This window comes from Cucurbita maxima, unplaced genomic scaffold (genome assembly GCF_002738345.1).
Source record: "Cucurbita maxima cultivar Rimu unplaced genomic scaffold, Cmax_1.0 Cma_Scf00008, whole genome shotgun sequence".
Lineage (NCBI taxonomy): Eukaryota > Viridiplantae > Streptophyta > Magnoliopsida > Cucurbitales > Cucurbitaceae > Cucurbita > Cucurbita maxima.
This window is the reverse complement of record NW_019272024.1, coordinates 3,929,209-3,983,110: the sequence shown is the minus strand read 5'-3', so window position 1 is coordinate 3,983,110 and position 53,902 is coordinate 3,929,209. Positions and strand designations below refer to the sequence as shown.

At 33.9% G+C, this 53,902-nt stretch overlaps 4 protein-coding genes and 3 pseudogenes across 6 annotated transcripts in view; all 7 read right to left on the bottom strand.

Annotated features, from left to right (window-relative positions):
• Positions 1-478, bottom strand: part of LOC111483014 (AP2-like ethylene-responsive transcription factor AIL6) — a 3,932-nt gene extending 3,454 nt beyond the window's left edge. The window contains exon 1 of the mRNA XM_023129098.1: positions 76-478. Within this exon, the coding sequence (XP_022984866.1) occupies positions 76-223 (148 nt within the window). The 5' untranslated portion in view covers positions 224-478. The remainder of the gene's footprint in view (positions 1-75) is intronic.
• Positions 479-8,400: 7,922 nt separating this feature from the next.
• On the bottom strand, positions 8,401-12,527 carry LOC111483013 (receptor-like cytosolic serine/threonine-protein kinase RBK1). Of its 2 annotated transcripts, XM_023129096.1 has the most exons (9): positions 12,264-12,527; positions 12,000-12,068; positions 11,421-11,888; positions 9,904-10,161; positions 9,539-9,690; positions 9,380-9,459; positions 9,153-9,288; positions 8,919-9,068; positions 8,401-8,838 (listed from the first exon to the last, which is right to left on the bottom strand). In XM_023129096.1, exons 1-9 carry the CDS (start codon positions 12,274-12,276, stop codon positions 8,671-8,673), a joined length of 1,494 nt encoding a protein of 497 aa, XP_022984864.1. In that variant the 5' UTR covers positions 12,277-12,527; the 3' UTR covers positions 8,401-8,670. The 2 variants fall into 2 exon arrangements, with proteins under 2 accessions (XP_022984864.1, XP_022984865.1); XM_023129097.1 differs by lacking the exon at positions 12,000-12,068 and having other exon boundaries at positions 12,264-12,526.
• Positions 12,528-24,973: 12,446 nt separating this feature from the next.
• LOC111483342 lies at positions 24,974-27,342 on the bottom strand (annotated as a pseudogene).
• A 1,968-nt stretch (positions 27,343-29,310) lies between these two features.
• LOC111483147 lies at positions 29,311-31,706 on the bottom strand (annotated as a pseudogene).
• Positions 31,707-33,674: 1,968 nt separating this feature from the next.
• On the bottom strand, positions 33,675-36,075 carry LOC111483148 (annotated as a pseudogene).
• A 2,381-nt stretch (positions 36,076-38,456) lies between these two features.
• LOC111483112 (probable 1-deoxy-D-xylulose-5-phosphate synthase 2, chloroplastic) lies at positions 38,457-43,770 on the bottom strand. Its single transcript, XM_023129252.1, has 10 exons — positions 43,662-43,770; positions 41,983-42,115; positions 41,747-41,908; positions 41,402-41,566; positions 40,890-41,312; positions 39,933-40,206; positions 39,536-39,843; positions 39,175-39,456; positions 38,820-39,107; positions 38,457-38,749 (listed from the first exon to the last, which is right to left on the bottom strand). Exons 2-10 carry the CDS (start codon positions 42,070-42,072, stop codon positions 38,576-38,578), a joined length of 2,166 nt encoding a protein of 721 aa, XP_022985020.1. The 5' UTR covers positions 42,073-42,115; positions 43,662-43,770; the 3' UTR covers positions 38,457-38,575.
• A 3,646-nt stretch (positions 43,771-47,416) lies between these two features.
• LOC111483136 (probable glycosyltransferase At5g03795) overlaps positions 47,417-53,902 on the bottom strand; it is a 9,274-nt gene continuing 2,788 nt past the window's right edge. For both annotated transcript variants that reach the window (XM_023129277.1, XM_023129278.1), the window contains exons 4-6: positions 52,376-52,608; positions 47,905-48,062; positions 47,417-47,782 (exon numbers count right to left, since the gene is read on the bottom strand). In XM_023129277.1, coding sequence (XP_022985045.1) covers positions 47,681-47,782; positions 47,905-48,062; positions 52,376-52,608 — 493 coding nt within the window. In that variant the 3' untranslated portion in view covers positions 47,417-47,680. The remainder of the gene's footprint in view (positions 47,783-47,904; positions 48,063-52,375; positions 52,609-53,902) is intronic.

Here is a 53,902-nt window from a genome sequence, read left to right as displayed (position 1 = left end):
AAAAAAAAAAAAAAAAAAAAAAAAAAAAAAAAAAAAAAAAAAAAAAAAAAAAAAAAAAAAAAAAAAAAAAAGTACCATTGTTGGAGTAGAAAGTGTCCAAAAGATAGTGCGGAGAGGCAGTGGAGGGTGGCTCATAAGGAAGAAACGGAGAGTCAGTAGAGCGAAGCATTTCAATGGGGGAAAGAGAGAAGGAAAGCCAGTTGGTGGGCGGCGGCGGCGCCATTTTTGTTTGCTAAAAGCTCTGTAAATGGTTGTTGTGAGGAGCAGAGGAGGAGCAGAGGAGGGGGTTATAAAGCAGAGGAAAAGAAGGGAAGGGTTTAAAATGGGTTAGGAGAGGAAGGGGCGTTACTGAAATAGAAAGGATCCCATATCAGGAAGAAGCGAGTACGAGAATCACGAAGCAGGGGAAAGGCAGGGGAGGAAAATGCATGCAGAGAAAAGGAGGAACATTTGGAAGAGATGGAGGAGGAGGTGGAGGGTTATAATGGGAGAGGGAAGCGGTTCGAGTTGGCAGACTGATTAAAATATTTATGGAATTAAATAACTAATGTTAACAACACAGAAGAGTGACTTTTTGCTCTGTGATGAACAAATTTTGTCTGAAGGAAGGTTGCGAAACATCCGGGCTACTGCAAAAAAATGTAGGAGAAAATTTAAATTTTTTTAAAAAATTCAATGATAAAATGATTTTTACTCGAAATTTATTAAAATATTAGACAAAATTTAGGATCCGGCGTAGTACGGAGGTGACATAAAATTAAAATTCGACGGTAAATAATATTCGAAAAATTTATCTAGGTTAAACTTCAAAAGAATCAACCCGAGTTCTCGTGTAATTATAAGAAATGTATTTTAGTTTTATTTATAATATATTTTTTTCATATTGCTATTAAAATTATTTTTTAATTACGAACCGAGTTGGATTGGATTAAGTTGTTGAAATTGAGTTGAGTTTAAAAAATGTCTCAATCCAACTAATTCAACTTGACCCGACCGACAACCACCTTAAACACGGCTAATAGTCTTGATATACTTATAAAAGGTAATAGGTAATAACGGTAACTTTAGAAATAAAAAAAAAGACAAATTTTAGAGTTTTTTTTTTTTTTTTTTTTGTAATTTAGCTTTTTTGGGTTAGGCGAACTCATTTTGTCGTTTTCTTCTTTTTTATTTATTTTTAAATTAAATTATGAGTTTAAGGTTGACGAGAGCATACGATCGATTGACGTTTATCGATTTTGACTTCATTGGTATAAATGAAATTAATGAATTTATTTTTGGTAAGTTTGTTTTTAAACTATAGTTTTATATATTTGGATCATCGTTGTTGCTGCTACTACGTTAAAAATAATAAATATTTTATTTAATGAATTTTATTTACATTATTGCCAAATTGTTTATATTTATTTTGTAAAAAATTTTAAAATAAGTTTGTTAATTCAACATGATAAATACAAAAAAATACAAATTCAAATTATTATTAAATAAAAAAACAGTTTTCAGAAAATAAAGACCCGAAATTAAGGAATAAACTGAAATAATTTTGAAAAGTAAAAAAATAGTGAGATATTTTCCTTTTTTGGTAGGAGTAAAATTAAATTAAATGAAAGGATATACTTAACTGACCAATGAATTAGAGTGATAATTTCACCCACTTGTCATGCATGCACGTCACCTACTTATGACTTAATTACTTCTCGTGAGCCCGTGTGACTTCTGAGGACCTTTTTTTTTATTTTTTTTTATTTTATTTTTATAAGTAAATAAACCAATAGAAGAATAAGCAAATAAATAAATAAATAAAATAAAAGAGGAATCTGACGTAATAATTAAAAAATATTTGAATTATGTTAAATGGAATTAAATGCACCTAATTATAACAATAAATAAATAATATATTATTAGATTAAAAATTAATCAATAACTAATCAAGTGATTTTCATTAGTTAAAGAAGGATTATTGTTTCTACTCACGACTCATATATAGAGATGTCGGTGTTAGATGAAATTGTCCCACATTGGTTAATTTAGGAAATGATTATAAGTTTATAATCTAAGAATACACTCTCCATTGGTGTGAGGCTTTTTGGGAAATCAAAACCAAAGACATGAGAGCTTATGTTCAAAGTGGACAATATTATACCTTTGGTTTCATATTTATATTTTATTTATTTATTATTTTAAATAATTTTATTTTATTGTACGAAGAAGCTGGTTTGAAAAATCGAATATTAGGAGGCAGATATTGCAGAAACCACAAGCTTTCAATTTAATATTGCATGTGCTCATTAAATATATACATATATATTTTAATTATAATATAAAAAAATAATTCTCACATTTTTCATCCATCAATTTTAACATTTTTTCCACACCTCTTTAATTTCATCCTTAAATTTCTATATATATAATTTATTGGAAATTCTAAAATTTTGATAAAATTATTATTGTTCGATGATGAAAGTCTCACATCGGTTAATTTAGGGAATGATCATAGGTTTATAAGTGAGGAATACTAACTTCATTGGTGTGAGGCCTTTTGGGGAACCCCAAAGCAAATCCATGAGAGCTTACACTCAAAGTGGATAATATCATACCATTGTGGAGAGTCATGTTCGTCTAACATAGTATCAGAGTCATGCCCTAAACTTAGTTGTGCCAATAGATTGGCAAATCCTCGAATGTCGAACAAATGACTCCAAAAAGAAAAAAAGAGTCGAGCCTTCTCGAAGGTACGAAGGTACGAAGGAAATCAAGAATGACTAAGACTCCAAAGGAGTCAAGCCTCGATTAAGGGGAGGCATGCTTTGTTCGAGGGGAGGTGTTGAATGATGAAAGTCCCACATCGGCTAATTTAGGGAATGATCATAGGTTTATAAGTGAGGAATACTAACTCCATTAGTGTGAGACCTTTTGGGGATTGGCTAGTAAAGCTGGAATAATCATGAGTTTATAAGTGAAGAATACTAACTCCATTGGTGTGAGGTCTTTTGGGGATTAGCTAGCAAAGCTGTAGACAATATCATACCATTGTGGAGAGTCGTGTTCGTCTAACAATTATTTTACTTTTGAATTATTAAATTATTACAAAATTTAAACAATAAGAAGGAAATCATGAGTAAATTATAATGAATTTTTAAATAAAAAAAAAAACAAAATCATTATTTCAATGATAATCCGAAGAAAAAAGTTGGAGACCAGAGAGCGAAAAAGACGGAAACACAATGAAAACAACGTTTTCTCCCCCCACCCCCCATTTTATGGCAAGTAATTCGGCACTCCAAAAATTATTCTTATTATTTTTTATATTTATCTATAATAATAATAATAATAATAATAATAATAATAATAATAATAATAAAGTGGCGCTGTTTTAAACGGTGCGTTTTTGTGTTCCACCCTCCACCTCCACTACTCCCCGCAAATCCTCCCCTTTTTAAACCAATATGTACCCCCTTAATTCTTACCCTTTTATATTACATTCTAAATTATCCTATAAACATTCAAATTTTTGTTTCCTTTTATATATATATATATATATATATATATAAATATGTGATCCCGACCCCGACCCCGACCCCGACCCCATTTGATCTTTCTGTGTCATCGAAAGAAAAATTAGTTACTTTTAGTTTGTAGTGTAGGTTATTATTATTATTATTTTTTAATCAATAATCCATTCAGTGATAATTAATTTTAATTTTATTGGTTCGTACTATTCCAAAGTTTAATATTATTATGTGCCCAAATTACGAGTCTAAAGCTTTAATTTTGATGTGGATTTTGTTTTAGATTTTGACAAAAGTTTTTAAAAAATGGTTAATATTTTCTTACATTTTATTATTAAATTGTTAAATTAGTAAAAATAATTTGTATTAAATTTTTTTTATAAAAGTAAAATGTGTTAATGTTGTTTTAATAGATTATTAAAATTATATAATATAGTATAAGAAAATTGATAATGCACATTTTTGGTTTAAAATAAGGGATTTGTTCTGAATTGAACTTCCATTAATAATTAATAATTAAAAAAAGAAAATGATATTTCCCTTAAGCTTGGATTTGGAGTTTAATTATTTGGAGAGAGAAATAGAGACAAAGGTGGGTGGAGCTGTTGGTAAATAGACCTACACAACCCCTTATGTATTATATAATCAATATACTAATGTCATATTCATTTATTGCTTATTTTATCAAATAATACCAAATTCTGTCCCTAAACTTTTTCATCACATCTTTTAAATATTAATTCATATCCACCTTTTCATGTAATGCTCTTTCTAATACCCTTTCTACTTACAAGGTTAGTATCGTCATTTTCTTTCCTCGTCAAAAATCTTGCCCTCTTAACCCTAAATTCATTCATTATTTTTCTTTAATTTCGATCCATTTTTAAATATATGTACCGTACATCAGTTGAAAGGTTTCAAACAGAAAACATCGACGAGAGACCAAAAATTCGATTCCGTTTGTGAGTTGACCTTTTTTTTGTTTGTTCAACTCAACCAACCGAAAATAAGGTTATTAAAAATATTTAAAATATTTAACCGATAGTAGTAATTAATGCAACATGTATTATAAATAAATATGAAAACAACATGAAAAGTCAAGTCAACCCAAAAATAGAGCGTTGAGTTGAGTTGAGTTGGGTTAGGTTGGATTGGATTGTGAACTCAATGTAAGTTGCTTGAGTCACTAATCCAACCAACATGGAATTTCGAGTCAGTGCAAACAAATATTCAATCCAACCCAACTTGTGTGCATGCTTGTGAAGGAGGATAAAATATGATAAAATGACATAATGGTGGTTTATAAGAATAGTCTTTACTCTAAAAAATACTTTAAATGTAACACCGAATAGTGCAAGAACCATTAATCGAACTTAGTTCAACCAACATATATATATATATAAATAAATAAATAAATAAATAAATAAATGAAAAAGATTATAAAATTTTAATTTTATCTTCAATGGTCAATTTTATTTTAATCCTAGAAATGGTTGGAACTTCTCAGTAGTTTTATTTTACTTTTACTGATTTTGATATTTTTTTTACTTTCAAATTTGTTTTAAGGACCTTATTGAAATTTGGTAAAATTTAAAGGTATTTTTAAAACAAAATATTAATAATTTTCAACTGATGCATATTTTTTAGACTTTTACAAAAGTCGAAGGTGAGAGATAATTTTAAGGCTTTTAAATATTAATTTAACCTAAATATTAATCTAAACATAAAATGAATCGAGAATGAAAACGAAGATAAAATAGTATTATATAAACTAACATTAAATTTGGACACATTGAAATATTTAAAATAAAATCTTAGGCGGTTAAGTGTAGCAATTCTGGCAATGGACACAATCAACCCAATCCACACATGACACGTGTAAAGATATGATATAATGTAATTGTAATAGGTGACCAAAATGAACACATACACTTACGCTATCGAGTACCGACACTAAAATTTTCATTTTCATTTTCATTTTAAGTTTACTTAAAATATACTCATACTCAGATCCATACAATAACTTTACAGTCAACATTAGTTTACAATATCTCATATTCACACAAAACAAAAACAGTTATACCCGAGTCCTGCTTTAGTGAAACTCATGAGAAATAAAACTACTCGAGTCATACTTTAATAAACCCACGAGAAACAAAAATACCCGAGTTCAATTCTCGACATGTTTCACCTTTTATCGAACCAATTGGATTCCATTACAAAATTCTAATAAATCCATATGAACAGAGCTTAACCTTAAAGTAAACCTTATCATGCTCAATCATCTTTAGGTGTTAAACGTGGAAAAAAAAAGAAAAAAAAAAAAGAAAAAAAAGAAAAAAAGAAATGATTAATGTCGGCATGAAAGAATCCGAGCTGGTGCATGTGGAAAATAGGTATGAACACGTGGCAAAAGCAGACAAAAGGAATGTGAAAACCCCACTTTGTAAGTAATCTTTTTATACACAACACTCCAATATATTTGCATTAAGATATCATCCCTACACCTTGCCACGTCGCGCACACGTGGCCATCTCTAGATAATCATGAATGTGCTGACGTGTAGGCTCATCTTTATTTACCAAATCATTAGTAGTGTATTTATTATAACATATTATATGCTCAAATTTCATAAATATCATAATAATACAAAGTTATCATATATATATTTAAAATATGTATGTTATTTTTACATTAGGTTAAATTAATAAAAATTACCATTAATTTTTATAATTTTGAGTGAAAATATTTTAAAATATCTCTACAAATTTTTAAATTTTTTCTAAAATTTAAAGATATTATATTCTGATTTGGATTTGACGTGGAATAATATTTTCCACGTCATCCTTCTTATCTGAGGGATTAGGGCAGGGTTAGGGGGTAATTAGGGGCATATGGACGCGTGCTACAGGAACAATAATTAATAATAATAATAATAAATAAAGAACTTTTGACCTTTGACTGAAGGCACGTGCGTTTCACTTTAAAATTTCAAATTTATCTCGAAGGATTCGGTGACGCACGTGCACTTCTTCCCCATTTCATCTGACCACTGACATACACCAGATAATTATTTTTTATTTTTATTTATGACCATATGTGTTAGGAAATATTAAATTATAAAAAAATATTGAGGTCTTAAAATTATAAAAATATCGATAAAAAAAAAATCAATTTGTAATAAAAAAAATTATAAAAGACCAGAAATTGGGCTGAATATGGACCAAGCTATCAAAATTGGGCTTTAAGCCCATATTATCTAGCAGTGGCCCAAAAGATTAGTAAATGGGTTTAATAAAGGGTCAAACCACTATTTTATTATATAAATGGTTAAATATTAAATTAGGAGTGTATTTAAGATAATAACTCAAAATAACCTATTTGAGAGTAATATAATTACTAAAATGAATGTTTTAAGTAATTAAACAATATCTAACCCGGTCATGGCTAAAATGTTGAAAAATGTACTGTAGAGGGATATGACTATTTGTCACTTCTTTTTGCTCGGGTTATATGTTAGCAAAGTCGTTATTGTTGCCTAATCGCTTTTAGCTTATAACATTTTTCTAGAATATTTATTGTAAATGTGATTTGAGGGTCGAGCATACGCCGAATTTATCAGAGCTCACTTGTTCTCTAGATTAGAATGAATGCTACACCATCGCTATCCTGTTGATGTAAGAGTTGTGATTTGGAAACGGCAAGGGATATTAATAGTAGTGTCGTTCTGGGCACGAATCAATTGACCATTGGACCATTTGGGAGCATTGAACCAAGCTTTGCGCCACGTTTTCCAGTCTCCACCTTGTCCATTGCACTCGACCTAGTATTCATATTATTGGATGAAAGTCCAACATCAGTTAATTTAGGGAATGGTCATGAGTTTATAATAAATAAAAAAAATACTATCTATGAGAGGTTTTGGGGAAGCCAAAGCAAAGCCATGTTTTTCCTAATACATTGTTGAGAAAAAATTTTATAATCTCACAAACTCATCATTTTAGTTCATATTTACAAAATTCCGACACAATTTCTATAAACAAATAAAAAACATTTTAGTACCAACTGGGATCTCACAATCCACCTCTTGGCCACAGCATTGCTTGGTGACGGGCTTCTGACACTCTTGTGAGATCCCACGTCCTTAGAGATGGGAGCGAAACATTTCTTATAAAAATGAGGAAGCCTTTCTCTAATAGGCGCGTTTTAAAATTGTGAGACTGACGATGATACGTAACAGGCAAAAGTGGACAATATCTAGTCGTGTGCTTACCTGTGCCTATTCCTAATAGTCATGTTTTAAAATTGTAAGGCTGATGACACATACGTAAAGGACCACTAAAGCGGACAATATCTATTAACGATGAGTTTGAACTATTATAATTATATTGCGTCAAAATAGAGCCAATTAAACTCTATAATGGTAATTGAATTCAAGATTCATTTAATAATTACATGTTTTAACTTTGATTTATTTTAGGTTACATTTGGATGAACGAGTTTTTGAAGTCAACAAATTTAACTTAAAAGAGGTTTGCAATTAGTAGCATTTTTGGTCTTTCTTTATTAATCACTATATCTTCCCTGACATGATCGCGTTACCTACTTATCTCAAAGTAATTCGAAAGATGAAGATTATCTATACCCACTGACCAACACATGTTATTTTAGCATGTTTTATTTCCTTTCACATGCTTCGTACGAAAATTCACAAGAAGTCATCCATATAGAATTGCTCCAACCAAAGACCATTGTAGACGTCATTGTCCTATCTCTAGTATTAGAGTCGTGCACTTATCTTAACTTAGACTCGTCAATAGTATTCGTGGTCGAGAAATGAAGGAGCTTGAGAAAAAAGAAAAGAAAAGGAAACAAAAAAAAGAGTATCACAAGCATATAAAATACAATATACAATTTATGTTTCTCTTATGCCAACGAAAATGCACACACATTTATATATATTGAAGCGGCCCTTCTATCATCTCTATATGCATTTTGACAAAAAAAAAGAAGAGCCCTTAAAGAGGGGCATATAACAGAGCCATAAAAGGGACACCGGCTTGTGTGAACAATAATATCTCAGCCTTTGCCTTTGGACACAATTGCATAGGCATCATTTGATCATCATATATAAATTTCAACACAAACATCAGAGCAGCCTTCACCCCAAAGCGAGCTCCCTGTGACGAGTAAGGTCGCTGAGGTAGGTCGAGTTAATTGTGTAATCTTCGAGGTCGCAGGCTTCCAAAAGGAGCGACCGATCCCCATTCAAGGACTTCTGTTTTAGTTGATCTACTGGTCCATCTTCTCCCTTCAGCAGCTGCACTACCTACATACATTCCCACCACAACACTCCAGTGAGCTATAATGGATAGAGATAAATGGACGTCCATGAGACCCTCATCTTACCCGGTTCATATGTGGACGCAGTGACGACGTATGGTTAATGCACATTGAAGCTGCTAACATCGTTCGTTTCATCTCGGTTTGATCGTAGTCGTCTCCTAGCTTTGGATCTGTTAATTCCTTGAAGCTGCTGCTATCAAGTAATGGTTTTGCCTGCAAAATTTAAACCTTTTCTAAGCAACATATATGTTACAACTGCATGGATAATACTTGAAGCTATGGAGCTACAAATCATACCCAAATCACGAGGCTTTGTCGACTCGAATCAACTGCATGGCGTCCAGTTATGAGCTCAAGCAACAAAACGCCATAAGCAAAAACATCAGTCTTCTCATCCACAATTCCATGCATAAAGTACTCTGGCGCCAAATATCTGTGGCAGTTTAAGAATCTCATAGTTCTTGATATAATTGTTATAAGAATCGAATTGAGTCTAACAGAATCACCGTGTTGTTATAACTCACCCGAATGTTCCCTCGATGGGGAAGACGACATGGTGAGCCCAATTTTCGGGCAGCCACTTTGCTAATCCAAAATCAGAGATCTGCAAAGAAAGAAAAGGAGTTCATTATTATGGAAAAGAATTGCCTGAAACCGATGCTCCAGCTGGATAAACGCGTTACCAGTGGTTCATAGTTTTCGTCGAGCAAAATGTTTGAGGCTTTGATATCTCTGTGAATGATGCGTCTAGGACATTCACGATGCAGATAGTTCAGTCCTTCTGCTACACCAACAGCCACCTTGAATCTTATCTTCCATGGCAGAGATTCCGCACCTGATATTGAAAGCATTACCTTCATCAGCCAAACATGTCCATCTTTTTTTTTCCTTAATAATACATGTTCATTTTACCAATTCAATCCAAGCCATGCTCTTAGTGTTAAAATTGACATTGCTAGAAGAGGCCTAATTTGTTAATTCAAATGAATTCAAACAGTAGAACTCAATTAATGAGATCCAATGCAATACTCGAGGAAAAGTGACGAACCGAAGAGGGACGAGGCAAAGCTGCCATAAGGAACGAATTCAAGGACAAGATAGAGGCCACCATCAATTCCAAACCCGAGCAATCGTGCAGCATTCGGGTGGTTTATATGGGCGATAATTCCAAGTTCTGATAAAAAATCAGCAGTTCTTTCCTCGTTTTCCTTCTCCTTTTTCATGAGTCTCTTAACCGCCACGACTTGGCCATCGATGAAACAACCTTTGTAAACCTCTGCTTGCCCTCCTTTTCCCAGCAAGTTTTCTGAAATAGTTTAAACAAAGCATATAATTAGGAACCATAAAGACAGCCATAACAAATCTCCAGTTTAGTGTGAAAAGTGGTTGGGTTTTAGTTGATTATGAAAGGCTGCTAACTTCTGAGAATTGATATTCAATGAAAAGTCCTTGGACGCCATTGACTTAAAAGCCACATATCATGACAGGCTGCTGACCAAATTTCTACTTGTACCAATCAAAAACACTCTATGAAAACTTACAGATATCCACTTGGGATTTGGAAAGAGACATAAAGGCAAGGAGGCAATAAATAAGGCTGCAAAATCTCATACTGTCAAAATTTTTAATACATTCCAGTATTGGGAACATGTAGATTTGCTTAGAGGTTTGGACAGCCTACTCTGCTTTTGGTCAAAAAGTAGCTTTTTTTTGAAAAGAGAAAAAGGGAGTCTACGGAGGTCATGATCACTCAATCTCTGATATGGGACAGACTTCATGAAGTAGTGAGATTACATATTGGGTCGGAGAAAGAAAACGAAACATACTTTATAAGAGTGCTGAAACCTCCTAGTATACACGTTTTAGAAATCTTGAGGGTAAGCCTGAAAAGGAAAGTCTAAATAAGACAATATCTATTAACGGTAGGTTTGAGTTGTTACAAATGATATCAGAGCTAGATACCGAGTTGTGTGCCCTTGCTAAGCCCCGAACGAGGGGTGGACACTGAGCGGTGTGCCAGCGAGGATGTTGGGCCACAAAGGGGGTGGATTGTGAGATTTCACATCGACTGGAAAGGAGAACGACATCGATTGAGAGAACGAGTGCCAGCGAGGACACCGAGCCCTAAAGGGCGATGAATTGTGAAATCCCACATCGATTAGGGAGGAGAACGAAACATTCTTTATAAGAGTATAGAAACCTCTTTCTAGAGGACATTTTTAAAAACCTTGAAAACCTCGAAGGGGAACTTAAAAGGAAAAACTTGAAGAGAACAAAATTTGCTAGTGGGGTGTGCTTGGGCTGTTATAATGAGTAGCCGGAAGAAAGATAAGGACTCAAGTTTATAGAGCAAGATTGAATTATGAGAGTTGAAAGAGATTTGATTCTCAAACCTTTCGCTCAACTGTAAACGAACAAAATCGATATCAAACGAAGGCTTTGTGTAATAAATTTGTATAGCCACTAAAAGATGTTAGAACTTATGCGTGCATGATTCAATAAGACAAACAATTATAGATCCCAGAATGAAAATTTGGGGTAAAACTAAATTTGGAAGTTTCATACCAGGGCTGAAATTGTTGGTAGCGATGGCGAGCTCGGAGAACCCATAGTTCCTCCATGAAGGTTTGCAAAACGGAATATCATCGCTGGTGATCCCTTCATCGGCGCTTCGAATCCGAGCCAATTTCCTCTTGAAATTCTTCCGCGAAAGCTCGTAGCCCGCAGCCAGTAAAGGAAACGTCGAGAATCTCCAAATCGTTTTTTTCTTTATGGACCCAATCATCGTCTTCCATGGAATTCCACCGATCTCTTGGAGAAGAGCCGCCGGTATTAGCGCTTTCTCCACCGCTGTCGGACTCCCCCCAGCGTCACCGTCGCCACTGCCGCCGCTGCTGCTCTCGCTCTGGTCCGAATCCGTCCCCATAATCGGAATCTCAAACACACCCCTAGGCGAGTTTTCAACGCACGGATATCCCTCCAAGCCCTTAATTTTCATTCCCCCTTCTCCTCCCATTTCTTCCATTTCCTTCCCTAATTTTTCACCAATCCAAACAAATTTTAATCAAACCAATTCAAAATCGAGATTCCACAGATTCAAAACCACTCTTCTAAACAAAACAAACAATCGATAACAGAATTTACCAAGTTCCATTTCCATTTCTATTTCCATTTCCATTTCTAGAAATTTCTCTAGTTGATTTTTAATCTCCACTGCACGAACAAGAACACAAAAATCAAGAAATCACATAGAAATAGAAAACAAACCAGAGATTATAGAAGCAAACAAAAACCACCTCTGTACCGACAACAACCAGAAAACGCCAATGAATAAATGAATCAATCAATTAATAGAACATTGAACAAAAAAAGAAAAAAATAAAGAAAGCAAAGTGAAATTCCATTTACCTGGGACAGTCATGAGTTCGAATTTGGCCAAGAACAATAAGAACAAAGATATCAAAATCCTGAGAGAACTAGAATCCGAAAACAAAAGAAGAGGTGGAGGAACCTCCGTTACATCTGGAGACCAGAAACGGAAGCTCCCTCTGAAACAGAACAAAAATGAACAGAGAGAGAGAGAGAAAGAGGAAGAAGGGGTGGGTATATCTTTAGGAGGTGGTTATTCCTTGAACAGCAGAGGAAGCGAAGAAACCCGTCCTGGAATTGGAATAAATCCACGCCCTCCTCTATTTATACTCTCACACTTCCTCCTCCTTTAACGTGGATTCGATAATTACCCTCCATTATCCCCACATTAATAAACAATTAATTAATTAATTAAAACTTAATTACTCTAAATCCCAATCCAACCCACTTCAATTCATCAGCCCATTAATCATAGTATATACTCTAAAGGAATATTGTTATGTTGCCTCCAACACAGTGCGTTAATTCTCTAAATCTACTGTCTACGGCTATCATTCCTTCTAGAACAACATTCTCTTTCAAACCTCTCGACCAATCGATACGACCTCGGAGGGAAGCTTTTGCTAAAACTCGAGCAATTTCTTGAAAACTTGCTTCCGATATGAAACTTTGAGTATTTAGAGATGCTTTTGTTATTCCCAATAATACGGCTCGGTAACAGATCGCTTCTTCCAAAGCATGCCCTGTTCGTTCAACTAAGTGTATATACTTTTGATGTTATTGACCTGGGTGTTTATGATTCAATAATGGAGTAAGTTTATTTACGATTTTACCCATAAATTTGGTAAGAAGGAACATTCAAAGTATATCTAAGAACACCAAACAAAAAGGGCTATAAAAGATTCCCCCAAACACACACACACACACTATATCTAAAGGATGGAATCTCATATCTAATCTCAGCCGTTCATTTTTTCCTCGTGGATTTTGCCGCAACTGCCGCTCCATCCAGGGCGCCAAACATTTCCAAAAGCCAACCGCCTGTAAATATGTTAGGTTTGCATGGGCAAATTTGGTATTTCGCTTAAAAGGCTTGTTTTCCACGTGGACCATGTATGGATCCCTAGAGTTTCACAGTTTTTTTTTCCGCTTTATTTATTTTAAATATTAAAATTAAACTAAGAATAAAAAGATTAATTAGTAAAATAACTAAAAATAATTCAAATATCACTAATTTTTTAACGGTGAAAAATAATTAACTAAGAAAAAAAAAGTGGTTTTAATTGAATATTTAATCATTACAATGTAATAGTTAATTAATTTTAATTAACTTAGTTCATTATTATTAATAAAAAATTAATTTGACTTAACTAATTATAACTTGAAATTGTGATATATTAACAATCAATAAATTAATAGAAATTAGTCCAAAAAATAAATTTTATTGATATTGCTTAAAACTTTTGGTCAAGGGAATTTAACTTTCCTAATTAATTATTTAATATATTAAAGAAATCACTAATTTTTATTAATTCAATAAAATTTATTTATAAAATAGATGAAAATCAATAATTTTAATTGATATAATTATCCGTTAAGTTTTAAGAATATATTTGAAAAAAAAAAAGTAAAATAGTATTTTTTTTTTCATTTTATAATAAATTAAGAATATATAAATAAAAAAAACAATGTAGTTAGCTAAATCACACCAATATATGAGATTTGGTATTTGAGTTAATTAATAAAATAATAAAATAATAAAATAATAAAATAATAAATTAGTTTGGATTGTGTTTGGTGTGTGGGTTAGTGTTTGGGAAGTGAGTTAGTTAAGCACAAAACGTGGTTAAGTAGGTGAACTAAACCCGTTATAGTGATGATGACTTAATTACCATAACAAAACAATTCACCAACCCACTACACTTACAAAATTACCTTTTTACTTTTTAACTGAATCTCTCTCCTTTTGTTTTTTTTTTTTTTTACCGTTCAATTAACTGAACCAACTTATCCATCCTCTTTTCTTGTCTCTCACTGGTTTTGGTGTGCCATTCTCAAAGTAGGACACCAAAACTTTATGACATATATTATAATATATATATTAGTGATATTTTTTTTTCCCAAAAAATTAATTTTAGCTCCAACTTTATACTATATATCAATTAATAATGCTAGCAATCTTAAGTCGTCGGACGACTTTGACCATCATAGTTTGCTCGGACATGTCTATTGAAAATCAAACCATGTGTCAATTATATCGTGGAGGCATCCCAAACATCCGTCGATATGAGTTCTATCGAAGAATGAACCCTCTCGTGTCCATGCCAAGTCATTTACGGATTCTATATTTGATAGCGTGTGCATATATCAACCTCTGATATATGCGTTAGCGAGGAATATCGGTGCACTTGTGTCGTTCGATATTGTCCTAGAAAAATTCATTTCAAAGGAAGATGCCCAAGTCACTCATCTTGTAACACTCACCCATATTGTGACGTGCGTATGTGCCACAAGGTGGCTTACCTAGGTCATAGGCCATAGGGGTGATGGTGAGGTGTCACCATGTCTCCCCGTATAGTACATTTTCAAGCATATCGGATCTTTCTAGAGTACGCGTGATTTTGGCGAGTGGTCATATGACCCTGCGGAACGTTCATCGAGTGTTTGATTAACACCAAATCTAGCAAATTTTCGTCTTTCATATAGATAGACATGCTAAAATCCATATTGAAACCTCGACTTCTGAGGTTATGGTTTAAGGTTGTACTCCTCTTCGAGCTTGTCTTTGACGTCATTTCGTCATTGTTCTCTCAAACCATACTTATGTCTCATCTTGGCTTTAATACACTCTTCTCAGTGTGTTGGATGATGCACCATTATCTTAGGTCGCATCATCACACTTATTTGTCTCGATCTTCACGTAGTCGAATGAGTTCCACTTGAGAGTTGTCGTCTTGTCTATCCACACGTGAGGATCACAATCTACTATCTTCATAGTATGATTGTGATACTCGACACCATTAGAAAAACCCTTTGTCGACCGTTCTTGCCTATGACGAAAATAGTCATAATTCTCTAGCATTACAACCAACTCTTATTATCCAATTATTTGGAACGATAGCATTTCATATGAACTTAATAACAACATTAAGACTAAGACAAGACTACACATATGAGATAGCTACACATATCCAATTTTGTTTCTTTTATCCTAGAGTCTATCATGTCGGTTATGTAGTCATGAAAAAGTCATACAAACATAAACACGAGCCAACTTTTATGCTACTCAATCTCAATCATTCAAACAATTCCACATCTTGAAATAAATAATCAAGCAATAATTTATCATCGTGAACATTTTTTACATTTTTTTTAATGTTTTATTGGGTTTTTTTTTAACGATTTAAAGAAAATGTTTATGTAGAAAAATCGATATAAATTTTACATAAATTTATTGGTAAATACCTTTGGTATTGTTTTATATATGGTAAGAATGTGCTGCCGGAAAGCAAACAAGAGTTTCTGCTACTAAATATGGGATCGATGTGTGACGACTCAAGTTCATTGCTAGCAGCGATTGTCCTCTTTGGACTTTCTTTTTCGGGTTTCCTCTCAATATTTTTAGAACGCATCTAACAAGGAGAGGTTTCCACATCCTAGTAAAGAATGTTTTGTTCTTCTCTCCAACCGATGTGGAATCTCACAATCTACCCCTCTTTCAGGACTTAGCGTCCTCGTTCCCACTTGTTCCCCTCTCCAATCGATGTGGGATCACAATATACCTCCCTTCGAGGCCCAACGTTCTGGCCGGCACTCGTTTTTCTCTTCAATCGACGTTGGATCTCATAATCCTTCCCCTTTTAGGGACCAACGTTCTCGCTAGCACACCGCCCGATGTTTGGCTCTGATACCATCTGTAACGACCTAAGCCCACTGCTAACAAATATTGTCCTCTTTGGGCTTTCCCTTTCGGACTTTCTCTCAAAGTTTTTAAAACGAGTCTACTAAGAAGAGGTTTCCACACCCTTATAAAGAATGTTTCGCTCTCCTCCCCAACCGATGTGAGATCTCACATAATGTAACAATCCAAATCCACCGTTAGAAAATACGGTCTTTTTGTACTTTTCCTTCTAGCCTTCTCCTCAAGGTTTTAAAACGCGTCTACTCAGAAGAGGTTTCCACACCCTTATAAGAAATGTTTCGTTCCCCTCTCCAACCAACGTGGGATCTCACAAAAAAAACGTAAGTTTGCACCTTGAAGATTATATATCAATTGTGTATGTCTTCTCAAAACTAAACTTACGTTAGAATATGTGAATCAAATCATCATCATCAATAAGTTAAAAACTAAACATCCAGCTAAAATCTTGAAGTTTTGGGGCGTAGAAACATAAAGTGATAGGGTTGTTCTTAGTATTTCAAAACTTATTATTATGAACATTGCATCTGTATGTCTTGATACCAATCCTGGGTGTTATTTTAAAACTGTATTGGATATTCACTTAAGTAGGATCATAGGATTAGATTATTGTTGATGATAGGGGCGTACATTCAACCAGACCAACCCAACCCAAACTATGGGGGTTGGGTTGGGTTGGATTAGCATTTCGGATAGGGTTGAGTTCATTTTTCTGAACCCGAATTGAATCGGTTCGGTTTCGGGTTCGTGGGACAAACCCTCGGGTTGACCCGAGCGACCCGAACCAAAATAAATATATAAAATATATTAAGAATCTTACGGTAATAATGAGTTTGTCAGAGTGGTACTTTGGCCAATCTAGTTAGACCAAGCTCGGATTTGATTTTAGTCTATTATATTATGCATATATTATTTTGATTAATTAATTTTAAAGTATAATTTTTTATATATATACATGTATCATTTATACCTATATTATTTTAATTAATTAATTTTAAAGTATATTCTAAATTTTGAAGTATTTATTATTTATGTGTTGCAATATTATTATATCCTAATTTATATATATTTATATTTTTTTAATAATTTTTTATATATATACATGTATCATTTATACCTATATTATTTTGATTAATTAATTTTAAAGTACATTCTAAATTTTAATTTTAATGTATTTATTATTTTGCCATATTATTATATCCTAATTTTTATATATTTTTATTTTTTTTAATAATTTAGGGCATGTATAAGCACATATTTCAATTAAAATATATTTATATATTTTTTATTTTTGTTATATACAATACATTTAAATTAATCATCTTTATTGTTTATTTAATTTCATGATCTATCATTATATTTTGATTATTTTAAATTATTCTAAAAAAATATCGATATTTAGTTGTCTTTAATTTTATGACAATGTTGAACTAGGTTAATAAGTTAGAATTTTCGCTTTTGTTTTTTTACTGAATTTCCCCCCTTTTCTGTTTTGTTTTTGTTTTTTTAGGAATAATTATACATTGATTTGTGTTTGTTTGTAAACTTTTAATATATTTTATCAAAGATAGTATCAGAATAATTATGAAATGTGGATTTATTAAACTTAAAAAAAAATTGACAACCCAACCCGAAAATAGAGGGTTGGGTTGGGTTGGGTTGTGAAAAGTTTTGGGTTGGGTTGGGTTGGGTTACCAATCCAACCAACCCGAACTTTTGGGTTGGGTAAAAAAAATCCTCCAACCCAACCCAACTTGGGGTACACCCCTAGTTGATGAGTCTGATATAATACTTTCGCTAACTTCTTGATCCATTTAAACCCTTCTTGCTTCATATCATATAGCTTCCTACTAAGAGCTTAGCTTCACACTTGTAGAAACTTGCACGAGCTTTTTTTGATCTTCCCAAAAGAGTTAGCACTGTTCCAGCTATGTGTCCAGTCGACAATCCCGCTTCTTCCATCTGGTCTCATGGCGATCCATGGTTGATGTATCGATCGGGAAGAACCATATTTCTCAAGTGCACCATAATTAAGTTGGTATTAGTAGAATGAAACGAAACGAAACAAAACAAAACCATTTTGAATTACCTTGAGATGATAATCATCTAAAAGTCCTGTTAAACTAAGGAATTGGGATAGATGAGAGCCGTTTTGAAATATTTATATAGGTTTGTTATAGTATTATTTTCATACAAACCATTTAATACCCTTTAATAATTTACAATTTTTCCTAATTATATTCACAATCTTTACTTTCTATCTTTCTCTATGACGTTTCTCTTTTGTTTTCCTTGCTTTTAATTATATTCATTTAATTATATTCACAATTTTACTCTCTGTCTCTTACTATTTTTTTTATATATTACAAATCCTCTTTTGTCTCTTAACGGTGTTTTTCCTTTAATTATATTCACAATCTTACTCTCAGTCTCTTACTATATTTTTTTATATATTACCAATTTCTCTTGTCTCTTACTGCGTTTTTATTTTTTATTTTTAATTATATTCACAATCTTCCCTATCTGTCTCTTACTAGTCTAAGGTTGAAATGACTACCCTTTCTTCAAAATCTTCTCTTCGTCTCTTACTAATTTTTTTTATATATTACCAATCTTCCCTGGTCTATGACTGTTTTCTTTTTTTTTTTTTCTTACTTTTAATTATATTCACAATCTTCTCTAACCATTTCTTTCTTTTCTTTGTTAAGATGGTATATTAACCTTTTGTCTTGGGTTGAAATGGCTAAAATTTCTTCAAAATCTTCCTTTTTGTCTCTTACTAATTTTTTTTATATATTACCAATTTTCCCTTGTCTATTACTGTTTTCTCTTTTTTTTTTCTTACTTCTCTAGACCATTTATTTATTTTCTTTGTTAAGATGGTATATTGACATTTTGTCTAGGGTTGAAATGACTATCATTTCTTTAAAATCTTCCTCTTGGTCTCTTACTAATTTTTTCATATATTACCAATCTTCCTTGGTCTATTATTTTCTTTTTTTTTTCTTACTTTTAATTATATTCACAATCTTCTCTATCTGTTTATTACTATTTTTTTTATTTTTTATCTTTTCTTTGTCAAAGATGGTCGTAGACATGAGTTGAAATGGGTACTATTTCTTCAAAATCTTCCTCTGTCTCTTACTATTTTTTTTATATATTACCAATCTTTCCTTGTCTATTACTGTGTTTCTCTTCTTCTTACTTTTAATTATATTCACAATTTCTCTATTTGTCTCTTACTATTTTTTTCTTTTCTTTGTTAAAGATGGTCATACTAACCTTTTATCGGTTCAAATAAAGATACTTAGAACTTTTATCTAAGGTTGAAATGGCTACCATTTCTTACCATGTTACAACCACCAAATTAATTAGGAGTTGTTTTTCTATTTTTAGATGGCTAATTTTATGCTTTCTAAATTATTGTTAGTTTGTAAGGCTGTAGTAGTCAACCAATTTGATTTATTTGATAATGCAATTGACATCGAAGGTAAACCTTTGGTATCATAGTCAGCGTCACAATACCTAATCATGAGAAGAAGAAACTTTAGTTTTTTTTCTTAAGGAGTGAGTTGAAAGAGATTCAAAATATGGCAGCTGAAATCAATTTCGTTCAACCGGCAATTCCTAAGTTTGATGGCCATTATGGAAAAAAAAATTCGTTCAAAGGAATATTGGTCCTTGGTGGAGACCGGAATTCCTGCCGCAGAGGGAGTACAGATTACTGAAGCACAACAAAAAACAATTGCATACCAAAAGTTGAAAGACTTGAAGGTCAAGAATTATTTGTTCTAAGCCATTGATTGAACTATTATGGAAACGATCCTTAATAGAAATACTGCCAAAACAAGTTTGGGACTCTATGAAGCAGAAGTAACAGGGTTCCACAAGAGTCAAAAGAGCTCAACTCCAAGCTCTTATGAAAGAGTTTGAAGTTCTAACGATGAAAGAAGGTGAGAGTGTTGATACATATTTTGCTCAAACTCTCACCATTGCAAAAAAGATGAAAATTCTTGGCCAACACATGAAACAAGTTGTGATTATTGAAAAAATCTTGAGATCAATGACCTCAAGATTTGACAATGTTATATGTTCGATTGAAGAGTCTAATAACTTAGACACTTTAACAATCGATGAATTACAAAGCAGCTTGTTGGTACATGAGCAAAGAATGAATGGACGTGTAAGTGATGAACAAGCACTAAAGGTGACATACGATAATAGATTCGGTGGAAGAGGAGTTGATCGAGCTCGTGAAGTTTTTCGAGGAAGAGGTAGAGGAAGAGAAAGAGGTAGAAATCCATTCAACAAAACTACAATTGAGTGTTATAAGTGTCATCAGTTAGAACACTTTAGATATGAGTGTTCTCAATAGAAAAAGGAAGCAAATTATGCTAAGCTTGAGGATGAAAAACAATCTCTCAAGCCTTGGACAACTACAAGAAAGAGGTGTATCTATTTTGATATAACATGGAGAATGCAAAATCTATCATCCTAAGAAGGGGCTTATTATGCAAACAATGTCTACAAATAGGATGTTCATATTTCTTGCAAGAATCATGCCACAAACCTCCCCTTGCTTCCAAACAATTATAGAAGACAACACTCATCTTTGGCACAACAGATATGGGCACCTAAGCTTCAAAGGTTTGAGAACATTGCAACATAAGCAAATGGTGAGAGGGTTACCCCAATTGAAAGCATCATCTAAAATATGAACTGATTGCATGGTGTGAAAGCAACATAGGGATGCATTTCCAAAGAGAAGTTTATGGAGAGCAACACAAAGGCTGCAACTTGTACATGTGGACCCATCAAACCTCTTTCCACGAGTAAGAAGAGATATTTTATAAGTTTTATGGATGATTATAGCCATAAGGTGTGGATATATTTTCTTGTTGAAAAGTCTGAAGTCTTTACTATCTTCAAGAATTTCAAAAATCTTGTTGAGAAAGAGTCTGGAGATTTTATTCGTTGTCTACACATAAACAGGGGTGGAAAGTTCACCTCTCATGAGTTCAACAATTTTTGCAAAATTAATGGTATCAGTATACAACTTACTGCAGCCTACACTCTCCAACAAAATGGTGTAGCTGACGCAAGAACAGAACAATTATGAACATGAGAGAAGTAAGTTCCAAAGAATTTTTGGCCAGAAGTAGTAAACTGGACAATGCACGTGCTCAACAGAAGTCCTACAGTGGTAGTGAAAGATATGACGTAAAACCTAATATTGATTATTTTCGAGTTTTTGGATGCATTGGACATGTTCATGTATCAGACGGTAAGAGAAAGAAGTTAGATGATAAAAGTTTTCAGTGTTTGCTGCTAGGGATGAGTGAACAGTCTAAAATCTAGTGTCCAAGAAGATAGTTGGAAGCAAATATGTGATTTTTGAAGAAAACAAATGTTGGAATTGGGTGAAAACTAATGAAGAAGCTAAGACTTGATACCCTAAAATGAGAAGACAGTATTATACAAGGAAGCGAACATGACCAAAGTGAGTAAGAATTTGAAGAGGAGACGATAGCAGAAGAAGTAGAAGTTAGTATATCTTCTCGTGAGTCATGTGAATCAAATTCCTCAACATCTGAAGAAAGCACTCCCGAAGTGCGGAACAAAAGAGCACCATTATGGATGAAAAATTATGTGAGCGGGGGAGAATTTTATGAAGAAGCTGAGCACAACAATTTAGTTCTATTAACCTCAACTATAGATCCGACTACCTTTGAAGAAGCTGTTCAAAGTTCAAAATGGAGAGCCGCAATGGATTTGGAGATAGAAGTCATCAAACGAAATGAGACTTGGGAGTTGACAAATTTGCCAAAAGGAATGAAGAGATTAGAGTAAAGTGGGTTTTCAAAACCAAACTCAACGAAAATGGCGAAGTTGACAAGTATAAGGCTAGGTTGGTAGCAAAAGGTTATGCACAACAACATGGTATAGACTATACCGAGGTGTTTGCACCTGTGGCTAGGTGGGATACTAATCGGATGATAATTGCTTTAGCAGCTCGGAATAGTTAGAATGTGTATCAGCCTGACGTGAAAATTGCTTTCTTATATGGAGAATTAAAAGAAGCCATTTTTGTTGAGCAACCACAAGGTTGTGAGAAAAAAAGGTCAAGAATACAAGGTAAACAAGGCATTATATGACCTTAAGCAAGCTCCACGATACAGTCGAATTGAAGCAAATTTTGTCAAAGAAGGATTCGAGAGGTGCAATTGTGACCCTACTTTATTCATACAAACAGGAGATGGAGGTAAAATTTTGATTGTTAGTCTATATGTTGACGATCTAATTTTTACTAGTAATGATGAGAGCATGTTTGTTAAGTTCAAGAATTCTATGAAACTTGAATTTGAAATGACTGATTTGGAAAAATGAAATATTTTCTCGGTGTAGAGATTTTATAAAATCTTGAAAGCATTTATATTAGTCAGAGAAAGTATGCAAAAGAAGTTTTGGCGAAGTTTAGGATGAAAAGTAATTGTGTGAAAAACCCTATTGTTCCTGAGGTTAGACTGACAAAGGATGAAGAAGGAGCCAATATCAATGCTACCATGTATAAAAAATTGATTGGAAGCTTTATGTAGTGTCTCTCCTTCACAGATTTATGACAAGTCCAACAGAATTACATTTGCAAGTTGCAAAAAGGGTGTTGAAATATTAAAAGGTACTGTAGATTTGGGAGTCCTTTATCGGAAAAAGGGTAATGTAGAGTTGATAGCATATTATTGACAGTGATTATGCAGGAGATATAGATGATAGAAAAAGCACTTATGGCTATGTCTTCTTACTTAGTGATGGAGCTGTGTCTTGTCCTCCAAAAAACAACCTGTAGTTTTTTTGTCCATTACTGAAGCAAAATTTGTGGCAGCCATGCCTTGTGCTTGTGAAGGGGTGTGGATGAGGAGAGTTTTGGAAAAACTTAAGAGTGGATCTGCAGGATCCCAAATGAATTGACTTATTCGAAAAAAGTCTTGTCCGTTGGAAGATTTATCTCGTGTCTGGTACTGCACGGTTCCACTCTGCAAGAACTCCGAATCATTCTCTTCATCAGAAATGATCCGCTTGCCCCGAAATAACCTAGCCCAATAGGAAAATCCCAATTCATTGGGCCTTTCGATACCATCAAATAGAATGCCCCAAGGGCGCCATATTCTAAGAGCCCAAACTATGTGATTGAATAAATCCTCCTCTATCTGTTGTGGTCATTTTCAAGACAAGTGTATCACTATATTATGTGTAATAGTTCAATTATTAAGCTATCCAAGAATCCAATCATGCATGAATGTAGCAAACACATTGGTGTGAGATTTCATTTCTTGCATGATTTGACCCGAGATGGAGTTATTAAGCTGAAGCATTGTGTCACACAAGACCAAGTTGCAAATATTATGACAAAACTACTGAAGCTAGATGCATTCATAAAACTACGTGAGTCAATCGGTATGTGTGTAGTACCACGAGTAAACTAAAAGCATCCTTACAATCAGTTTAAGGGAGAAATTGTTAAAGATGGTCATACTGACATTTTATCGAGGATTGAAATGGCTACCATTTCTTTAAGAATGTTTAGAACCACTAAATTAATGAGTTTTTTTTGTTTTCTCATATCTAATCTTTTTGTTTCTTGTTTTTTGTTTTATTTTGTAGGGATTTTAGATTCTCGTGTAAGAATTGGTTTGAGAAGAGATGATGGGAAAGGATGAGAGATTAGTGTTGAGTTCGTTTATTTATTTATTTATTCCTTTTATTTTATTATTTTTTTTAAACCTAATTTTTTATTTACTTATTTATTTATTTTTGGACTATTACATCTTGAAACTTAACTTTGCTTAGAATATGTGAATCAAATCTTGGTCATCATTAATAAGTTAAAAACTAAAGCATCAGCTAAAATCTTGAAGTTTTTGGTGTAGAAACATAAAGTGATAGAGTTGTTCTTAGCGGTATGTTTTGATAGCAACGAGGTGTTGGTTAAAACTGTGTTGGATATTCACTTAAGCAAGATCATATGATAGATTATCATTGATGAGTCTGATACAATACTTTCGCTAACTTCTTGATCCATTTAAACCTTTCTTGCTTCATATCATATAGCTTCCTACTAAGAGCTTGGCTTCCTGCTTGTAGAAACTTGTACGAAAAGAGCTTCTTTTGTTCTTCCCAAAAGAGTTGGCACTGTTCCAACTGTGTCCTATCGACAATCCCGCTTCTAATATTTAGTCTTGTGGCGATCCATGGTTGATGTATCGATCGGGAAGAACCATACTTCTCAACTGCACCATAATTAAGTTGGTATAAGTAGAACGAAATGAAATGAAACGAAACGAAACGATTTTGAATTACCTTGAGATGATGATCATCTAAAAGTCCTGTTAAGCTAAGGAAATGGGATACATGAGAACCAAAGCCTCCAATGGAGCTTTCCTATATTGTAACAAAGAATGTGTTAGATTTTAGTTTGAGATACTATATTGAAACCTCATGCTAACCTCTATTGGAGTTCCTTTGTAGTTAGGAGGATGAGCGACGCCAATCTTGTTGCCTCTTGGAAATCGAAAACAACCCGGTCTATCGTCGATTGTTGCTGTCGTTGCAACCATGCACATTAGTTAAGCTTCATCAGATGGAGCCATGACAACCATGTTTGGCAAACAAGTCATGTATGTTATATCAAATCATCAATAAGTTAAAAACTAGAGCATCCAGCTAAAATCTGGAAGTTTTGGGGTGTAGAAACATAAACTGATAGGGTTGTTTTTAGTATTTTAAAACTTATTATTATGAACATTGCAGCTGTATGTCTGATAGCAATCTTGGGTTTGGTTTAAAACTGTGTTGGATATTCACTTAGGCAGGATCATAGGATTACATTATCGTTGATGAGTCTCATACATATAATATAACTTCTAACTAAGAGCTTGGCTTCCTGCTTGTAGAAACTTGCACGGAAAGAGCTTCTTTTGATCTTCCCAAAAGAGTTAGCACTGTTCCAGCTATGTGTCCAGCCGACAATCCCGCTTCTTCCATCTGGTCTCGTGGTGATCCATGGTCGATGTATCGATCGGGAAGAACCATACTTCTCAACTGCACCATAATTAAGTTGATATTAGTAGAACGAAACGAAATGAAACGAACCGAAACGATTTTGAATTACCTTGAGATGATGATCATCTAAAAGTCCTGTTAAGCTAAGAAAATGGGATACATGAGAACCAAAGCCTCCAATGGAGCCTTCCTCCACAACAATAAGAATTTCATGTTCCTTAGCCAATTGTCTGAGGAGTTGAGTATCCAGAGGCTTGCAAAACCTAGCATCGGCTATTGTTGGGACAATGCCTCTTGTTTTAAGCAATTCAGCCGCTCCAACACATTGTTGAACTATTGAGCCATATCCCAAGATAGCAACTTTAGTGCCTTCCATCAGTATTCTCCCCTTGCCAATCTGCTCAATGAAACAAAGAATGTATTAGATTTTAGTTTGAGATACTATATTGTAATCTCATGCTAACCTCTATTGGAGTTCCTTTGTAGTTAGGAGGAAGATCGACGCCAATCCCGTTGCCTCTTGGAAATCGAAAACAACTTGGTCTATCGTCGATTGCTGCTGCCGTTGCAACCATGTGCATTAGTTCAGCTTCATCAGATGGAGCCATGACAACCATGTTTGGCAAACAAGCCATGTATGTTATATCAAATGCTCCACAATGTGTCGGCCCATCGGCACCGACCAAACCAGCTCGATCCATTGCGAAACGGACAGGTAGTTTCTGAAGGTCTACGTCGTGCACCACCTTCATGACCATGCCATATAGTTAGTAGTTAGGACAATACAACACTGTTTAGAACTTGAAAATAACCTTTTGTTGTTATTTAATCAAAGCATCTTTGGAGGAAGGATGAGTAAATAGTTTAAGACCCTATGTAGCTAAACCAGCTACAAACATAACAACATGTTGCTTGACGATCCCGACATCGAAGCAACGATCTGGGAACTTCTTCTGGAAGTAATTAAGACCAGTTCCACCACCCATGGCAGCATGGATGGCAACGATTTTGTCGTCGACTTCAGCTTCTTGTATCAGAGACTCAACAAAGTATTGAGTGTATGAAAGTGTAGGAGATTTTGTCTTGAATTGCTTGCCAGCTTTCGGATCAAACTGGACAACTCCTAAACGTTTGGACGAGTTGTAAAGAAGTAAGTATTTGAAAGAATGCATGAAACAAAACATGATGTTGCGACTTAGAACAGAGCCTAACTATGCATTTTATCAGCAGCTGCTTCTGTTGGTGGATAGTACTTCCCTTTTTCTGTAATGATGTGGATCAATACAAGTCCGGGGGCTGGCATTGATCTCACCTTATCAAAAATGGTCACCAAATCTCATACATTGTGTCAATCCACAAGATCAATATAGTACAAGCCTAACTCCTCGAAAAACGTCGATCTCGAGCTACTGATCATACCTCATGCATATTCGTCGATTTTTGCTGCAATTTCATGGGCTTGCCCACCAATTTGTCTTGTGATAGTTTTCAAAGAATGGTATGAAAGTCACCCAAACTGATATCTAGGTAATTAAAGTGAGATGTTTTAAAGTGCTGGCAAGAGTCTAAATTTCACGAAGTACTCACAAGAAATTGTCGAGGATTGTTGGGAGGGAGTCGTCCCACATTGGCTAATTTAGGGAATGATCATGGATTTATATAAGGAATACATCTCCATTGGTATGAGACCTTTTGGGAACGCATAAAAGCAAAGCCATTTGAGTTTATACTCAAAGTGGACAATATCATACTATTGTGTACTTGCTTGCAGCTTGGTTAAGGCACCTCTTAGCGCACCAACAGGAGTAGCTGGTCCATCAAAAGTGTAGCAACAAGTAAGGAGACTTGCTTGCTGTCGTTAAGGATAATGATCATGTTGGCATCAAGATAGCTTGCGTTGTTCATTGTCTCGTATGCTTGGCCTGTTGTCATAGCTCCATCTCCTATCACAACAATGACATTGTTCTTCTTTCCCAAAAGGTCTCTGCCAACGGCCATGCCAATACTAGCTGATATGCTCGTAGAGCTGTGTCCTGCACCAAAAGCATCATGAACACTCTCATCCCTTTTGGGAAACCCAACAAACCCTGAAGTTTGACTAGTAGTATGCATTATTGACCTTCTTCTAGTAACAATTTTGTGTGGATGCCTGATGAAACACCACCAAAATCAACTCTAATGCATATCACTGTCATATCATTACATGAACGTATCCTAATGCTATCGTTCTATCAATCTATTACAATCTTATCCCTTTCTACCCATAACCTAATCGTATTCTTTTATCAATCGATCGTGACTATATCGTTTTTATCAATCTCTTATATCCATAGCATTTCGATATGTAACCTAACCATAACATTTTATGAACATATCTTACTCCTATCGTTGCATTACGTTTAGTGCATCCTTCTTGTATCTTATCTTAAACATATCATTGAACACACCGCACCATAAGTATTATCATACAATTCACATATCACAACATATACATAACATATCATAAATATATCGATTCACAAACAATTCACACATATCAATATATATGACACTTGCAGAACCACGGGGCACGTGCCAACATCAAATATAATCATGCCGATAGTAAGGTCACGTACCTGGTTAGCTTAAGTTGGTGTCATCAATTTGTCCTTAATAAAAGTTCGATTCCTTATATTGAAATCCAAGTCAATCTAGGTGAGCTCATAACATCAGTTTCAAGTTAGAACTTCTACAAAATTGTTTCTCTAATTTATATTGGTCCACAGACGTTAGAGTCTTTGCACGGGTTTGTTATAGTATTATTTTCATACAAACCATTTAATATATTTTAACATTTATAATTTTGTTAATACCTTTTAAACATTTTTACTGTATTTAATACCTTCAACATCATTTTTCATTCTTTTTAATTATATTCACAATCTTTCCCGTCTATAGTCGTTTTTTTTAATTGCTTTTAATTATATTCATAATCTTTCTCTCTTACTATTTTTTTTTATTACCAATCTTCTCCCTATCTTCTACTGTTTTTTTTTTCTTACTTTTTAATTATATTCACAATCTTTCTTTTATTTATATTACCAATCTTCTCCCTGTCTCTTAGGGTTTTTTTTTCTTACTTTTTAATTATATTCACAATCTTCTTTTTTTTATATTACCAATCTTTTCCCCGTCTCTTATCGTTTTTTTCTTATTTTTTAATTATATTTACAATCTTCCTTCCCTTACTGTTTGTTTTTTTATTATTATTATTATTATTTTTTATATTACCAATATTCCCTATGTTCTAACTATTTTTCTCTTTTTTTTATTGCTTTTAATTATATTCATAATCTTCATTTTTTTATTTGTTTCTATATTTATCGGTTAACATTTATATTCTTGATTTTAAATTTAATTCATTCATTTGTTTATTATTTTACTATAGTTCGGTTAAGAATGAGAAATAGAATTGGGATTGAAGATGTGTATTCTCATTCATATTTATAACGACATAAGCTACCAACTAATATCCAAATGAGGAAAATATAAACTAATTAAATATTGGGAATAAAATAAAATATACTTTAAATAAAATATAAAGGAAAGAATATTAAGATATAATATGTAAGATATATTTCATAACTGACAAGTTGAATGTAATTAACATACACTCTCTATCTCTCTTCGCTTAAATCTGCTTTTACAGCCATTTTTGTTTTCTCAAATCTGACATTTTTTTTCTTAGTGTTTTTTGTTTTATTTTGTAGGTACTTCAGATTGTCGTGTAAGAATTGGTTTGAGGAAAGATGATAGATGAAGAATGAGAGATAGAGAGGAGTGGGGATGGTTGTTTTTTTAGTTTATTTAATTATTTATTCCTTTTATTTTATTATATATTTTTTAAAAAAGTAATTTTTTTTATTTGTTTTTTTGTTTGTTTACTTATTTATTTATTTATTTATGGGCTATTGTGTCTCCCAACTAAACTTATCTTGGAATAGTGAATCAAAAATTATCCATAAGTTAAAAACTAGAGCATCCAGCTAAAATCTGGAAGTTTTGGGGTGTAGAAACATAAACTGATAGGGTTGTTTTTAGTATTTTAAAACTTATTATTATGAACATTGCAGCTGTATGTCTGATAGCAATCCTGGGTTTGGTTTAAAACTGTGTTGGATATTCACTTAGGCAGGATCATAGGATTACATTATCGTTGATGAGTCTCATACATATAATATAACTTCTAACTAAGAGCTTGGCTTCCTGCTTGTAGAAACTTGCACGAAAAGAGCTTCTTTTGATCTTCCTAAAAGAGTTAGCACTGTTCCAGCTATGTGTCCAGCCGACAATCCCGCTTCTTCCATCTGGTCTCGTGGTGATCCATGGTCGATGTATCGATCGGGAAGAACCATACTTCTCAACTGCACCATAATTAAGTTGATATTAGTAGAACGAAACGAAATGAAACGAAACGAAACGATTTTGAATTACCTTGAGATGATGATCATCTAAAAGTCCTGTTAAGCTAAGAAAATGGGATACATGAGAACCAAAGCCTCCAATGGAGCCTTCCTCCACAACAATAAGAATTTCATGTTCCTTAGCCAATTGCCTGAGGAGTTGAGTATCCAGAGGCTTGCAAAACCTAGCATCGGCTATTGTTGGGACAATGCCTCTTGTTTTAAGCAATTCAGCCGCTCCAACACATTGTTGAACTATTGAGCCATATCCCAAGATAGCAACTTTAGTGCCTTCCATCAGTATTCTCCCCTTGCCAATCTGCTCAATGAAACAAAGAATGTATTAGATTTTAGTTTGAGATACTATATTGTAATCTCATGCTAACCTCTATTGGAGTTCCTTTGTAGTTAGGAGGAAGATCGACGCCAATCCCGTTGCCTCTTGGAAATCGAAAACAACTTGGTCTATCGTCGATTGCTGCTGCCGTTGCAACCATGTGCATTAGTTCAGCTTCATCAGATGGAGCCATGACAACCATGTTTGGCAAACAAGCCATGTATGTTATATCAAATGCTCCACAATGTGTCGGCCCATCGGCACCGACCAAACCAGCTCGATCCATTGCGAAACGGACAGGTAGTTTCTGAAGGTCTACGTCGTGCACCACCTTCATGACCATGCCATATAGTTAGTAGTTAGGACAATACAACACTGTTTAGAACTTGAAAATAACCTTTTGTTGTTATTTAATCAAAGCATCTTTGGAGGAAGGATGAGTAAATAGTTTAAGACCCTATGTAGCTAAACCAGCTACAAACATAACAACATGTTGCTTGACGATCCCGACATCGAAGCAACGATCTGGGAACTTCTTCTGGAAGTAATTAAGACCAGTTCCACCACCCATGGCAGCATGGATGGCAACGATTTTGTCGTCGACTTCAGCTTCTTGTATCAGAGACTCAACAAAGTATTGAGTGTATGAAAGTGTAGGAGATTTTGTCTTGAATTGCTTGCCAGCTTTCGGATCAAACTGGACAACTCCTAAACGTTTGGACGAGTTGTAAAGAAGTAAGTATTTGAAAGAATGCATGAAACAAAACATGATGTTGCGACTTAGAACAGAGCCTAACTATGCATTTTATCAGCAGCTGCTTCTGTTGGTGGATAGTACTTCCCTTTTTCTGTAATGATGTGGATCAATACAAGTCCGGGGGCTGGCATTGATCTCACCTTATCAAAAATGGTCACCAAATCTCATACATTGTGTCAATCCACAAGATCAATATAGTACAAGCCTAACTCCTCGAAAAACGTCGATCTCGAGCTACTGATCATACCTCATGCATATTCGTCGATTTTTGCTGCAATTTCATGGGCTTGCCCACCAATTTGTCTTGTGATAGTTTTCAAAGAATGGTATGAAAGTCACCCAAACTGATATCTAGGTAATTAAAGTGAGATGTTTTAAAGTGCTGGCAAGAGTCTAAATTTCACGAAGTACTCACAAGAAATTGTCGAGGATTGTTGGGAGGGAGTCGTCCCACATTGGCTAATTTAGGGAATGATCATGGATTTATATAAGGAATACATCTCCATTGGTATGAGACCTTTTGGGAACGCATAAAAGCAAAGCCATTTGAGTTTATACTCAAAGTGGACAATATCATACTATTGTGTACTTGCTTGCAGCTTGGTTAAGGCACCTCTTAGCGCACCAACAGGAGTAGCTGGTCCATCAAAAGTGTAGCAACAAGTAAGGAGACTTGCTTGCTGTCGTTAAGGATAATGATCATGTTGGCATCAAGATAGCTTGCGTTGTTCATTGTCTCGTATGCTTGGCCTGTTGTCATAGCTCCATCTCCTATCACAACAATGACATTGTTCTTCTTTCCCAAAAGGTCTCTGCCAACGGCCATGCCAATACTAGCTGATATGCTCGTAGAGCTGTGTCCTGCACCAAAAGCATCATGAACACTCTCATCCCTTTTGGGAAACCCAACAAACCCTGAAGTTTGACTAGTAGTATGCATTATTGACCTTCTTCTAGTAACAATTTTGTGTGGATGCCTGATGAAACACCACCAAAATCAACTCTAATGCATATCACTGTCATATCATTACATGAACGTATCCTAATGCTATCGTTCTATCAATCTATTACAATCTTATCCCTTTCTACCCATAACCTAATCGTATTCTTTTATCAATCGATCGTGACTATATCGTTTTTATCAATCTCTTATATCCATAGCATTTCGATATGTAACCTAACCATAACATTTTATGAACATATCTTACTCCTATCGTTGCATTACGTTTAGTGCATCCTTCTTGTATCTTATCTTAAACATATCATTGAACACACCGCACCATAAGTATTATCATACAATTCACATATCACAACATATACATAACATATCATAAATATATCGATTCACAAACAATTCACACATATCAATATATATGACACTTGCAGAACCACGGGGCACGTGCCAACATCAAATATAATCATGCCGATAGTAAGGTCACGTACCTGGTTAGCTTAAGTTGGTGTCATCAATTTGTCCTTAATAAAAGTTCGATTCCTTATATTGAAATCCAAGTCAATCTAGGTGAGCTCATAACATCAGTTTCAAGTTAGAACTTCTACAAAATTGTTTCTCTAATTTATATTGGTCCACAGACGTTAGAGTCTTTGCACGGGTTTGTTATAGTATTATTTTCATACAAACCATTTAATATATTTTAACATTTATAATTTTGTTAATACCTTTTAAACATTTTTACTGTATTTAATACCTTCAACATCATTTTTCATTCTTTTTAATTATATTCACAATCTTTCCCGTCTATAGTCGTTTTTTTTAATTGCTTTTAATTATATTCATAATCTTTCTCTCTTACTATTTTTTTTTATTACCAATCTTCTCCCTATCTTCTACTGTTTTTTTTTTCTTACTTTTTAATTATATTCACAATCTTTCTTTTATTTATATTACCAATCTTCTCCCTGTCTCTTAGGGTTTTTTTTTCTTACTTTTTAATTATATTCACAATCTTCTTTTTTTTATATTACCAATCTTTTCCCCGTCTCTTATCGTTTTTTTCTTATTTTTTAATTATATTTACAATCTTCCTTCCCTTACTGTTTGTTTTTTTATTATTATTATTATTATTTTTTATATTACCAATATTCCCTATGTTCTAACTATTTTTCTCTTTTTTTTATTGCTTTTAATTATATTCATAATCTTCATTTTTTTATTTGTTTCTATATTTATCGGTTAACATTTATATTCTTGATTTTAAATTTAATTCATTCATTTGTTTATTATTTTACTATAGTTCGGTTAAGAATGAGAAATAGAATTGGGATTGAAGATGTGTATTCTCATTCATATTTATAACGACATAAGCTACCAACTAATATCCAAATGAGGAAAATATAAACTAATTAAATATTGGGAATAAAATAAAATATACTTTAAATAAAATATAAAGGAAAGAATATTAAGATATAATATGTAAGATATATTTCATAACTGACAAGTTGAATGTAATTAACATACACTCTCTATCTCTCTTCGCTTAAATCTGCTTTTACAGCCATTTTTGTTTTCTCAAATCTGACATTTTTTTTCTTAGTGTTTTTTGTTTTATTTTGTAGGTACTTCAGATTGTCGTGTAAGAATTGGTTTGAGGAAAGATGATAGATGAAGAATGAGAGATAGAGAGGAGTGGGGATGGTTGTTTTTTTAGTTTATTTAATTATTTATTCCTTTTATTTTATTATATATTTTTTAAAAAAGTAATTTTTTTTATTTGTTTTTTTGTTTGTTTACTTATTTATTTATTTATTTATGGGCTATTGTGTCTCCCAACTAAACTTATCTTGGAATAGTGAATCAAAAATTATCCATAAGTTAAAAACTAGAGCATCCAGCTAAAATCTGGAAGTTTTGGGGTGTAGAAACATAAACTGATAGGGTTGTTTTTAGTATTTTAAAACTTATTATTATGAACATTGCAGCTGTATGTCTGATAGCAATCCTGGGTTTGGTTTAAAACTGTGTTGGATATTCACTTAGGCAGGATCATAGGATTACATTATCGTTGATGAGTCTCATACATATAATATAACTTCTAACTAAGAGCTTGGCTTCCTGCTTGTAGAAACTTGCACGAAAAGAGCTTCTTTTGATCTTCCTAAAAGAGTTAGCACTGTTCCAGCTATGTGTCCAGCCGACAATCCCGCTTCTTCCATCTGGTCTCGTGGTGATCCATGGTCGATGTATCGATCGGGAAGAACCATACTTCTCAACTGCACCATAATTAAGTTGATATTAGTAGAACGAAACGAAATGAAACGAAACGAAACGATTTTGAATTACCTTGAGATGATGATCATCTAAAAGTCCTGTTAAGCTAAGAAAATGGGATACATGAGAACCAAAGCCTCCAATGGAGCCTTCCTCCACAACAATAAGAATTTCATGTTCCTTAGCCAATTGCCTGAGGAGTTGAGTATCCAGAGGCTTGCAAAACCTAGCATTGGCTATTGTTGGGACAATGCCTCTTGTTTTAAGCAATTCAGCCGCTCCAACACATTGTTGAACTATTGAGCCATATCCCAAGATAGCAACTTTAGTGCCTTCCATCAGTATTCTCCCCTTGCCAATCTGCTCAATGAAACAAAAAATGTGTTAGATTTTAGTTTGAGATACTATATTGTAATCTCATGCTAACCTCTATTGGAGTTCCTTTGTAGTTAGGAGGAAGATTGACGCCAATCCCGTTGCCTCTTGGAAATCGAAAACAACTTGGTCTATCGTCGATTGCTGCTGCCGTTGCAACCATGTGCATTAGTTCAGCTTCATCAGATGGAGCCATGACAACCATGTTTGGCAAACAAGCCATGTATGTTATATCAAATGCTCCACAATGTGTCAGCCCATCGGCACCGACCAAACCAGCTCGATCCATTGCGAAACGGACAGGTAGTTTCTGAAGGTCTACGTCATGCACCACCTTCATGACCATGCCATATAGTTAGTAGTTAGGCCAATACAACACTATCTAGAACTTGAAAATAACCTTTTGTTATTACCTGATCAAAGCCTCTTTGAAGGAAGGATGAGTAAATAGCACAAAATGGCTTCAGACCCTCTGTAGCTAAACCAGCTGCAAAAGTAACAGCATGTTGCTCGGCGATCCTGACATCGAAGCAACGATCTGGGAACTTCTTCTGGAAGTAATTAAGACCAGTTCCACCACCCATGGCAGCATGGATGGCAACGATTTTGTCGTCGACTTCAGCTTCTTGTATCAGAGACTCAGCAAAGTATTGAGTGTATGAAAGTGTAGGAGATTTTGTCTTGAATTGCTTGCCAGCTTTCGGATCAAACTGGACAACTCCTAAACGTTTGGAAGAGTTGTAAAGAAGTATTTGAAAGAATGCATGAAACAAAACATGATGTTGCGACTTAGAACAAAGCCTAACCATGCATTTTATCAGCAACTGCTTCTGTTGGTGGATAGTACTTCCCTTTTTCTGTAATGATGTGGATCAATACAAGTCCGGGGGCTGGCATTGATCTCACCTTATCAAAAATGGTCACCAAATCTCATACATTGTGTCAATCCACAAGATCAATATAGTACAAGCCTAACTCCTCGAAAAACGTCGATCTCGAGCTACTGATCATATCTCATGCATATTCGTCGATTTTTGCTGCAATTTCATGGGCTTGCCCACCAATTTGTCTTGTGATAGTCTTCAAAGAATGGTATGAAAGTCACCCACACTGATATCTAGGTAATTAAAGTGAGATGTTTTAAAGTGCTGGCAAGAGTCTAAATTTCACGAAGTACTCACAAGGAATTGTCGAGGATTGTTGGGAGGGAGTCGTCCCACATTGGCTAATTTAGGGAATGATCATGGGTTTATATAAGGAATACATCTCCATTGGTATGAGACCTTTTGAGAACGCATAAAAGCAAAGTCATTTGAGTTTATGCTCAAAGTGGACAATATCATACTATTGTGTGCTTGCTTGCAGCTTGGTTAAGGCACTTCTCAGCGCACCAACAGGAGTAGCTGGTCCATCAAAAGTGTAGCAACAGGTAAAGAGACTTGCTTGTTGTCGTTAAGGATAATGATCATGTTGGCATCAAGATAGCCTGCGTTGTTCATTGTCTCGTATGCTTGGCCTGTTGTCATAGCTCCATCTCCTATCACAACAATGACATTGTTCTTCTTTCCCAAAAGGTCTCTGCCAACGGCCATGCCAATACTAGCTGATATGCTCGTAGGGCTGTGTCCTGCACCAAAAGCATCATGAACACTCTCATCCCTTTTGGGAAACCAACAAACCCTGAAGTTTGACTAGTAGTATGCATTATTGACCTTCTTCTAGTGACAATTTTGTGTGGATGCCTGATGAAACACCACCAAAATCAACTCTAATGCATATCACTGTCATATCATTACATGAACGTATCCTAATGCTATCGTTCTATCAATCTATTACAATCTTATCCCTTTCTACCCATAACCTAATCGTATTCTTTTATCAATCGATCGTGACTATATCGTTTTTATCAATCTCTTATATCCATAGCATTTCGATATGTAACCTAACCATAACATTTTATGAACATATCTTACTCCTATCGTTGCATTACGTTTAGTGCATCCTTCTTGTATCTTATCTTAAACATATCATTGAACACACCGCACCATAAGTATTATCATACAATTCACATATCACAACATATACATAACATATCATAAATATGTCGATTCACAAACAATTCACACATATCAATATATATGACACTTGCAGAACCACGGGGCACGTGCCAACATCAAATATAATCATGCCGATAGTAAGGTTACTTACCTGGTTAGCTTAAGTTGGTGTCATCAATTTGTCCTTAATAAAAGTTCGATTCCGTCTATTGAAATCCAAGTCAATCTAGGTGAGCTCATAACATCAGTTTCAAGTTAGAACTTCTACAAAATTGTTTCTCTAATTTATATTGGTCCATGTTGGAGTCTTTGTATGAGTTTGTTAGAGTATTATTTTCTTACAAACCATTTAATATCTTTTAATATTTATAATTTTGTTAATACCTTTAAACATTTTTACTGTGTTTAATATCTTCAACATCTTTTTGTTTTTTTAATTGCTTTTAATTATATTCATAATCTCTCTTATTATTTTTTTTATATTACCAATCTTCTCCTTATCTCCTCCTGATTTTTTTTCTTACTTTTTAATTATATTCACCATCTTATATTCACCATCTTACTTCTACAAAATTGTTTCTCTAATTTATAATTGTCCACAGATGTTAGAGTCTTTGCATGGGTTTGTTATAGTATTATTTTCATACAAACCATTTAATATATTTTAACATTTATAATTTGGTTAATACCTTTAAACATTTTTACTGTATTTAATACCTTCAACATCTTTTTTCATTCTTTTTAATTATATTCACAATCTTTCCCGTCTATAGTCGTTTCTTTTAATTGCTTTTAATTATATTCATAATCTTTCTCTCTTACTATTTTTTTTTTATTACCAATCTTCTCCCTATCTTCTACTGTTTTTTTTTCTTACTTTTTAATTATATTCACAATCTTTCTTTTATTTATATTACCAATCTTCTCCCTGTCTCTTACGGTTTTTTTCTTACCTTTTAATTATATTCACAATCTTCTTTTTTTTTATATTACTAATCTTTTCCCTGTCTCTTATCGTTTTTTTTCTTATTTTTTAATTATATTTACAATCTTCCTTCCCTTACTGTTTGTTTTATTATTATTATTATTTTTTTTTATATTACCAATATTTCCTATGTTCTAACTATTTTTCTCTTTTTTTTTATTGCTTTTAATTATATTCATAATTTTCATTTTTTCTGTTTCTTGGACGTTTCTTTTTTTTGGCTTTTAATTATATTCACAATCTTCCCTCCCTGTTTTTCTTTTCTTCTATTCTGTTAGTCGTATTCTCGATTTCGTATTTTATTTTTTTTATTTGTTTCTATATTTATCTGTTAACATTTATATTCTTGATTTTAAATTTAATCCATTCATTTGTTTATTATTTTACTATAGTTCTGTTAAGAATGAGAAATAGAATTGGGATTGAAGATGTGTATTCTCATTCATATTTATAACGACATAATCTACCAACTAATATCCAAATGAGGAAAATATAAACTAATTAAATATTGAGAATAAAATAAAATATACTTTAAATAAAATATAAAGGAAAGAATATTAAGATATAATATGTAAGATATATTTCATAACTGACAAGTTGAATGTAATTAACATACACTCTCTATCTCTCTTCGCTTAAATCTGCTTTTACAGCCATTTTTGTTTTCTCAAATCTGACATTTTTTTTCTTGTGTTTTTTGTTTTATTTTGTAGGTACTTCAAATGGTCGTGTAAGAATTGGTTTGAGGAAAGATGATAGATGAAGGATGAGAGATAGAGAGGAGTGGGGATGGTTGTTTTTTTAGTTTATTTAATTATTTATTCCTTTTATTTTATTATATATTTTTTAAAAAAGTAATTTTTTTTATTTGTTTTTTTGTTTGTTTACTTATTTATTTATTTATTTATGGGCTATTGTGTCTCCCAACTAAACTTATCTTGGAATAGTGAATCAAAAATTATCCATAAGTTAAAAACTAGAGCATCCAGCTAAAATCTGGAAGTTTTGGGGTGTAGAAACATAAACTGATAGGGTTGTTTTTAGTATTTTAAAACTTATTATTATGAACATTGCAGCTGTATGTCTGATAGCAATCCTGGGTTTGGTTTAAAACTGTGTTGGATATTCACTTAGGCAGGATCATAGGATTACATTATCGTTGATGAGTCTCATACATATAATATAACTTCTAACTAAGAGCTTGGCTTCCTGCTTGTAGAAACTTGCACGAAAAGAGCTTCTTTTGATCTTCCTAAAAGAGTTAGCACTGTTCCAGCTATGTGTCCAGCCGACAATCCCGCTTCTTCCATCTGGTCTCGTGGTGATCCATGGTCGATGTATCGATCGGGAAGAACCATACTTCTCAACTGCACCATAATTAAGTTGATATTAGTAGAACGAAACGAAATGAAACGAAACGAAACGATTTTGAATTACCTTGAGATGATGATCATCTAAAAGTCCTGTTAAGCTAAGAAAATGGGATACATGAGAACCAAAGCCTCCAATGGAGCCTTCCTCCACAACAATAAGAATTTCATGTTCCTTAGCCAATTGCCTGAGGAGTTGAGTATCTAGAGGCTTGCAAAACCTAGCATCGGCTATTGTTGGGACAATGCCTCTTGTTTTAAGCAATTCAGCCGCTCCAACACATTGTTGAACTATTGAGCCATATCCCAAGATAGCAACTTTAGTGCCTTCCATCAGTATTCTCCCCTTGCCAATCTGCTCAATGAAACAAAGAATGTGTTAGATTTTAGTTTGAGATACTATATTGTAATCTCATGCTAACCTCTATTGGAGTTCCTTTGTAGTTAGGAGGAAGATCGACGCCAATCCCGTTGCCTCTTGGAAATCGAAAACAACTTGGTCTATCGTCGATTGCTGCTGCCGTTGCAACCATGTGCATTAGTTCAGCTTCATCAGATGGAGCCATGACAACCATGTTTGGCAAACAAGCCATGTATGTTATATCAAATGCTCCACAATGTGTCGGCCCATCGGCACCGACCAAACCAGCTCGATCCATTGCGAAACGGACAGGTAGTTTTTGAAGGTCTACGTCGTGCACCACCTTCATGACCATGCCATATAGTTAGTAGTTAGGACAATACAACACTGTCTAGAACTTGAAAATAACCTTTTGTTGTTACCTGATCAAAGCCTCTTTGAAGGAAGGATGAGTAAATAGCACAAAATGGCTTCAAACCCTCTGTAGCTAAACCAGCTGCAAACGTAACAGCATGTTGCTCGGCGATCCCGACATCGAAGCAACGATCTGGGAACTTCTTCTGGAAGTAATTAAGACCAGTTCCACCACCCATGGCAGCATGGATGGCAACGATTTTGTCGTCGACTTCAGCTTCTTGTATCAGAGACTCAGCAAAGTATTGAGTGTATGAAAGTGTAGGAGATTTTGTCTTGAATTGCTTGCCAGTTTTAGGATCAAACTGGACAACTCCTAAACGTTTGGAAGAGTTGTAAAGAAGTAAGTATTTGAAAGAATGCATGAAACAAAACATGATGTTGCGACTTAGAACAGAGTCTAACCATGCATTTTATCAGCTGCTGCTTCTGCTGGTGGATAGCCCTTCCCTTTTTCTGTAACGATGTGGATCAATACAGGTCCGGGGGCTGGCATTGATTTCACCTTATCAAAAATGGTCACCAAATCTCCCACATTGTGTCCATCCACTGGACCAATATAGTACAAGCCTAACTCCTCGAAAAACGTCGATCCCGAGCCACTAATCATACCTCGTGCATATTCGTCGACTTTTGCTGCAACTTCATGGGCTTGCCCACCAATTTGTCTTGTGATGGTCTTCAAAGAATGATATGAAAGTCACTAACACTAATATCTAGGTACTTAAAGTGAGGTGTTTTAAAGTGCTCGCAAGAGTAAATTTCATGGAGTGCTCATAAGAAATTGTTGAGGATTGTTGAGAGGGAGTCGTCCCACATTGGCTAATTTATGAAATGATCATGAGTTTATATACGGAATACATCTCCATTGATATGAGACATTTTGGAAAAGCCCAAAAGTAAAGCCATTTGAGCATGCTCAAAGTGAATAATATCATACCATTGTGGAGGTTTGTGATTACTAACATGATATGAGAGTCATGCCCTTAATTTAGTCATGTGAATAGAATTCTCAAATGTCGAACAAAGAAGTTATGATCCTCGAAGATGTAGTCAAAAGTGACTAACGTGTCAATCAAAGGGTGTACTTTGTTCGAGGACTCTAGTGAAGGAGTCGATCCTTGATTAAGAGGAAGTTGTTCAAGGGCTCCATAGGCCTCAAAGGAGACTCTATAGTGGACTTTGTTCAAGGAGAAGATGATCATGGGGTTTATAAGTAAGAAATATATCTCCATCAGTATGAGGCCTTTTGGAGAGGCCCAAAAGTAGAGTCATGAGAGCATATGCTCAAAGTGGACCATATCATACGATAATGAAGAGTCGTGATTGTCTATATGAAACATGGAACATGTAAGGTTTTACCTTTGCAGCTTCACGAAGCTTACGAAATTGTGTGCTTGCTTGCAGCTTAGTTAAGGCACCACTGAGTGCACCAACAGGAGTAGCTGGTCCATCAAGTGTAGCAGTAGGCAAGGAGACTTGCTTGTTGTCGTTGAGGATAATGATCATGTTGGCATCAAGATAGCCTGCGTTGTTCATTGCCTCGTATGCTTGGCCTGCTGTCATGGCTCCATCTCCTATCACAGAAATGACATTATTCTTTTTTCCCAAAAGGTCTCTGCCAACAGCCATGCCAAGACCAGCTGATATGCTTGTAGAGCTGTGTCCAGCACCAAAAGCATCATGAACACTCTCATCCCTTTTGGGAAATCCAGCAAGCCCGGAAGTTTGCCTTATAGTATGCATTCTTGACCTTCTTCCAGTGAGAATTTTGTGTGGATATGCCTGCAAGAAACACCACCAAAATCAACTCTAATCCTCAAAACAACGAAGTCTAGAATTTTTTTTTTTTTTTTTTTTTTTTTTTTTTGCACCTGATGCCCAACATCCCATATGATCTTGTCTTCTGGAGTGTTGAACACATGATGCAGTGCCACAGTTAGCTCGACGACACCTAAACTCGAACTTAAATGACCTCCAGATTTGGCTACAGAGAACACAATTTCTGCTCTAAGCTCTGCTGCTAACTGCTTAAGATCCTGAATTTGACCACAAAAAACAATGAGAATAGAAGAAGGAAACTTGAGAGAACTCAATTTTCAACGTTTTTAAAACGTGTCTGCTAGGGAGAGGTTTCCACACCCTTATAAAAAGTGTTTCATTTTCCTCCCCAACCGATGTAGGATCTCTAACAGCTCAACAACCATCAACAGCTTTACCTCTGGTGACAGATTCTTCATATGAATAGGATAATTGACAGTATCCAACAAGGGCGTCGCCGGTTTTTCGCCGGAGTAGTCGACGGTGAATCCATCTGTTTCTTTTCCTACCAGATTCCTCACTTCATCATTGGGTTTATTATTCAAAGCTCTCAAACGAAACTGTATTAAGAACAAACCGTGGTTAATACTTGAAGCAAAAGCAAAGAAAAGAAGAGGGGATTTTGAATAATAACCTGTTTTGAGTTAAAAAGCCTTGGCCTTGAAAATTCCAAGAATGGGGAGAAAGTTTGAGTTGGATTGATGAGAAGCTGAGCCATTGCCATAGCTGATGAACCAACACGAACACGCAAATTCAAGGGAAGCTATCTATGTACGCAATGCATCAAAAACAAAAACTTATAAGTTGCCGCCAAGACATAGAGAAAGTCATGATCTATCAACATGAATAACTTCCAAAATAACTTAATAGCTCACTATCGTATCGATCTATCAACATGAACGTTCGATTATCTACTCGTTCTTAAAAGGGGTCGATCTAATGAAGATTTAGAGATGAAGTTAAAGTGAAAAGCCTAATTTTTTATACAAGAACGAAGAACGAAGAAATGGTAGACTTGAAAAGTTTATTTGACTTTGACATCCAAGTCTTCCACTCAAATTATAATTGAACAAGAAAACAGTTTGCCTTCTAGGTTGATCAAATTAAAGTAAATGTCTTTTCAGCTCTTTGGATTCATAGCTAATTTTTTTTTTTTAAAATATTAAACTTTTATAATTTGATAACTGTCATTTTTTAAAATTAACTTTCTATTAATTTAATTTAATGTTGAATTGGTCAAAATAATTATTGTTAGGTGAATGAGACAATGTTTTTTCCCACGTCATCAATAAGATTATTCTTTAAAAAAATAATACTTTTCTAAAAAGAAATTGACTAACACAATAACTCATTCAAATTCAATTCGTCCAAATTAGGTTGGATTTGATTCAAATTAATAAAAATTTTGTGGATTGAATTAGTTCGAAACCGATCAATCAAATTAACTCAAATTTATTGTTAATTTTAAATTTTATATTTTTGTTAATAAAAAAATGTTAAAAAGTAAAAAATTGACTTGAGCATCCAAAAAATATTTTTTAAAAATTAAACTTCAACAAAAACACTAATTTCTATAAACATATTTTTGTTTTTAAAATTTGACCCAACTTTAATAATAATAAAAAAATAACAATCATAAATTTAAAAATCGAAATTATCATAGAACCAAACCTAATTTTTTTAAAAAAAATTGTTTAAAATGTAACGTTAAACCAAATCAAGTCGAGTTAATATTAAATAATACTAATAATAATAATCAAACGACAACGAACCAACCCGATTTGATTCGATAGTATGTTGTCTAATAACACCAGACAGTCCCCTCTCCAACAAATCAAAATTCATTCAATGTCTTTTTGTAATTGTAACTCAACCAATCATACAACATGCAAACTTAAATTCCATCGTAGTTATCCAAACAATAAACAAATATATATACACATATATAACAACAAAACAGACAACAAAAAAGTTGAAAATCCTCGTTTTATATATAAATCCTTGTTATATATATATATACACATACATATATATGTATATGTATATACATATAATCCTCATTCAAAACAAAACCAAACCAAAACTAAAATAAAAAGACATTTTCATGAACTCGAAATTAATCGTTATATAACGTTATCAAAAATCGTTAGAACTTAGAGAGTTTATACAAAAAAGAAATTGAAGAAGATGGAGAATTGAAAGACATGTTGGAGAATGATTTTGAAAGAAAACAATCAAATCGAAAAAACCCGAAAGAATTTAAGGGAAGACGGAGACGGAGACGGAGACGGAGGAGGAGAAGAAGGAACTTACTTGGGTGCAGAGATTGAGAGAGAGAGATAGGGACTTGGGAGGTTTGAATGAGTGTGAGGAGCAAGGGAGAGCAATAGAGAGAGCTTTAAAGGGGTTTGGAAAGTATGACAAATGCAACGCACCACAGAGGAGGAGGCACATTTAAAGACCTACTCATAATTTATGGCTTAAAAAGGGAAGTTTTAAGCCTTTGATGCTTGAAATGAACTGATATGGTTTTCAAATTTTGTTTTTGTTTGTAATAAAAATAAAAATAAAATAAAAAAGGAGCATCGAACTGCCCTCCCCCATGCAGATACCTTCTATTATACTCTTTGTCATCTTCCTCTCCCATTTTCTCTTCAATTTCTCTTTCAACTTCTCCCATCTTTTCAATTTCTCGTCTCATCATTATCGTTCTAATCAAATCCTTCATTCTCTACCTTCATAATTTACCATTGACTAAGCGTTGTAGCACGATACTTGAACTCGAAATTACGATTCGATATGATTGGATTATGTAGTTCCAGTCGACGGATTTGTTCCTATCGACCTATCCCTAAATATGAGATCTCACTTCGGTTGGAGAGGGGAACGAAACACCCTTTATAAAAGTGTGGAAATCTCTCCTTAACAGACGCGTTTTAAAACTTTGAAGGGAAAACTTATAGAGGATACTAATTGCTAGCGGTGGGCTTCGACCGTTATACTAAAACTTCAAATAGCTACCATTTGATTATTCACATTGGTATATTAAATATTATACTAGATCCCAATGTTGTAAGCTTGGTATTTAATAAAAATAATCTTCATCGATAACCATCAATATCATTATGATTAGTATATTGCTCCGTAGTGACTATAAATCATTAAAAATAGATTACTATATATAATTTTTTGCCTCATTCGAATACAAGAAAACGTTCGTTTCACATTTTCGAGAATCTCCTATGATATCATTATGTTACCTTATTTGTCTCAAATATTTCGTGAGAGCAAAATTTATTCTCATTAATCAACGCAAATTCTTTCCGCATGTTTTGTAATCACTCACCTGTTTCGTACAAAAAAAAAAAAAAAAAAACTTTGAATTTAGGAGCAACAACCGCGAATTTATGTAAATCTTCCTTCATCGTACTAACATATTGGAATCTAGATTCGATACCTGATATTCCTTATATTCTTCTATACGCTTGCAACATGGCCTAGTCACGCTACTTCTCTTGAACTGTTTCTTATAGTAAAAATAATTCTTACAAACCAACCCGAGTCATGTTTTATTCTTACTCACGGGTTTCCTAAAAAAAATTATTAGAAATCATCTAACATAAGATTATTCCAAGCTAAGTACGTATGATTTTAGAGTTTGTACGATCAAACAACCAAAAATGAATGTGCATTATTTTGGTATAGGTGGTAATTACTAATTCTTTTAAAAAAAATTCGACTATACTTCTACATCTTTAAGATCTCTCATTCGAATATGATCTCAGGTGAGTACGCTCAACGGTAGAGATTTTGGGGGTAAAGTCAAAGTCAAGTGACTCAAGAGACAAAAATATATGACAAAAAGATATAAACAATGGTAAATGTCGTGCATGGACTTCTATCTCATGGTCAAAGTATTGTTCATTTGACTTTGAACACTCCGAGTCTTCCACTAGTTTTTAAATTGGTAAAGACTTTGCTCTAAAACTTGTTTTCGATTGAAATATTCGAGATGTGATTACTCGGTCATTCATACTCTTATTTCAAACTATCATAGCTAAAAAGCCACGAATGAATCTAATTATTTAGTAAAAAAGATTATCGAATGAAGTAATGAAGTCAACTCACTTTCGTTGAGAGTTAATTTACTTTCAATGAAGTTATAATGATGCATTTATATGAGGGTCAATCCACGATTTTCCATTTTCCTCCCAAATTAGGTTGAGACGATATGAACTAGGTCAATTAATGCAATGTTGGGCTCGAGACAAGCGTTACATGCTTCCATAAACGGGAAAGGCCACCCTGCCTGAATCACGCCCAAGTTTTGATTTGGGCCGAAGATTCAATTTGACTTCATTCTCTATCCCGACTATTTTTCGAGTTGTGTTTTAGGTCCAACCTTCAAGCTTTACTATCATTGAGCCCATTTTTCTTTAGTTTCATCCCTCGTTTTTTAACCCACTTTTTATTTTGTCTCATAAATCCAAAATTACTTGTAACTCGATTTATTGGTTTTAAATCTTACGAACTCAAAATAATATGTCCTCAAGAACAGGCATGAATGACGATGATAAAGATGATAATGCACTTTTTCCTAATATATAATTTTCCTTCTTGTTGGATGATACTATTAACTTTCGAGTTTTTAGGAATTCTAATCAATATTTATACCACTTTTTAATATCTTTCATCATACTTAATACCCATTAAATCACTTCCTAAACTTCTTTATCTGGACAATAAATACACCATTGATTAAAAAAAATATATATATAGTTTTTGATCATTTAAAAATTTAATTTTTTATTTTACTCGGCCCCAATGGAGAGGGGATTCTCTGTTTTTAAACTAGAAATGAAGGAAGGAGTATGAAACATTTTTTTCCGATTAGATAAATAGGGCCGGAGATAGGATTATATTTCCCGTCCCTATCTCCTTCCCTCCTCAATTCCCCACTCCGCTTAATATAAATATATTTTCAACACATACACATATATACACATATACACCCACATGTTTTTTTAAATTTTGAATATGTTGTAATATTAAAATTTGAAGTTTTAGAAATTATATCTATAATTTTTTTTTAATGAAATATATTGATTTTTTATATAATAAAAATTATATTAAAAAAATGAAATTTTAAAATAATTATTTTCTTAAAAATAAAATCATGAAGAGTAAATTGTGTAGAAATGATGAAACCGGTGGCGGGGATGGAGACAGAGAAGACTACCCTTCCCCGTTCCCAACCTTCCCCGTTCCCACCCGTTACATAGACATCTTTAGTCAGTACCAAAAAAAAAAAAAAAAAAAAAAAAATTGATTTTGAATCCTATAATGGAATTAATAAAAATGGGAGCATCAAAGGGTCGGCCTCCTATTTGAGATACCTTATTTGTTAACATTTGTCATCTTCTTCTTTACCCTTTTTTTCTTTTCAATTTCTCTCTAAATTTCTCCTAAATTTCTCCTATCTTTTTATTTCTCCTTTCACCTTTTTTTTTTTTTTTTTTTTTTTTTTAATTTCTCTTATTTTTCTTTGTATATTCCAAATAATAATAATAATTGAATAAAAACAAAAGTAGTTTTGAAAACAGCTAAAAACATTTATTTCATTATTATGTTAAAAATAATCATTTTTTTAGAACTCACATGAGATTCTTGCCATTTTGTTTTAGGTTTATCCCCTATATATATATATATATATATATATATTATATATATATATATTCCCTGTAAATTAAGTTAAAATCACCCTGTAAATTATTGAACAAATTTGTGACAGCAGTCAAATTGAATAGTTTAATAAATTTTAAGTAAACTATCATAGGAAAAGAAATTATACATATTTATTTAGTTACCATAACTAAAATCATAAAAAATTCATATTATTTACCATATGCGAAAGATGTTACTTCTATAATTAGAATTTACTTCCTTAAAAAAAAAAAGAAAAAAACAGTAAATATTTTACCAACCACAAACGATAAGGCTCTGAATCCAAGTTTGACTGTTTTGGATGGTTGTAGAAAATTTACAACAAAGCAAAAGAAATATCTTCATAAGCAAACAAAAATTCAGAGTTGAAGCGTTACGTTGTGTGTAAAGAAATGGGCCACTCCAACATGAATTTGGGGATCCTTATCTTGAACAACAAGACACACAAATACAAATAACTAAGTTGACTAATATTTGTGCAATGCAACAGTTACAGATGCAATGTTTTTCTTTTCAAAAAAAAAAAAAAAGAATTAAACAAAAGAATATACTTTTTATAAGCATGTAATGAATTTTAATCTATCTGCTAAACTTTGGTTACAGACATATTAATATTTGATGACATGATGTCGTAACCATAAGTCGTACATCACCATATGGAATGCGTCATGTTTGATCGGAGGTGAATTCCATTGGAAATGCTTTTGAACCTGATAAATGTGTGCAAACATAGTAAGTGCGTGTTTTGATTAGCTTTCTACGTGATTTCGAAGAGTCGAAAAAGCTTATTTTAAGCGAATATGATCCGGGTTGGAAGGAAAGACCATAGTACCTGCACTAGATTTTTGTGGAGTTTAATGAACTCCATATCAGATATGTCCTTGAGAATTTGTTTCAATTGATATACATCGCGTTCCTTAACGATCACCGAAAATTTTTTCCAATCAATAATGTCGTTGAATGGAAGATCATAATAATCTGACAATATCACTGCAAGAAATCCATATGAAGAACTCAGGTAAGCCCCAAATAAAGGAGATTTTCATAAAATATTATAACAAAATGTTTAGAGATGAAAAAAGAGAGATTTAGATCCTAATCAAAATTGATTAAGGCCAGATAGATGCAAACATGTTAAACCATCTAATTAATCAAGATTAGTCTTGTTATTACTGATTAACTAGCCTGCCTTTTTTAGATATCTTTTATTGTTTTTCTGTTACGTGCCCACCTTTATTGGCATCACACATGTATGGTCAGTAAATAAGTTCGAACAATTCATTGAATCTTCCCAGCTGCTCTTTTCATGTGAGCACAATCAGAATAGAATTAGAAAAACGTTTCCTCGTTTTCCTCCGTTCTTCTCTGCCCATTTCCTTCCTTTTCCAAGTAACGGAAATGGGGTTTGAAAGGAGTAGGTATGAAGTTAGCCAAGGGAAAAGAGTACTCAACCTTCAAGCATGTCACAGCATCTAACCATACTTAACAGTGATATAAATTCCTTGAAATTCCTCTTTCAAGGAATTTTGTCCAAAAAATTATGCACATATAATAAGTTCTTTGGACTAAAGATAGTCACATTTAGAATTTTATAGAAATGGATAAAGAAAATTAGTATGAGATCACCTTGGGATCTTAAGGAAGCCTTAAGAAGCACGGATACAACACGATATGGACACAATGACAAGTTCAGAAGAACATGTTCATTAAAATATATATCATTTTATACAAGAAAGAAATCCAAAGTTAATAAGTTTTATGTATTTCTATACTTAAAAAATGAGTTTGATGTACTTCGCTCCTTAGGTTTATTCAAAATCAAGTGTTTGATATGTGTCAAACAAATGTTGGACCTACATTGACTTCTTACAACTAGTGTCTACGTATTAATTGTGCTAACAAGATCCCATACATGTCTACAATAAGTGTTGGAATGTTCAAGTGTCCAAGTATCCAAGTATCTAACATGTGTTAGGGCATGGACATACTAACGTAACTAAAGTGTCTGTGCTTCTTGTAGCTGTCCACAGAACCTAACTTTAACCTTGATTCTCATTTGTCGGAATGCATTTTGTATTGACTCGCTATAACCAAACATTATAGGGATTGATGTTTGAAGGGAGCTCCCCATAATTGTTCACATAAATGGACAACATCTTCAAAATCTAAGTACTCAATTCCTGAACTCTCTAACACAATTTCGACATGATTTTCCAATAATCTAAATGCAACCCTTTCCTGAATTCCTCCACAAAACACATCCAACAAAAAAGATTTTACATAGTCCTTTCCAGTATCTCCTTCAGTCCCCTAATTTGAAGGTAATAAGAAAATTGAAACCCTTCACACCGCAAGACGGGATAACGGGATCAGAGTATGTTTGCTTCGTTTACAAAATTATGCTTTCCTCTAAGGAGTTTTATCCAAACTTCATCAAAGAAACACTAAAATTGTAACTGGGAGCGTGCCCAAATACACCCTGAGTAAAAACCACCTCACAACTAAACCAGCTCTCCTAATTCCTGTGTAACTTAGTGATAGAATCTGTTTGTTTATTTCACATATAGGTACACAGCTTGAGTACACTACCACTCTTGTTCACCTAAGAGCCTCCCACCCCAAAAAGTACCCTAACTCTTATGATCCAGCTTTTAAATAGTCCCACACATTTCATTCCCATCTGTCGGAGTGCTTCTTGTATTGACTCACTATAACCTAATATTATAGTGCTTGATGTTTGAAGGGAGCTCTCCATAACTGTTCACATAAATGGACAACATTTTCACAATCTAAGTACTCAACTCCTGAACTCCCTAACACAGTTTCAACGTGATTTTCCAATGATCTAAACGCGACCCTTTCCTGAATTCCTTCATGAAACACATCCAACAAAAAAAGATTTTTCCATAATCCTTTCCCGCATCTCCTTCAGTCCCTTAATTTGAAGGTAATAAGAAAATTGACACCCTTCACACCACCAGACAAGATCAGAGTAAGTTTGCTTCCTTCACAAAATTATGCTTTCCTCTAAGAAGTCTTATCCAAACTTCATCAAAGAAACCCTATAATTATAACTGTGGAGCGTGCCCAGATACACCCCGAGTAAAAACTGCCTCACAACTAAACTAGCTCTCCTTTCCTATGTAACTTCGTGATAGAATCTATTTGTTTATTTCACATATAGATACACAGCTAAGAGAGTACTGGAATACACTACCACTCTTGTACACCTAAGAGTCTCCCACCCCAAAAAGGTACCCTAACTCTTATGATCCAACTTTTAAATACTCCCACACATTTCATTCCCATCTGTCGGAGTGCTTCTTGTATTGACTCGCTATAACCTAATATTATAGTGCTTGATGTTTGAAGGGAGATCCCCATAACTGTTCACATAAATGGACAACATTTTCACTATCTAAGTACTCAATTCCTCAACTCCCTAACATAGTTTTAACATGATTTTTCAATAATCTAAATGCGGCCCTTTCCTGAATTCCTCCATGAAACACATCCAACAAAAAAAAATTTCCAAAATCTTTTCCAGTATCTCCTTCAGTCCCTTAATTTGAAGGTAATAAGAAAATTGAAACCCTTCACACCGCAAGACAGGATTAGAGTAAGTTTTCTTCATTCGCAAAGTTATGCTTTCCTCTAAGGAGTCTTATCCAAACTTCATCAAAGAAACCCTAGAATTATAACTGAGGAGCGTGCCCAAGTACACCCTGAGTAAAGACACCCACAACTAAACCAGCTCTCCTAATTCCTATGTAACTTCGTGATAGAATCTATATTTCACATATAGGTACACAGCTAAGAGAGTACTAGAGTACACTACCACTCTTGTTCACCTAAGAGTCTCACACCCCAAAAAGGTACCCCGACTCTTATGATCCAACTTTTAAATACTCCCACACATTTCCCACCCGTCTAACTACCTAGTTACACTGGATCCCACACTAAAAACACTCGTGCAAGCACCAAAAGGTAAGGCATTTCTCTCCCACTCTTTTACACTTACTATTAGGGGTCTATCAACTATCACTTTATTACACTTATACTTGTGCAATGGAGTATTTCTACCATTCACCTAGACAGCAGACCCCCACATCAACTCAAGAATATGCAAGATATTAACAAAATTGAGAAAATACTTCTCCTCCGAGTTGAAGGTGAGAAAGGTGAAACACTGTCCAACCCAATACTCTAATTGAGACCCCTCTCCGTAACTCTCTTCAATAGAAGACTGACGGGAAACATTAAATCAAGATTACGAAACAAATAGCTTCATAAAGAAGCAGAAAGTCAAATTGAGAACATAAAATGAATGACCCAGCCACTCTCTCGTACACCACTCAGGCAGCATTTGCAAGTCTTCGTTCTTTTTCCCTCTTACATTCTCTGGCCTCACCTCTCACTCTCAAGAACCCCCTCCTCTCTCGCATGCTATCCCAATTTCTCACCATTTAACTCAGCGACTCTATACCAGCCAGCCAACCTCTGCCATCTATCTCCACTTGCCTGCGGAGATTTTTGTTTACAAAATCTCTCAACAAAAAGCATTAAAGAGAGCATAAAAAGGAAAAATGTTAATGGCAAAGGGAGTTCAAATTCTGGGATCTGGCAAAAGGATTTGCCCAGAACATGAGAGAGCATGATAGAACACAGGATTTGCCCAGAACCTAAAATGGCCGACAAGGATGTTTGTAGTTATTGTTGGGAACATAGTAGACCCTCACAATAAAACTCAAGAAAAAATTATTAAATACCAATACATGAACATACATCAATGTACTTAGTAATTCATGTATCGAACTATTCATGTATCCAACTATTCTTGTACTCGACGTGTGTCTAGATTAAATTTTTCAGTTACGTCTTATTCTGGGAATTGATTTTCTTAAAACTGGGAAATTTTATACGTTCACTATACTTAGTTAAAGGTTATATTCTTATCCCAAAAAGAAAAACAAAAGAAAGAAGTGCATTCTGTGACTAAAACTTGAACTTCCATGAGCCTTCTATTTTGATCCTTTTGAATTAAATTGGAAACTTAAGATTTCTATCCCCACATTTTAATAAAATGAATTTTTAAATGAAGAATATTTTGTGTTTATAAGAAAAAATGTAATGAAAACCAGCTTCCTCCTCGCCCACTCCCTACCCCCACCCCCCCAAAAAAAATGAAGTAAATTAGATTACCAACACCTTTAGCTAGAAAAAGGAAAAATAAACCCATAAAAATGAAAATAGAAAACGAACATTATATAGCTAAATAACCAAAAACAAAGTCAAGCTCTCACCTGGTACACATCCATAATGGATTGAGTCGGCTATTCGAGCACTGTTGACTTGCGAACCTCCCGGGCATATGCAGAATTTTGTCCTATAAAATCTTTTCTGGTACACTAGATGTCCAGTAGCTCTATTTATTCTGTTATTTGAAATGTCTAGTTCTGTATCATTCTCCCACACACGTGCTAGTATGACTCTAATTTTAGAGTTCCGATGGCCTGCCCAAAATCCAAGGGTTGTCCTGTTCAGAATACCATCTTCATCAGCAATGAACTGAAATTTATATTTAACAGCAATTCTTTCCAGAGGAAAAGATAATACAACTGTGAAATTAGATCAGTAAATGATCTGAATAGAGTATATTTTAACTTGATTGAATATCATCAAGAAATAAAACTTCATCCAAAATGATGTGATAAACATGGAAAATAGTCTAAAAGTCTACTCAGGGCTTGTAAGAAACAAAAAGAAAAAGTTAAATTGAAGCTTAAGGTCGGTATATCAAAAAATACCGAAGCTGGTATAGTGTTCAAGAGATCAGGTTGGATTGCTCTTCCCTATTGTGCTAAGCGTCATTCATCCCACAATAATTTTGGCCTACCCATGGTTGTGAATCCAAATTTTAAGAACTCGTTCTGAGGTCTCCCTAAAGGGGTAGATTGACCCTCTCAAATTGATAGTGAAGTTAATTTCATCTGCACTCTACGAATTCTAGTATTTGTGAAAGCATTTTTGCAAGGGAAACCTTACAGAAAACTTTCCAAATCTTAAAACACTATGTCTCATTTCTTATTCAAATCTTCCAATATAAGATACAGGAAATTTTTTGGCCAAGGTGTTGACAAGAAAATAACCAACCATTCTGGAATCCATCATCTGCTATAAGCTATCTACAGGGGCTAAAAATCTGACATTATGTTTACTATCCATTATTGTTAAAGAATAAAGAGCCTTCAAAAGTTTTCTTACGATGCACAATAAGCCACACATCCCACCGAATCCTCATTTTTATCATATGCGCACCTTAAACCAAATAACTCTTAAAATGCCGTTCTTTCTTTCATAACAGAACCTAAGGACTCCTGGAATTCCCAGTTAACAAACTATCCAGGAGCCAGACAAATCTCTTACACCTTATGCTATAAAGTACAAAGCACCCCCGCATCCCCTTGTCTAGGAATTCTCCCCAGCCATTTAGAGGAATAAACGCTTTTCATCCAAAAGTTCCTGATTGTAAGGCCCCACTTTTAGAGTCAGTATGACCTTCTTCCAGTTAACAAGATGACTCCATCCATCCACACCTGAATATTTTTTTTCTTCCCAGATAATACACTCCAAAACTTCTGAATCAACTCACCATGCTTCTCAAGAATAGGCATAATGATTAAAAAATAAAATAAAAGGGTATATGGGAAAGGAAAAATTATTCTGGAGTTAGCCTGCCACCTTTAATCAAAGTGCTTCCTTACATCTTTTTTTTTTTTTTTTTTTTTTTTTTTTTTTTTTTTTTTTTTTTTTTTTTTTTTTTTTTTTTT

Bases quoted from the DNA above. Each gene is read 5' to 3' on its own strand.
- LOC111483112 (XM_023129252.1), bottom strand. From the start codon at position 42,072: ATGGCAATGGCTCAGCTTCTCATCAATCCAACTCAAACTTTCTCCCCA. The intron at 41,909-41,982 runs GTTATTATTCAA...TTCTTAATACAG, and splicing joins GGCTTTTTAACTCAAAACAG to TTTCGTTTGAGAGCTTTGAA. The intron at 38,750-38,819 runs GTAATTCAAAAT...ATTATGGTGCAG, and splicing joins TAGATGATCATCATCTCAAG to TTGAGAAGTATGGTTCTTCC.
- LOC111483013 (XM_023129096.1), bottom strand. The intron at 9,460-9,538 runs GTAACGCGTTTA...CTTTCTTTGCAG, and splicing joins ACGAAAACTATGAACCACTG to ATCTCTGATTTTGGATTAGC. The intron at 8,839-8,918 runs GTAAGATGAGGG...GAATGTATGTAG, and splicing joins TGCGTCCACATATGAACCGG to GTAGTGCAGCTGCTGAAGGG.